At 42.9% G+C, this 72,089-nt stretch overlaps 3 protein-coding genes across 3 annotated transcripts; 1 reads left to right on the forward strand and 2 right to left on the reverse strand.

Moving 5' to 3' along the window:
- Positions 1-376: 376 nt before the first annotated feature.
- Positions 377-2,085, reverse strand: arl4ca (ADP-ribosylation factor-like 4Ca). The gene has a single exon (XM_055929445.1). The coding sequence runs from the start codon at positions 1,550-1,552 to the stop codon at positions 974-976; it is 579 nt and encodes a 192-aa protein (XP_055785420.1). The 5' UTR covers positions 1,553-2,085; the 3' UTR covers positions 377-973.
- Positions 2,086-9,816: 7,731 nt separating this feature from the next.
- LOC129859553 (SH3 domain-binding protein 4-A-like) lies at positions 9,817-37,204 on the reverse strand. Its single transcript, XM_055929446.1, has 5 exons — positions 37,066-37,204; positions 22,468-22,686; positions 19,928-22,335; positions 11,734-11,922; positions 9,817-11,442 (listed from the first exon to the last, which is right to left on the reverse strand). The coding sequence occupies exons 2-5, from the start codon at positions 22,589-22,591 to the stop codon at positions 11,218-11,220; spliced, it is 2,946 nt and encodes a 981-aa protein (XP_055785421.1). The 5' UTR covers positions 22,592-22,686; positions 37,066-37,204; the 3' UTR covers positions 9,817-11,217.
- Positions 37,205-57,903: 20,699 nt separating this feature from the next.
- On the forward strand, positions 57,904-59,729 carry LOC129859554 (protein S100-B-like). The gene is made up of 3 exons (XM_055929447.1): positions 57,904-58,011; positions 58,600-58,755; positions 59,005-59,729. Exons 2-3 carry the CDS (start codon positions 58,618-58,620, stop codon positions 59,152-59,154), a joined length of 288 nt encoding a protein of 95 aa, XP_055785422.1. The 5' UTR covers positions 57,904-58,011; positions 58,600-58,617; the 3' UTR covers positions 59,155-59,729.
- Positions 59,730-72,089: the final 12,360 nt, after the last annotated feature.

The following is a 72,089-nucleotide window of genomic DNA, read 5'->3' on the forward strand; positions in this document are numbered from 1 at the left end:
TGCCATCATTATGATGTCGTCAAGTTTACTTGAGACAGATGGACATGTTGTCGTGAGATAGCAAAGTTTGTCAGAAATAGGTAACAACGCTAACGTTAGCTAGCAACAAAATGTTTGCGCTCCCTTCAATCTTAGCTAGCTAGCTAAAGTTATACTGCATCTAAAGTCAATCTGGCGACATAACAATAATGACAAAAGCTTGTCCTATTAATTATTTGCCTCCTTTCGGAAATGTCATCGCGTTTCCAAGCCACAGTAATGCACTTTAGACTAAATCTTCCTTGGCACTTATTGACACTGCATTGAGTAGAATGCTCAGCTGGGCATCAGTCATAAAACAAACATTCAAAACAATATTGTGACGAAACGTGCAAAATAGGAATAGCCTTTTTTATTTGAAAGACACATTAAACTCAATATAGGCTATTGTATTCTACTATAAAACAGCACTGTTTGCCCAGTTATCAAAGGAGTAGGGGAAATATTAGAACGAAATGGATGGTCTCTCTCAAAATGTGTTAGTAACATAAACAGAGCATGCAAAATGGAAAAATTATAAGTACATTATAAGCACATCGATATTGATTAATGACGTTCATTCCAATCTGGAAATAATGTGGGCTACTCCAGTCTGTCAAAAAGTGCTGTGTAGGGCATTCACTCTCCAGGGGAAAAAACTATTGACAAGAAAATACTGGGAAGCAGCAACAAACAGGTACCAGCCTGTCATGGACATTTCTGATAGCCGAGGCAAGTTTTTATTTTCCTCCCTGTGTTATTGAATGTAACAGCACAGCTAAAAGTGACTAACTTCACCAATAACCCCAAAGCTATACAGTGTATCATTAAAAAAAACACTGCAAGTGTAACAGTCTGCATAACAAAAATCACCTGACATACCTACTACAGCAAAAGTCATGGTACAGTAGCAGACAGCTCAGAAGATAGGGGTCAACTTTACAGTAATGAGTTTTTATCTCTTTTTCTTTTGTCTCAATGATTTCCTTCGTTTCACAATCATTTCATACAGTTGATCCATGCCTTCATGGAGCCCTTCACCGATGATGGCACATGCAGGCTGGACATGGTAAGTGGTAGAAGGGCTGAGCTCATGCAGTGCCAGTTGCTTCTCAATCTCATGTACAGGCAGAGACTTGGGCAAGTCCTGCTTATTGGCTATCACCAGTAGTGGAGTCCCTTGGTTTTCTGCCAATTTGGTAACTTTATGCAGTTCTGTTTTGGCTTCCTCTAGTCTGTCCACGTCCACTGAGTCCACTACGTAAATAATGCCATCCGTGCACCGACTGTACGATTTCCATAACGGTCGCAGTTTCTCCTGTCCCCCGACGTCCCAAAAATGACAACTGATCCCTTTGGCGGTACCGTTACTTAGTTTGATCCTCTCGGTGTTAAATCCGATTGTGGGAACAGTGTTCACAAATTCGTTGAATTTCAGGCGGTACAGGACAGTCGTTTTACCGGCGGAATCTAAACCCAGCAAGACAATATGCAGGGACTGAAAAGCAGCTATGTTAGAAAAACTGTTACCCATTTTACGCACTGGTGAATGAGAAGTCAAATAAGAGGCACCTGCTTTATGCTAAGCATACATATGGGCTATATCTTTCTTAGATCTCTATGAAAAAAAATATTTGTTGTTCCATCTTCTGCTAGCACGCATTTCTCAAGGTAGATAACCTGTATGGATTGGAGAAGAGCGCACGGTCACAATGAAATGCTATCCGAGATTGTTGTTGTCATCAGTCCCCTTGGTCTATAAAAGCTGCGGTGGAGGCAGTCACCACTGGCACGTTGGCTCCCGACGCATACAGCTGCAGCAACAAATGCAATTCAATAATCGGATGCTGCCTAGCAATCCACCACGAGTTGTTGTGTTAACATCTCATCTTGAAGTTAATTAATATGCAAATGCTGACCTTCTCTGATGAGGGCCGGAAGTCAGAACATTTCTGTTATCGGCGAAAAAAAGAACACCCCGACGCGAAGCGCTGTGGAGAGACTGTTGGTTCACAAGGTTGCCACAGTGGTTACCATTCCGCGTTGCGCACACACATTAGTCGACTACACTAGGAGACTCCGCCTTCGCGTAGCAGACAAATCAGGAATGTTATAGACTTCAGCTTGGAGGGGCGAAACTTCACATTACCAGTGCCACATGTGCATAGCGGCAAGCAACCTGCACCAAGGGAAACGAAACCTCAAGGTTGCAAAGCCTTGTACAGTGTTATGTTTATTTATTCATTCATTTATTTATTAAAATACATTCCTGGCACCTTTGTAGGCTATGACATACAGATACAAATAAAGATATAAATTAAGAATATGCAGTCCTATGACATGACATGAGTACTGCACCATAACTGAGGAGGTGGAGTTTAGACACACATTTTTGCCAGGTGTTTTTCTTATTTTTTTGCCAGTTAGGCCTATTGCCTTTTTTTTTATGACCCCATGGCAAGTTCTATTGAATGACCCATGGCACGTAGGCCTACATTTACAGCACATTACAAATAAATGCATGTGTTGAAAATATTCACCACTAGATGTCAGGACAACTCCTCAGTAGGCTTCCAGTTCCATCGTTCAGCTTTATAGCAAACTAAGTGGCAGGGCAGCCTTTTTTATTGTTTTTCAAATTAAGGAGTGGGCCTTTAATGTACAGCCTGCCTCAGGGGTTATTAAGTAGGCACCTGATTCATATTTTCTCCATTTATCACAGTTCAGCCAGGGCTGCGTTTTATTTTCGGGTCAGCCTTTCCTAATCATATATGAGACAATTTAGGGTAGGGCTATTAGTGTATGCCTATGCTTTGTAACTAAATAGTGTATGCATAAATACACACACTGCAACATATAGACTTTTTGGCTAATAGGCTATATATTTTGTTTCTTCATACAAAAAACGTTTTATCCCAAAAAAGGCAAACTAATTATACAGCTCGACTCAAGGCATGAGAGAGAGTGAGAGAGAGTGTGAGTGAGAGAGATAGTAAAGAATGATGCTCCCATTAGGATGCAGTCAAGGGAGCCCTTTCTAACTATCTAACTGCGCAATCTGACTCAACAGGGCCGTGTTCCCAACTAATTGCTATATATACTTGAATGGCTCATTGATGCAGCATGTGGTGGGAGCTGGGATCAATAAAATTAAGAAAGCTGAGACTCTTAAACAAATCAACACATTGCAAATAATGAAGCCCTATCCAGCTCCCTATAGGAAGACAATAAAGTCTCTCTCTCTCTCTCTCTCTCTCTCTCTCTCTCTCTCTCTCTCTCTCTCTCTCTCTCTCTCTCTCTCTCTCTCTCTCTCTCTCTCTCTCTCTCTCTCTCTCTCTCTCTCTCTCTCTCTCTCTCTCTCTCTCTATGTGAAATGTCACTTCTTCTTTATTGGTGTTTAACCAATCCTACTGCCTGACACCTGAGACACCCTTCCAGCCAGGCCGGCTCATGCATTTTACAGTAGCTCTAATGTAAAGGGCTTCAGTGGCAAAAGGAGGCATCAGCAACATTGATTTCCTTCCAGTTCTCTCGGTTTGCGTCTCAACTGGCGGTCTTTTCCCTATGTAGTGCACAACTTTATACCAGAGCCCCATTGGATGTGGTCAAAAGTAGTGCACTATGTAGGGAATAGGGTGCCATTTGGGAAACAGTTGGTGCTGCAGTTTTGATGGGGCAAATAATGACACAGGCCAAGTTTGCTTGGCATTCTTGAAGGCTTGTAGCGTTTCTGCCAATACCGCAATCATCACTTTGTAGCCCAAATCTTATCTCACTATGTAATGTAGTTGTCATTTTTGGTTTAACTTTCAAGGTTCCAGAACTTTATTTTAATTCATGTTGTACATTGTTCGTTATAAAAGAACATTTGGTGGCAAACAAATTGATTTTAGAAACCTACGGTTTCTGTATATTACACCTGAAAGCCTGATTAACAGCTAAATGAGGATACACTTAATGTTCTAACTTCCACTCTATCTAGTTCTACGTTCAGCGAGGTTTGACATTTCTCCTTCTCTGATATCGACCCCACACACTCCGATGTCCCTTGAGTTTGTCTTCCACTCCATTTCCAGTGTACCTGGTACTGCCTCTGCTATGGTCCAGTGGACACAGCCTGCCTGCAGAGGAAAGGGTACACTACAGGTGGAGGGAGAAACAGTGCTGAAACACGGCTGCTTTTTTCAGTAGGGAAACCGGAGTAAATGGATACCACACACACACACACACACACATGCACAGACCCATTCGCAAACATACAGTCGTGGCCAAAAGTTTTGAGAATGTCACAAATATTAACTTTCGCAAAGTTTGCAGCTTCAATGTCTTTAGATATTTTTGTCAGATGTTACTATGGAATACTGAAGTATAATTACAATCATTTCATACGTGTCAAAGGCTTTTATTGACAATTACATGAAGTTGATGCAAAGAGTCGTTATTTGCAGTGTTGAACCTTCTTTTTCAAGACCTCTGCAATCCGTCCTGGCATGCTGTAGATTAACTTCTGCGACGCATCCTAATCAATGCTTGGAGTTTGTCAGAATTTGTGTTATTTTTTGTCCACCCGCGTCTTGAGGATTGACCACAAATTCTCAATGGGATTAAGGTCTGGGGAGTTTCCTGGCCATGGACCCAAAATATCGATGTTTTGTTCCCCGAGCCACTTAGTTATCACTTTTGCCTTATGGCAAGGTGCTCCATCATGCTGGAAAAGGCATTGTTCGTCACCGAACTGTTCCTGGATGGTTGGGAGAAGTTGCTCTCGGAGGATGTGTTGGTACCATTCTTTATTCATGGCTGTGTTCTTAGGCAAACTTGTGAGTGAGCCCACTCCCTTGGCTGAGGAGCAACCCCACACATGAATGGTCTCAGGATGCTTTACTGTTGGCATGACACAGGACTGATGGTAGCGCTCACCTTGTCTCCTCCAAGCTTTTTTTCCGGATGCCCCAAACAATCGGAAAGGGGATTCATCAGAGAAAATGACTTTACCCCAGTCCTCAGCAGTCCAATTCCTGTACCTTTTGCAGAACATCAGTCTGTCCCTGATGTTTTTCCTGGAGAGAAGTGGCTTCTTTGCTGCCCTTCTTGACACCAGGCGATCCTCCAAAAGTCTTCGCCTCACTGTGCGTGCAGATGCACTCACACCTGCCTGCTGCCATTCCTGAGCAAGCTCTGTACTGGTGGTGCCCCGATCCCGCAACTGAATCAACTTTAGGAGACGGCCCTGGCGCTTGCTGGACTTTCTTGGGCGCCCTGAAGCCTTCTTCACAACAATTGAACCGCTCTCCTTGAAGTTCTTGATGATCCGATAAATGGTTGATTTAGGTGCAATCTTACTGGCAGCAATATCCGTGCCTGTGAAGCCCTTTTTGTGCAAAGCAATGATGACGGCACGTGTTTCCTTGCAGGTAACCATGATTGACAGAGGAAGAACAGTGATTCCAAGCACCACCCTCCTTTTGAAGCTTCCAGTCTGTTATTCGAACTCAATCAGCATGACAGAGTGATCTCCAGCCTTGTCCTCGTCAACACTCACACCTGTGTTAACGAGAGAATCACTGACGTGATGTCAGCTGGTCCTTTGTGGCAGGGCTGAAATGCAGTGAAAATGTTTTTTTGGGATTCAGTTCATTTGCATGGCAAAGAGGGACTTTTCAATTAATTGCAATTCATCTGATCACTCTTCATAACATTCTGGAGTATATGCAAATTGCCATCATACAAACTGAGGCAGCAGACTTAGTGAAAACTAATATTTGTGTCATTCTCAAAACTTTTGGCCACGACTGTACATACACACACACACACACACGCACGCATCTACAGAAACACATACACACGCGCAAGCTGTTGTGAAGCAGTATTTGCATATCGTCTTTATCCAAAAATGTAGTTAACAGGAAAAAAATTACGTTTATTCCATTCTATTCTATTAAATTATGTTTGTTTATGGATCAAATCAAACGTGGCAGCCTGTCACGTACTCACACTTCCTTAGAGGAGCTTGAAATGGTGTGTGGATTAGAATAACACACATATTGACATGGAAAGCAACACCCTCAACACATCTGAACACATGGGACCCATTCTGTTGCTAGGCACTGGCCGTTTCAAGAGCCTTGAAGTGTTCCCGAGACGAAAGGAAACGTGTCAAGGTATAGACACCACGAGGATGCGTTCAATGGAGAATAGTAGCACCCAGTATACTTAGTTCAGAGTTTGGACTTAAGAAACGATAAAGGTTAAAACCATAGAGATGCAATGCAATACAATACAATTTAATTCTGTGGCTTAAACACAGGACAGCCTATTTCGAATGACTGTATGGCAGAAATCTACTGTAGGCTAAATGAAACTCCAGTCATGTGTTTAGAAACAATTACTGCAGCACTCCTGGTATAATAATCACTTTCTCATTTGGAGAGGTAAGAAGAGGGGATTGTCTAATAACCTCCTATTGATTATTTAAAAAATGCAAAAAATGTAACCATTATTTAACAAGGCAAGTCAGTTAAGAACAAACTCTTATTTACAATGACGGCCCACCCCGGCCATACCCGGACGACGCTGGGCCAATTGTGCGCCGCCCTGTGGGACTCCCAATCCCGGGCGGATGTGATGCAGCCTGGATTGGAGAGAGAGAGAGAGAGAGACAGAGAGAGAAAGAGAGAGTCTCCCTTCGCTGCTGAACCAGTGAGACCTTTACTTAAAGAGTGTCCCCTTTGTGCCATGGGTGTCCAGGCCATTCCCTCTTGTCCTGTCCTGTCCTCCTCCCGTCCTCCTGACTGTACTCTTACTCTCGTGTGCTGACACCTGACAGTGTGATATACAGAAATCTACAAGACTCCATGGGACATTAGTAAGAAAGTGAACAGGAAAAGTAAAAACAAGACCATTTGGTATACTACTTAGGACAGCATTTTTATATGACCAGACCTAGAGAGTAACTAGCCTACACTGGTTTCATCTGAAACTAGGTTAGCAGGCTTTTGTTGCCTAGTTAGGTTATTTATTTTGCACAGATAAAATATTGTAGAAACATTGAGTTGAAATCAACAGGATTTAAGATGATTACTGTGTGTATTGTTGTAGTGTGTAGACCCTCCCCCTCTCTCTCCCTCAGTGTCAGGCTGTTGGCAGTAGAAGCTCAAGTGCTTTCCCCCTCTTCTCAGACAGAGGCAAGCTCACTCCCTTGGCAAGTGTTTATATGGAGAGGTTACCATGGAGACAGCAAATCATCAATAGAGCACATTCAGCCAATATGTTCTCCCTCCCTATAAAGTCACATACACACGCATGTACGAACGCACACACACACACACACACACACACGGAGTCAGGGACAGAGGTGATTATTCATGATCCCAGGGAGACAGGATATGAAATCTAACAACATTTAGTAAATGGGACAAGCATTGCCCTCAGCTCACAACATCTTCCATCGTTAGACTAATGATCACATCATCATTACCTCAAAAGGGCTTCCTACATTAGAAAACCCACTAGCCTAGGCACCTCTTTTGACAATAACAGTTAATTTACAGTTTTAGAAATTAAAGAACACATGAGGTGAAACATGGGCCTGGGAAACTAAACCCCTGCCCTGTCCCAAGCTGAAGAATTGAAGCTTATCTGAGAAAGTGATGATTGTAGGCCTGCTTTGCATTTGTACTTTGCATTTGCGTGAGGATTTCTTTCACAGCCATCCTCAATGTCCCAATACACTGTGTATGGTCTGGGCTGGCCTTAGTGTCTCATGGGCATTCATTGGTTTATGCATGATTCACAAGCAGAGGGTCGAACCCCAGACAATGGCGTGACCCTCTCTCTGAGCACACACGATGAAGGCCATTGAGCTGTAACCAGGCGACGGGCAGGAAGGAATGTTCATCGCCATGGTGACTCATATGGAAGCAGGAGGAAGGGAACTGAAGGTGCCCCTCCGTCACCATGGGGAGTCTGTCTCCGTTAGGGAGGAATAATTATCAAAGCTTTAGTTTAATTAATTAACCCCATTATTACTATAAAAAGGTGCGACAGGACACAGTTACACAATAATAGACGTGATCTATACGTTTAGGAATGCAACGGTGTCTGGCCACTCTTCTCCTTCCCTTTTTTGCTCCCCCTCTTTCTCTTTCATCCCCCTCTCCTTTGATTGAGGGGGTGGCACATTTAGATCAGAGCTATGGAAATGACATTGATTCAACTGCTGCAGTGCCCTTTGCTAGGCTCTAATGAGAGCTCTACCCTCAATATTGGGTACAGAGAAAGTTTCATATATTTAAACATCCTTCTACTTAACTATGTGTAATACCTTGGCTTCGGTAGCCACGCTCGTATCGCTTGAACTCAGATAAACCAAGGCCTCCCATGAACTCAAACAACTAGTGACGCAGGGCCTAATCCAAGCACTAGTCATATCCCGTCTGGACTACTGCAACTATCTGTTGGCTGGGCTCCCCGCTTGTGCCATCAAACCCCTGCAACTTATCCAGAATGCCACAGCCCATCTGGTTTTCAACCTTCCCAATTTTTCTCATGTCACCACTCCACTGGCTTCCAGTCGAAGCTGCATCCACTACAAGACCATGGTGCTTGCCTACGGAGCAGCCAGGGGAACTGCCCTTCCTTCAGGCTCTGGTCAAACCTTATATCCCAACTTGGCTCTGCAACCCCTCAGCCCAGTCAAAGTTCTTCTATGTCCTGGCACCCCAATGGTGGAACCAGCTTCCCCCTGCTGCTAGGACACCAGAGTCCCTGTCCATCTTCCAAAAACGTCTGAAACCCTACACTTAAAAATAAAAAGGTGCTATCTAGAACCTAAAAGGGTTCTTTGGCTGTTTCCATTGGGGAACCCTTTGAAAAACACGTTTGGTTCCAAATAGAACCGTTTTTGGTTCCATGTATAACTCTTTCCACAGAGGGTTCTACATGAAACCCCAAATAGTTCTACCTGGAACCAAACAAGGGTCTCTAATGGGGACAGGCCAAGAACCCTTATTGAAACCTTTTTTCTAAGAGTATCTTAAATAAGACATCTGTTTCACCCACCCCACCCCCTCCCCCCAAAAAACTGTCTTTGCTCATAACTTCTTTATTGAGGAAGAATTTACTTACTACGACTGTGATACGGTATGTGGTCGTCTCACCTTGCTATCTTAAGGTGAATGCACCAACTGTAAGTTGCTCTGGATAAGAGCGTCTGCTAAATTACAAAAATGTCAAACGTAACTGGGTTGCAGCAACTGCCTCTTAATCTCACTTTTTGACGGCATAATTTGACATTTGACTGCAGACTCGCAATTAGACCTTGGCGCAAGTTGGATGAACGTCAAGACTGGAAATTAGTTTGTGAGATCCTGTTGCATACAGTATTTAATCCATCCATATATTACTGTGATTTGTTGTTCATTATAATATCTTTGTGTTTTCATTAATTCCAGAATTGTTTTAGCTTAATTCATTAATCAGTTACCTCAATAAAAGTACCTTTTTTATGGAAATGCAAAAGAAATTGGATTCCTTTTGCAAGTCTACAATTAATTGTGTTATTTATCTACAGTATGAGATTGATCTCATGAATCAGCCTGATGCAAATGCTTTGGAATGCCTTAAATGAGCAAACAAGTCAACTGGCCACTAGCCCAAGAGTCCAATAACTCCTCCCCAGAAAACACTGTAGCCTAGGTTACTCTGTCACTGTGCTGCTTTGTGTAGAGCCATACGGAGACAAATTATGTTGAATAATGTCTGTGAATGTAGAATCACGGAACACAAATTCCGACCATGAAAGCTGCACACTGCCTGACAGAGGCACTTTTGAATTGTCAGCCATTTTATTGAGTTACTACGAACCAACAGGTAAAGACAACAACTAATAGAGGCATCGATGTGCAGAACTTGTCAATCTGTACCGTCACAGACCAGTGTGACAATTTAACTACGCAAATAATACTATGAACAGTTCATCTGCATTCACAAAACATACAAAATACAGCTCTTGCACTGAAAACATACAGTAGCGTTACACGAAGAGGAAGAATGTATAAAGATTAAAAGCTCCAGAGTTTGAGCTTTTGATTGATAAGGGTGTCATTGAAAATGCAAAACACAGCATCCAAAATATATTCATGAGCAAATCAAGGACAAAAAATGCTTCATTAGTTCACAAGCTTCAAAATGGCGGACCAAACCATTTAAACCATCACATCTAATTGAATTCCTCAAAAGAATTGTTCATTCCGTTACTGCCGGTTAAAACAAATGAAATAAAGAGACCATATCGTGAGGTAATTCTGCATTTACATTTTCAGAAAACAAAGAGAAAAGATCCTTGTTGGATACATTATGTAATTAGTATTCAAATTTTTGTGGCACTGCATTTTGTCCTAAAGTGAACATAGAGGAAACTAACCAAAGGAGGTTTATTCTGAACTGATGATACTTTTGTGAAGAACAATAAGCTGTGATCTAGGCTAGCACCTAACTGTTTTGGCAAGCAAAAAGTACAAAGAGCAGTCAAAAATAGATTTTAAGCACAGGAACACTTAAGGGGGATAGAAATAGAAATCAGAAGTGATTGTGTATAATATAATGCACTTCATAAATCAAGTTTCTGTACATTTTTCATTTGAAATATATCTCTATATATTTAGTGAAAAAAAAGCCATAAAAATGAGTGCTATGCCACTTTCTGTAGAAAAAATGCGTAGCAAAAGACAATACAGATTAATAACCACCATTTAGAAATTGATTGAAACATCAACCGTTATGAAATCACATCGATATTGTGGCTTAATAATAATCTACTCTAAATTCCAATGAGAGTGTTGAGTGTTTAACCCGCCAGAGAAATGGACCTACAGTAACATGTGCCCTGTGTGAAGTGGTGGTTACTGGTTACAAACCATTGTAGTCCTGTGCAAGAGGATGGGAGCAGGGTCAAGAGTTGAACGTTCCTGGTATAACAGCGATGGTCAATGGGCGATTGGTGATTGGTCATCCTGAGGGCTGGAGGAGGCCAGTAGTAGTCCTGCTGGATCCATAGTGCCAAGCTCCAGAGACTCAGTGTTCATCCTAAATGGCACACTATTCGCTATATATCGCACTACTTTTGACCAGGTTCTTGCAAAAACTAGTGCACTACTACGTAGGGAATAGGATACCATTTCAGATGTAGATGGTCTCAGATCAAATGGCATAGTCCCCCTGTCCTACAGGGCTGAAGGCAGAGCTGCGTAACGTATCTAGGCTGTTGACCAGAATGAGCGTTCCGGTGAGGTGCTTCCAGCGCTTGGTTATGGGATTCTTCATCCGGTCCAGGCCCAGGTGCAGCTCCTGGATCACGTCCCGGTAGCTGTCCCCGATTTGAGCCGCCCAGGTCAGCAGGAAGTCATAGGCTGGCTTCCACATTGACTGTCAACATGGGATCAATCAATCAAATGGACTGTTATAGAACACCCGATCAATCGATCAATCCAATGTACTTATAAAACCCTTCAAGATCAACAAAAGGGACAGAGAATCATTCCAAATGCTTCTAAGGTCAAGTCTAACTGGCTGATATAAGAGGGCATTGCACCCAAGAAACTGATAGCAGGGTTAGCATTTTCTCACGTCCATTTTGTTACAGGTCTGAGGCAGTCGATACCGGTCAAACTCAGTAAACGTTACAGTATCTTCGAAGTAATGGGCTGATAATCTCACCTCGTTGTCCACCAGGCCGTTCTTGTCCCTGTGCGGAGCATCGTATTGCTCCATCTGCTGCTTGTTCACCCGAGCCAGCTTCTCCGCCAGCTCCCTCCAGCGCGGGGCCACCTCCACGGCCGTGGTCAGCAGGACAAAGTCCATGATCAGCCTGGCCACCAGACCCTGGCAGTCCATCTTCAACAGGGCCTAGAGGAAAAGGCCACACAGAGACAACTTGATTTACTAAGTCAAGCTTTTTAGTCCTCCTGGAGCATAGGTCGTCGACGGAAGACAACATTTAGCTACGACACAATAGTTCAACAACACACCCCAAGGACCAGCAATGACACACCATTATGTCACATAGTGTTCACCATTAAAGGGGTGTGTAGACATGACTCTCTAGACATAGTGAATGGAGTGGGGAGGAACAGCATTAGGGGACCAGGGTATTATCTTGATACAATACATGTGCGTCTCTAACGACGGCTACATTATCCCTCCCTATTCTCTAACAAAGCCTGCTGTGAAGTCTGAGGGTGAATTATAGCATGATTCAGAAGAGCCTCTCTAGGTCTTACCACACAAACGGACATATGTGTTGAACAAGAATAAAACCAGGAGGCCAGGGAAAATACACTAGTAATCCCCTCCTCTCTCTACCAGAAACACCACAGACGAACAGGGGATGAAAGAACGAGAGACTGTAAATCAAGTCTATCGGGATCCCACGAGGAGGTGGGCTGCCATACCGCATGTCTACACTGTGTAGGCTACAACCCAGGAGGGCTATAGAATATCAAAGGATAATGGAAAGTACGACACAGTAAAGAGAACATGTTTTATGTACAGGAACTCATGTTTAGAAGTCTGAGCCAGCCAGTTAAGAGACTGAGCCTGCCAATAAGAGACTGCATATTTTTTCACCACTATATCTTACAACACCGTTAATACATAACCGTTTTTTTCCACTTCAAAGTCTCTTTGGAGAGTTAGCCTGCAACTTGACAGGATCTGCCGAGGCAGGCATACGATCTATATTTTGCACAATACTGTATCTAAATAGAAGAGCCGGCATGTGTTTGCTTTGCAGAAAGAGAATGAGGCATGTGGAGCGTTGAACCACTCAAATCCATATGTTGGTCTGTCAAACTGGGAGCTGAGTGACTGGGAGCTGAGTGACTGGGAGCTGAGTGACTGGGAGCTGAGTGACTGGGAGCTGACTGACTGCTGCATCCCAAATGGCACCCTATTCCCCCTATCGGTGTTCCTCAACTCCAGTCCTCCAGTACCCCCAACAGTATATATTTATGTTGTAGCCCCGGCCTCATTTAGGGCTTGAATCGGGTGTGCTTGTCTAGGGTTATAATAAAAACAAGTTATGTTGGGGTACTCGAGGACTTGAGTTGGGAAACACTGCTCTGTATAGTCCCCTATGGGCTGTGGTCAAAAGTAGGGCACTAAATAGGGAATAGGGTGCTACCGGGACACATCCACTGTCTTCAAAGCATTTCAGTGCTATTCCAGTCACCTCGACCACCTGGCCTGACTCTGAACAGCACTGTTTTAATGAGCTGGCCTCTGTCCTGCGCTGACTGCTGTATCAGGACTCACATTTCTGTCAAAGTGACTAAAATAGGACTGCAGCATAACGTCCACCGTCACCACCATCTGTCCGGCTACTGGGCCGGCTTCTACCGCCATCTGCCAACAATGCCAACTGAGTCAACTGTGAGTGACACAATGGAGTGGCTCAGTTCAGTCACAGACCTAATGCTGTGTCATTCACAACATCTGGCACCGGTCTGGCAGGGCCAAGGAGTCAACATGGTAGCGTAGTTACTAGGGTGAGTCCCAAATGGCACCCTATACCATATATCAGGGGTATTCAACTCTTACCCTACGAGGTTCGGAGCCTACTGGTTTTCTGCTCTACCTGATAATGAATTGCACACACCTGGTGTCCCAGATCTAAATCAGTTCCTGATTAGAGGGGAGCAATTTTTTTTAAATGGTGTGGAACTGGCTTCGAGGTCCAGAGTTGAGTTTGAGGGCCCTATATAGTGCACTACTTTTGACCAGACCCCTATGGAGTGCCATTTGGAGTGCAACTCTAGTTACCATGTCACAGTTATGTCACAGACAGCCTTCAACCAGCAGGAAGATTAGTTGAATCACTGTCTCTTAAAACCTCTTAACTCAACACCAATCCTCTTAATCCTTCCATCACTTCCTGTCATGGAAACCTCAAACCAAATGACATGTCATTTTCCCATACAGTGCTGAGGAGTTGGCTCATGTATTCCATGGCAGCAGATAAACAATGCTTAAATGCCGCTTAAGTTGTATCCCATAGCAAGAGCAAACCAAAAACTTTATGACAATGTACTATGGTTCATGCAGAACTCTTTCATGAAACCAATAGCTCATAATGTCATGTTCCATTGTCTTTATCTTCAGACAGGTACTGTATAAAAAGGAATCCAGCTCTTTTGAATGACCTCCTGCACAGTTCAGTGAGTGATCTCATTTATTTTTCAAACATTCCAGAGTGCAATGGATCCTTATAAAACCTTCCAATTCCAAAAGGCCTCATGCTAGTCACGGTTACTTCTCGTTTCAACTCTTAATCTAAACCTATGATAAAACTACGTAACTCGCAGAAATCTTCTGAAGTGTATCCTGTGTGTGTGTGTACATGCCTGCGCACACACACACTCAGACAGTTCCCCATCCAATCAGAGAACGGCACCTGAATGCCAGCGGGAGGCAGGCTAAAGAAAATGAGGAGGCTTTAGGGACGTCCTTCGAAACTGTGTGTGTGGGTGTGGAGGCTTACTCCTTCTCTGACTTGATCCACATGTCCACTGGGGGAAAGCCCTGACAGACATGACTGACAGCTCAAATTTACCATGTGCCTCAGAGCTCTCAGAGGCAGTTATCTCTCTAAGCGTCATTCCAAATGAGCCTGTCTGGCTCTTCTCCCTGCATTTAAAAGGCAGGGAAAGGAGCGTATACACACACACACACACACACACAAGCGCCAAATGCATGCGCGCACACACACACACACACACACACACACACACACACACACAGTGTCCCTGAGACTAACAGCAGGGGAGGGGAGAGAGGAGAGGGGAGAACACAGTAACAAGGACTCAACCTACTCATTAAAGTCAACCTGGGACTTTATATGTGAGGAAAAAGTTTCTACATCAGCAGTCTATAAACTCTCTCTGTAGTTTGAAATAGGGAAAGTAGGCCCAACGGTGACTTTCAGTCATTATATTTAATGGTGCGTACAGTACATAGGATGATGGCAGTAGTGACTAAAATCATTGCCGTATCTATTTGTCAAAAGTGTCTGTGCAAAGTCAGTGTCTTACTACACACACAATTTATTAAATGTATTTATTGTTGAATTTTGTATTTATTTATTACATTTTTCATGTTTAAAGATTTATTACATTTCATATTTAAAGTTTATTTTAAATTCAAATGGTCAAAAATAAATAAAAAATAGCTTCTTAGCAAAGAGCAATTTATCAAGCAAGAATTTTGCTTGGACTGAAATACCCGGGTCTTAATATGACACCCGGTGTAAATAAAGGTTAAAGAAAGAAATAAATACCAGGGAGGTGTCTTAGTACTCTGTGGAATCTGCAGGTGTCTCTCTCTGTCTATCTGGTTGGCCGTTGGGATCAATTTCAGTGATGAGCAGTGGGGTGGCATTTCAATTGTCTGCTACCTGAGCAACACCATCCATCACTTTGAGAATTCTTAGTGGTGTCAGGTTGCATAAATCTATGTTTTGTTCATAAAAAGTGCATATTTTAGCTATAAATCTGTTTTACATTGATGCTACCCAAAAATGCTAACACATAGCTAGAGTCTGAATCCAGCCGGGAGTAGCCAGAGAAAATACATACACCAACGTCGGCTACTAATTACACCTCATAAAACATTTCAGAAAAACATATGGTGGATAACTAATGAAAGACAGATATCTTGTGAATACAGACAACATTTCCGATTTTTGAAGTGTTTTACAGCGAAAACACAATATATCGTTATATTAGCTAACATCATAAGCTAGCATAAGGCAGCATTGATTCTAGTCAAGCGCTAGCCTAGCATAGTTAGCAGCGTTAGCATTCAACAGTTCGACATATATATGAAAAAGCATCCCAAATTGGGTCTTATCTTTCTTGGTACTCCATCAGAATGTTGTAACGGGGTCCAATGTCCAGTAGAGTCTTTAGTTGGGTTCCAGAACGAAGGATTCCCCTCTTTGGTTAGCTAGCACGGTAGCATTGCTGCGCCAGAAAGCGTTTCTTCAAAAAATTCTTCCGTCGTTTCACATCTAAAGTCCAGAATAAATTGCAATAATATAATTAAAGTATATTGAAAAAACAACCTTTAGGATGATTTTGTGACATGTAGCAAATAATATCGTAGTCAGGCATCATATTCAAAGTTACCTACCTTGTTCCAGAAGCCGAGATCAAATTATCCTTCGCGCCCGGATTTTTATTTTAACTGCGCATGTCTCACAAGAAGTTCTGTTATTCAGTCCAGGGACGAGATATTCGACCCCTTTCAATTCTCACTTCCGCATTACAGTCTAAGGTACGCCTCTGACGTGTCCCTATGGTCCTAAGTCAAATGGCCTTTTATAGAGAAGGTCTTAAAGAGACACATCGCATTTTGGGAAACTCAATTCGGCTGGGAAAATGGCTGTAAAAATATTTCTGTTCGACTTAGAGAAACAATTCAAACCTTTTTAGAAACTACAGACTGTTATCTATCCAACAGTAGTAAATATATGCATATTGGAAAATAAAAAGTTTCTTAGGAGGCCGTTTGAAAATGTGCACACATTTTCCAGTTTTTTCAATATTCAGCGTGCAGCCATAACAGGTTTAAGCGACTTTTATATAATAATCAGCTACACTATATATACCAAACTATGTGGACACCCCTTCATATTTGTGGATTCGGCTATTTCAGCCACACCCGTTGCTGAGAGGTGTATAAAATCGAGCACACAGCCATGCAATCTCCATAGACAAACATTGTCAGTAGAATGGCCCGTACTGAAGAGCTCAGTGACTTTCAATGTGGCCTCGTCATAGGATGTCACCTTTCCAATAAGTCCGTTTGTCAAATTTCTGCCCTGCTGGAGCTGTCCACGTCAACTGTAGGTGCTGTTATTGTGAAGGGGATACGTCTACGAGCAACAACGGCTCAGCCGCGAAGTGGTAGGCCACACAAGCTCACAGAATGGGACCTCCGAGTCCTGAAGCGGGTAGTGCGTAAAAATCTGTCCTCGGTTAAAACACTCACTACCAAGTTCCAAACTGCCTCTGGAAGCAACGTCAGCACAAGAGCTGTTCGTCGGGAGCTTCATGAAATAGGTTTCCTGGGCCGAGCAGCCGCACACAAGCCTAAGATCACCAGTGGTGTAAAGTGTGGTGCCTAAGATCACGAGTGGTGTAAAGCTCGCCGCCATGCTTCACCATCTGGCAGTCCAACGGGCAAATCTGGGTTTGGCGGATGCCAGGAGAACACTACCTGCCCGAGTGCATAGTGCCAACTATAAAGTTTGGTGGAGGAGGAATAATGTTCTGCGGCTGTTTTTCATGGTTCAGGCTAGGCCATTTAGTTCAATTGAAAGGAAATCTTAACGCTACAGCATACAATGACATTGTAGATGATTCTGTGCTTCCAACTTTGTGGCAACAGTTTTGGGGAAGCCCCTTTCCTGTTTCAGCATGACAATGCCCCCGTGCTCAAAGCGAAGTCCACATAAATGCTTTGTTGAGATCAGTGTGGAAGAACTTGACTGGCCGGCACAGAGCCCTGACCTCCTTCCCATCGAACACCTTTGGGATGAATTGGAACGTTAACTGCGAGCCAGGCCTAATCGCCCAACATCAGTGCCCGACCTCAATAATGTTCTTGTGGCTAAATGGAAGCAAGTCCCCGCAGCAATGTACCAACATCAGGTGGAAAGCCTTCGCAGATGAGTGGAGGCTGTTATAGCAGCAAAGGGGGGGGGGGGGGGGGGGGGGCGAGGGGGGGCGGGGACCAACTCCATATTAATGCCCCTGATTTTGGAATGAGATGTTTGACGAGCAGGAGTCCTCATATTTTTGGTCAAGTAGTGTATTTTTTGTTGTTGTGTTAATTCAGACAACCATGGTTAGGTCATATGCTTATGTTCTATCTAACAATGCCTACTAACTGAGCTTTAAAGCTTCTTAGTTTCGTTTTTGCACAAACCTTTTGATTAACAGTTTTAGTCCACATAATGAATGAATTACTACTGTGTGAGATTAAGGTCACCAAAATGGCAAATTACTCAATTTGAGGAAAGGCTACAGAACCACAGAATGACCACGGAACAACAGAAATACCACAGAACTCTCACTAGACTCTCACCATAGACTCTCACTATAATGACATAAAGGGCTGCAATATTGTCAAACCTTTATACAACCATCTCCCGCACACAAACCTATATACAGATCCCATATCTTAATTTGAGCCAGTTTCACACCGCAGATAAATAATCTTGTAGCAACAGGAAATGTGAATTGTTCTGTGGAATATAATTAATGGAAAAAATGTATAGCGGTTGATACATTTTTTGGTTAGGGCAAATCAAGGAAATGACTAACTTTTTAAACCTTGAATACATTACACGTTTGCATTTCTTCTTGCTGTGCGGGAAAAGTCCTGCAACAACAGGATGATCAAAGTAAGACGCAGCATATGTAGACTACAGCACAGCAATATCAATGGTCCTCAAGATCCTGCTCTAATGTACAGTATTTCATTGATCAATATGGACCAACAGTTGTGTCACTGATGTTATATCTGGTGTGTCTTGGCCTGTTTCTACTGTGGCTAGAAGGCTACCGGGACTGGCTGGAATGAAAAGATTGGACATGGATCTATTTCAGGGACCGTCTCCAGGACACCATTAGCAGAGTTGCCAACAACCAGATGCCTCCAGGTTTCAGGGATACAGCTCATTCAACCATTCAACTTCCTCTTCCATTGAAAACCAGATGTGGGAACTCCACTCAGGTGTTTTCTTTTATGCCCGCTATGTTAGGTTACTCCCAGGCTAGGGGGCACAGTAAACAGATCTGTGTGTCCACCATAAATAATGTGTATGTGTGTGTGTGTGTGAGGAGGGGTAGTATGAGGGCTTTCAGCATGGATCATTGTTATCTGAGACCAATCCATCCTCATCCCTTTGTCTACTGTATGTACAATAGCTAGCAGTGGCAATATTTGCGCAAACCTAAACGCCTAACATCAGCTTATCATGCCTGCTGGCAGAAAAAATGGTTGCTTGTTTGAATTCTAGCCTGCCTTTGATCAAAATACCATTGAAAGGCATAAACAACTGTTATATTTCATACCAAAATAAACGTATACATGCTTGCTCCGACTGATAAGAGGTTTACATAAGCAAGCATTGTGAAAAAGACATCAACCTCACTTTCCCAGGCAGATCCAATTTCGCCACAGATCCAAATTCAAACAACTGTTGCCTGTTTGTGACTGTTGCAATGCGGGGTATAGTTACATTACCAAGCACTTCTGTCTGAAACTTGAAAAGGGTGACTGGAGAGGAAGTGAGAGGCATGTTGAGTCAACACTTTTTGTCACAACAGCAACCCTGCCTGCTTTGAGGAGAATCTCTCAGGATATTGTCGTCGCTGTTTGTCTCAGTCTCGGAGTTGCACTGAAGGAGGTGACGTAGCTGTGTTTTTGTGCATTGTAAGTCACAACACACGTATTCTCCCAACAAGTGGGCCTACTCCTAAGGCACTCTAAGGCGACGAGGAAAACTTCTTACCACACGTGACTGAATAACCTGAGTACAGTAACATATCAGCCCCCCCCCCCATCTTACAGTACATCACAGCCCACTGCCTCTGACAGAATGGAAACACCATGTCAACATCTGCTGCTGATGGAAAATAGGGAATAAACACAGAGACGCTACCTATTTCCAGAGAAAGTGGAATTTCCTATTTCTTTCGCTTTTGATACGGTTTCTGTATTGAACCGCACCTTTGAATAGCTTCTACAGCCTAAGAGGTACAACGTGCACGACGAGCGGTTTCCAAACACACATACGCACGCGTCAGAGAGAGAGACAGAGAGACAAACACACACACGGACGTACTGTCATGAGTTCCTTCTGGAAGGTCTTCCGCTCCTTGATGTCCATGTTAGTGCAGTCCTCCTTGAGCTTCTCCAGAACCGACGCAACCTTCTCAGGCTCGTTGTCCAGTTCAGTCCGACAGAAACAAGACAAAGGTAAGTTCCCATATCCCAGTGCGTCTGCAAAGGCCTTCCAGTTCCCTATATTTTCCATGAGTACCGTCCTCACAGAGGCGTAGATGTATGTGAGAAATTTGCAAGGCTTCAGAATCTGCTCCACTAGCATGGTCGTCGTGAGGTCCGGACCACAGAAATAAATAGGCTTGACTTTCCCCAAAACCAGAACGTTTTTTGTGTGAACAAGACCGGTCTTTCCCTGATAATATCCAATATACCACTCTTTGGTCCACAGTTGTCCTCGTAGTTTGATTTTCTCCTCGCTCAGCAAGGCGATCACATCTCCCTTCTTGTATTCCAACAGGTATGTGCTCTTGTTTTGCCTGATCACAGATTTGAGCAACTTGCCAAACTTCAGGTTGGTGATGCAGCGCTCCTGAAACTGTGGATATTTGGCAGTGATGGCCAGAGGTGACAGAAGAATCTTACCCACCACCTCTTTCTTCTTCAGGAACCTCCTGTGGCCGGTGTTCCGCGCTCCACTCTTCGGAGGCGGTTGCGGTGTTTGGACGCAGAACTGAGCCAGGATACAGTCCAGGCCGTCTTTGACCTGGACCTGCAAGGTGAAGTCTGATATGTCCTCAGGGTTGTTGGATGTGATCATGTAAATGAGTCGGCTAACCTTCCCCAGTTTGACCTGGAAGGCCCGAATAATCCTGGCTTGCTCATTAGCCTTGATCATATAGTTAGACATGTTGGAGTATAGGCCAACCTGAAGGTCCTGGGGCCGTCCCAGGACAAACTGATGCTTCCCCCACAGCGTGAGCGCCACTGGAGGGGCGGAGTGGGCCTGCTTCCTCACCTCACTCACCAGTAGGGTATTAGGGGCACAGTCATGCCCAAATAGGGCCACGACCGTCTTGAACGAAGGATGGATGTGCTTGGGCCCATAGACACCCAGGGTGACTTTCTTCAACACATTGTCCCATACAGTTGTATTAAGGTTGATGTGCTGGGCCTGCACCACTACCACCACGTACATACACGGCTCCAAGTTATCCAACTGGACTTGTACTGTGTCCTTGTATAGGTAAGCATGTGGGATGATTATATAGGGTCCCTCCTTGCAGTCACTCCGGACGCAGAGCACCTCAGCTACCTGACCACTGTCTTTCTTCACCGTCACGGACACAGTCATCTCCAGAGTGATGAATGACTTGGTCTCCATGTTGGACAGTTTGATTTCCACCACTGGGCTGACTGTGGAGCAGTGGTCATTGTTCAGCTCCAGTGGAGGGTCCAGTAGGGCCTTCATGGAGATCTGCTGGGTGTCTCCAGGAACAACGTGTCCCTCAGGGACATGGATGCTGATCTGGGTGTCTGGGAGCTGAACAGCCCCTCCACGACTGTCTAGTTTACAGACAATGTTGGTCTCCACCGGCTGAGTCTGTCCCCAACCAGGGCTCTGCCCCAGAGAGTCCAGGTCATGGCAAGATCTGGCCAGCTTCCGATGGTTTAGCCACGCAGTCCTGAAGTCCTCCCTGCTCTGAAACTGCTCTGGCGAGGGAGCCTTGAGGCCGGTGAAGAACCCGGAAGAAGGCAAGGGGGGGTTGGATTGCGTCTGTAGGATGGACAACTCCGATAAACTGTACGATCGCTTGCTCCTGAAGAATGGGTTATCCCTTCGCAGTGTCTGTAAAACCTGTAAGTCCTGGTTGGGGCTGGTGGCTGTCATCATGTCAAATATGTTGCAGCTACTAAAGCCATTGATCATGGTGGTGCTGGAGGTAGAGTTAGGTTCCGAAGGGGAGACTGGGGAGGCCAGGGAGTCAAAGACGAACAGGTCCGTGGACCTTCCCCTCTCATTACAGTTCTGGTCCAGAGAACCATGTAGATGAGCACTGTTGATGAAGGGGTTGGTGGAGGAGGTATGGAGGGAGAATGGGTTGCTGTTAAAATAAGGCGAATAAGGAGTGGTCTTAACGGACACCTCTGTCCACTCCCCTAGGAGATCCAGCTCCTTAGCCCCTTCCTCTGTACACTCCCCTAGATTGTCTATCATGCCACTATCGCTGAGCGATGAGTTCCTACAGTTGATGGGCTGGACGTATGCTGAGGGGATGTAGCCCATCTCTGTGTTGTTGTGGGCATACCACCACTCTCCACCCGACGTGTCCATCACATAAAGCCGGTCACCTTTGGAAAACTTTAACGTGGTAAAGCTAGATGGGCAGTAATCCTTGATGGCGACTACTTCACGAGCAGTTACAAAGGAAGCTGAATTGTCCAGCCGTAAGGCACTGGAAGAAGGCACTGCATGAAAAGAAAAGGAAGATCAGAAATTCACATAAGCATCCTCAATTCATCCTCAATTTGCATTCAAATCAATATATCTTTAAATGGCTGAATAACTCTCTGGTACATTAGTCAGTATTGAATCCTCACCTTTGACATCTGTGAGGCTAGCCTCAGAGAGCCCTTCATTGAGATCAATGAGCGTGCCCTCCGATTTGCAGCGAGGGAGAACATGGTTACTGTTGGTCACTCTGATGATCCGGTGGGCCGCCATTTTGGTGCGAATTGCCCGAGTTGCAGTCGCACTACTACTCTTCCATTTCTCCAATTATGATATTCAGTCCTTGGCAGCTCTCCATTGTATCTAGACTAAAGGAAACAAAAATGAGAGCACCTTCATTAGCTGTGATTGAGCCCTTCCTGTAAGAGCCATAAATGATTCAATCATCAACATTTACAACATGGTTTGATTTAGTAGGAAGTGGGGACAGTCTTGGCTAGGGACAAAAAAGGAATAGATTCCAGCAGATGCCAAATAATATCCTGTGAAGAGAATAAACATTTTGAGCAGTGAACCCTGCCATGGGACAGTTTAACATCTCATGACACTCATATCCCACTGGGCACACACTGGTTGAGTCAACATTATTTCAAAGTCATTTCAATGAAATTACATTGAACTAATGTGGAATAGACGTTGAATTGACGTCTGTGCCCAATCGGTCTTCTGCTATCTTAACACCTTTCCAATTACTTCACAGTCATAGGTGTCCTCAATATGCCTGCATTTGCTCATTCTGTGTTCTGTATCGCAGTGCGCAGTTGAAGATGATAATTGCATATTTTCCATCTCATTCTGTTGCTTTGCAAAGCATAACGCCTCAGGGAGGGACACTGAATCACATGGGGGATAGATATACAGGAAATCATGGGACATTCCCTTCTTAAACCCTCTCAGATATACAATGTTCAGTAATAATGTAAGCGCAGACTAGATAGGTTCCTTCCTTGACATAGCTATTGTCTTGACAATAATTTGGACATGTCTTAATGTAATGTGACTTTATATCACATGTAACATTTGAAATGTATGCAATGTGTATAGAGCAAGCAAATATCACACAGCTTCCCCTATTTACAACAAACTAGCTCAAAGACCTCTCTCGTGATTTCACATTTAGCTCATCCATCATTCAAAACACTGTGAGTTGAGCTCAGGACGAGAGTCCTTTTTATATGATCGAGACCATATTCTTGATTCCAGCATTTTCTCTCGCACAGGAAGCAGGAGGGTTAGCGAGCTACACTACACCTCAGTGCAGTGAACCATACAGCCCTGGCCTAAAAGCTCAAAGGTTTTGTTCTGAGACACTAAAGTCCCCAGAGATGTCAGGGAGAGATTTCACGCCCACTCTCAAGCCTTGATGAAAATATGTGGCTCGACGTCACCTGTTTGTTTCTCCTTCCCCTTGCTAGGGAGCTAGCTAGGCTCGGGGGACAGTGACAGTTCATTGATGTGAGGATCAATAATGCTCGACTGACAAAAAGACTGTCATCCACTTTGATGCAACACCCAGGTCAGATTGCTAGTCGATGTTCCACACAAAGATAAATAGCAGACGCTGGCTGCGAGATCCTTTCTGAGACGAATCCACAGACACCAAAGCCAGACATGATGAATTGGAACCAGAAGCCACTTGTCACTGAGTCTCCGAAGATGCTTTCCATAGTTCACGGGAAAGTTTGACATCTATATTTCAATCTTACTTCAATGTGCGTAAGATCGAGATCTCTCTAGATGCTTTCAATCTTCAATTCAGTTCCTGGCTGTGCAGCATTAGCCAAACTTTCCCCACCAAGCTAATTACGTTGTCAAAAGTAAGGCTGTTAATCACGATACAAAATGTAATCAAATATCATAATTATTTATGAGACACACCGAGTGTTCCCGTCGATACATTCTGAAAGGCCTCATTTCCATCAATACATTTTGGAAAGTCCTAATCTAATCTAGCCGACAAAGTGGAAGGGGGTATATTGTTTCAGCAAACCGTTCCGTAAACACACGCGAGGGAGACTTTAACAGGCTTAATTAAATCCACAGCAATTTTCTCTAATCCCTGATCGACTTGCTACTTTTTAATTACCTTTTCCCGAGTATGTTCTCAAAGATTCTCTGTCCCCGATTTTTTTTTATAGCAATATCATTAAGCATATGCCTACAACTTTGGCTCCTAGAAATATTTGTGGTCATTATAGGAGTGAGAAGCCTGCCGAAAAGACACAGTCTATGTAAAAACAACCAGGCCTTCTCAATAACAGTAACAGCACACACAATTTCAAACGATGTGTAACAACTGTTTATAACTCATCTATAAACAAACACGAACGGTTTCTAAACTCTATATAACCTAATTTAGCATTTTGTAAGTATACCTTCACCTTAAATGTAAAGTGTTACCTGATTGTCTTACACGATGTTGACTGATTCATGCCAATGTCATTATTCTGTCCTGCTTCACTGACAAGCGAATTACTTTGTCAAAAGTAAGGCTGTTAATCCCTATACAAAAAGTTATCAAACATCCGAATGATTTATGAGACTCTTAGACGATGTGAATGATGAGTCTGTAGGTTCCTTTCATTTGAGACCAAGGAACGCTAATTGTTGAAGGAAATCAGAATTGGGTTTAGTTCCTAACCGAGGGATGAGCGTATACTGCAGTAAAACAGCAAGGACTTATACTTCATTCACCATTAGACCTTAGTCAGCATAGACCACAGTTCTAACGTGAAAACCAACAGTACCATGTTATTGATATCCATCCCAAGACTTTGGTGTAGAGAAGTTCTCTGCACAAGAAGACAGAGTGATGGTAGTCAACCGCTAAATCATTTGCATTCATTCGCATTAGTTCATTAATTAATTGGTGTTAAAGCATCCATTATCTCCCTGGAAACAACTAATAAGAGAACTATAGGAGTTTGATATTGAAGTCATGCCTAAGGCGAGGGAAGGATAAATGAGCTCTTAAAGAAAGGAGCCTTCCAGGAAGCTCAAACACAGATTATTACATTTATTTCCAACACAGTGACACAACATCATAATTAACTAAAGTTGTTTCTCAGCTAATGGAACTAAGTGGAGCTATCTGACACTAATGGGCTTCAGACTGTTTCACTTGGTGTTTGTGTGTGTGTGTGTGTGTGTGTGTGTGTGTGTGTGTGTGTGTGTGTGTGTGTGTGTGTGTGTGTGTGTGTGTGTGTGTGTGTGTGTGTGTGTGTGTGTGTGTGTGTGTGTGTGTGTGTGTGTGAGAGAGAGAGAGAGCATGAGCAAGAATGAGAGAGAGAGAATGAGCAAGAGAGAGAGCAATAGAGAGAGAGAATGAGCAAGAGCGCGAGCAAGAGAGAGAGAATGAGCAAGAGAGCGAGAGAGAGAATGAGCAAGCGAGCAAGAGAGAGAGAGCAAGAGAGCGCGAGAATGAGCAGGAAAGAGAAATAATGAGCCAGAGAGCGAGAACAAGAGAGCGAGCAAGAGAGTGAGATAATGAGTGAGAGAGAGAGAGAATGCGCAAGAGAGCGAGCGAGAGAAAGAATGAGCAAGAGAGCGAGCAAGAGAGAGAATGAGCAAGAGAGCGAGAGAATGAGCAAGAGAGTGAGAGCGAGCAAGAGAGAGAAAGAAAGAATGAGTGAGAGAGAATGAGTAAGAGAGCGAGTGAATGAGCAAGAGCAAGAGGGAGAGAATGAGCAAGAAAGAGAGGGAGAGAATGAGCAAGAGAGAGAGAGAATGAGCAAGAGAGCAACCAAGAGAGAGAGAGAATGAGCAAGAGAGCAAGAGAGCGAGAAAGAGCAAGAAAGCGAGAGAGAAAGAGAGAACGAGCAGTTAGAGCCTGTGAGTAAGCATTTCACTGTAAGGTCTACACCTGTTGTATTCAGCGCACGTGACAAATAAACTTTGATTTGATTTGAGAGAGCAAGAGAGAGCAAGAGAATGAGCAAGAGAGAGCGAGAGAACGAGCAAAAGAGCGAGAGCAAGAGCAAGAGAGTGAGAGATGAGCAAGAGAGCGAGAGAACGAGCAAGAGAGGGCAAGAGAACGAGCAAGAGAGCGAGAGAACAAGCAAGAGAGAGTGAGAGAATGAGCAAGAGAGAGAGTGAGCAAGAGAGAGAATGAGCAAGAGAGCGAGAAAACAAGCAAGAGAGCGCAAGAGAGAGCGAGCGAGAGAACGAGCAACAGAGCGAGAGAACGAGCAAGAGCAAGAGAGTGAGAGAATGAGCGAGAGTAAGAGCAAGAGAGCAAGAGAATGAGATAGAGAGAGAATGAGCAAGAGAGCGAGAGAATGAGCAAGAGAAAGAATGAGCAAGAGAGAGAGTGAGCAAGAGAGAGAGAGAATGAGCAAGAGAGCAAGAGCAAGAAATCGAGAGAATGAGGAAGAGAGCGAGAGAATGAGCAAGAGAGAGAGAATGAGGAAGCGAGAGGATGAAGAAGAAAGAGAGAGAGTGAGAAAGAGGGAAAGAGAATGAGCAAGAGAGCGAGAGCGAGAATGAGCAAGAGAGAGAGAGCATGAGAGCGAGCAAGAGAGAGAATGAGCAAGAGAGCGAGCAAGAGAGAGAGAGAGAGAATGAGCAAGAGAGAGAGAGAATGAGCAAGAGAACGAGAGCGAGAGTGAGCAAGAGAGAGAGAGAACTAGCAAGAGAGAGCGAGAGAACGAGCAAGAGAGAGCGAGAGAACGAGCAAGAGAGAGCAAGAGGGAGTGAGAGAACGAGATAGAGAGCGAGAGATCAAGCAAGCGTGAGAGCAAGAGAGAGCGAGAGAAAGAGCATGAGCAAAAGAGAGAGCAAGAGTGAGTGAGAACTAGCAAGAGAGCGAGAGAATGAGCGAGAGAACGAGCGAGAGAATGAGCAAGAGAGCGAGCGAGAGAGAATGAGCAAGAGAGCGAGCAAGAAAGAGAAAATGAGCAAGAGAGCAAGAGAGCGAGAAAGAGCAAGAGAGCGAGAGAACGAGCAAGAGAGCGAGAGAACGAGCAAGAGAGTGAGAGAACGAGCAAGAGAGCGAGAGAACGAGCAAGAGAGTGAGAGAACGAGCAAGAGAGCGAGATAACGAGCAAGAGAGAGAGAAAGAACGAGCAAGAGAGAGCGAGAGAGCGCGCAAGAGAGATAGAATGAGCAAGAGAGCGAGAGCAAGAGAGAGAATGAGCAAGAGAGAGAATGAGCAAGAGAGTGAGAGCAAGAGAGCAAGAAAGCGAGAGCAAGAGAGCGAGAGAGAGAATGAGAAAGAGAGAGTGAGCAAGAGAGAGAGTGAGCAAGAGAGAGAATGAGCAAGAGAGTGAGAGAGAGAGAGAGCAAGAGAGCATGAGCAAGAGAGCGAGCAAGAGAGAGAATGAGCAAGAGAGCGAGCAAGAGAGAGAGAGAGAGAATGAGCAAGAGAGAGAGAGAATGAGCAAGAGAACGAGAGCGAGAGTGAGCAAGAGAGAGAGAGAACTAGCAAGAGAGAGCGAGAGAACGAGCAAGAGAGAGCGAGAGAACGAGCAAGAGAGAGCAAGAGGGAGTGAGAGAACGAGATAGAGAGCGAGAGATCAAGCAAGCGTGAGAGCAAGAGAGAGCGAGAGAAAGAGCATGAGCAAAAGAGAGAGCAAGAGTGAGTGAGAACTAGCAAGAGAGCGAGAGAATGAGCGAGAGAACGAGCGAGAGAATGAGCAAGAGAGCGAGCGAGAGAGAATGAGCAAGAGAGCGAGCAAGAAAGAGAAAATGAGCAAGAGAGCAAGAGAGCGAGAAAGAGCAAGAGAGCGAGAGAACGAGCAAGAGAGCGAGAGAACGAGCAAGAGAGTGAGAGAACGAGCAAGAGAGCGAGAGAACGAGCAAGAGAGTGAGAGAACGAGCAAGAGAGCGAGATAACGAGCAAGAGAGAGAGAAAGAACGAGCAAGAGAGAGCGAGAGAGCGCGCAAGAGAGATAGAATGAGCAAGAGAGCGAGAGCAAGAGAGAGAATGAGCAAGAGAGAGAATGAGCAAGAGAGTGAGAGCAAGAGAGCAAGAAAGCGAGAGCAAGAGAGCGAGAGAGAGAATGAGAAAGAGAGAGTGAGCAAGAGAGAGAGTGAGCAAGAGAGAGAATGAGCAAGAGAGTGAGAGAGAGAGAGAATGAGCAAGAGAGCACGAGAGAGAGAGAGAATGAGCAAGAAAGCGAGAGAATGAGGAAGAGAGCGAGAGCAAGAGAGCGAGAGAATGAACAAGAGAGAGGGCGAGAGAATGAGTAAGAGAGAGAGTGAGCAAGAGAGAGTGAGAGAAAGAGCAAGAGAGCAAGAGCAAGAAAGCGAGAGAATGAGGAAGAGAGCAAGAGAATGTGCAAGAGAGAGAGAATGAGCAAGAGAGCAAGAGCAAGAAAGCAGGAGGATGAGGAAGAAAGAGAGAGCGAGAGCATGAGAGCGAGCAAGCGAGAGCGAGAGAATGAGCAAGAGAGCGAGAGCAAGAGAGCGAGCAAGAGATAGAGAATGAGCAAGAGAGAGAGAGCTAGAGAGCGAGCAAGAGAGAGAGAGAATGAGCAAGAGAGAGAGAGCAAGAGAGCGAGAAAGAGGGAAAGAAAATGAGCAAGAGAGCGAGAGCAAAAGAGCGAGAACGAGCAAGAGAGAATGAGTAAGACAGCAAGAGAGAGCGAGAGAACGAGCAAGAGAGCAAGAGCAAGAAAGCAAGAGGATGAGGAAGAAAGAGAGAGCGAGAGCATGAGAGCGAGCAAGCGAGAGCGAGAGAATGAGCAAGAGAGCGATAGAGCGAGAGAGACTGAGAGCGAGCGAGAGAACGAGCAAGAGAGCGAGCAAGAGAAAAAGAGAACGAGCAAGAGAGCGAGAGAACAAGAGAGAGGGAGAGAGCAAGCAAGAGAGCGAGAGAACAAGCAAAAGAGAGAGCAAGAGAGCGAGAGAACGAGCAAGAGGGCGAAAGAACGAGCAAGAGAACGAGCATCAGAGAGTGAGAGAACGAGCAAGAGAGAGAGAATGTGCAAGAGAGAGCGAGTGAAAGCGAGAAAACGAGCAAAAGAGCAAGAGAACGAGCAAGAGAGAACGAGCAAGAGAGCGAGAGCAAGAGAGCGAGCAAGAGAGAGAGAGAGAATGAGCAAGAGAGCGAGAAAGAAGGGAAAGAAAATGAGCAAGGGAGGGAGAGCAAGAGAGCGAGAAAGAGAGAGAGAATGAGCAAGAGAGCGTGAGCATGAGAGCGAGCAAGAGAGAGAGAGAATGAGCAAGAGCACGAGCAAGAGAGAGAGAATGAGCAAGAGAACGAGAGCAAGAGAGTGAGCAAGAGAGAGAGAGAACGAGAGAGAGAGTGAGAGAATGAGCAAGAGAGCAAGAGAGAACGAGCAAGAGAGAGCAAAAGAAAGCGAGAGAGCGAGAGAACAAGCAAGAGAGAGAGCGAGAGAACGAGCAAGAGAGAGCGAGAGAACGAGCAAGAGAGAGCAAGAGAGTGTGAGAGAACGAGCAAGAGAGCGAGAGATTGAGCAAGCGTGAGAGCAAGAGAGAGCGAGAGAAAGAGCAAAAGAGCAAGAGAATGAGCAAAAGAGAGAGCAAGAGTGAGTGAGAACTAGCAAGAGAGCGAGAGAACAAGCGAGAGAATGAGCAAGAGAGCGAGAGAACGAGCAAGAGAGAGAGAGAGAACGAGCAAGAGAATGAGCAAGAGAATGAGCAAGAGAGCGAGAAAGAATGAGCAAGACGCGAGAATGAGCAAGAGAGCGAGAAAGAGCAAGAGAGCGAGAAAGAGCAAGAGTGAGAAAGAGGAAGAGAACGAGAGAATGAGCAAGAGAGCGAGATAACGAGCAAGAGAGAGCAAAAGAACGAGCGAGAGCGAGCAAGAAAACGAGCAAGAGAGCGAGAGCAAGAGAGTGAGAGCAAGAGAGCGAGAGCAAGAGAGATAGAGCAAGAGAGAGAATGAGCAAGAGGGAGAATGAGCAAGAGGGAGAATGAGCAAGAGGGAGAATGAGCAAGAGAGTGAGCAAGAGAGAGAGTGAGCAAGAGAGTGAGAGAGAGAGAGAGAATGAGCAAGAGAGCGAGAGAGAATGAGCAAGAGCAAGAAAGCGAGAGGATGAGGAAGAAAGAGAGCGAGAGCATGAGAGCGAGCAAGCAAGAGCGAGAGAATGAGCAAGAGAGAGAGAGCAAGAGAGCGAGCAGGAGAGAGAGAATGACCAAGAGAGAGAGCAAGCGAGCAAGAAAGAGGGAAAGAGAATGAGCAAGAGCAAGAGAGCGAGAAAGAGAGAGAGAGAATGAGCAAGAGAGCGAGCAAGAGAGAGAGAATGAGCAAGAGCGAGAAAATGAGCAAGAGAACGAGAGCAAGAGAGAGAGAGAGAACGAGCAAGAGAAAGCGAGAGTGCGAGAGAACGAGCAAGGGAGCAAGAGAGAGCAAGAGAGAGTGAGAGAACGAGCAAGAGAGAGCAAGAGTGAGCAAAAGAGCAAGAGAATGAGCAAAAGAGAGCAAGAATGAGTGAGAACTAGCATGAGAGTGAGAGAATGAGCGAGAGAACGAGCTAGAGAATGAGCAAGAGAGCGAGAGAATGAGCAAGAGAGAGAGAATGAGCAAGAGCGCGAGAGCGAAAAAGAGAACGAGAGAGAATGAGTAAGAGAGCGAGCAAGAGAGAGAGAGCGAGCAAGAGAGAGAGAGCGAGCAAGAGAGCGAGAGAATGAGCAAGAGAGCGAGATAACGAGCAACAGAGAGCAAAAGAACGAGCAAGGGAGAGCATGAGAACGAGCAAGAGAGCCAGAGAACGAGCAAGAGAGAGTGAGAGCGAGCGAGAGAACGAGCAAGAGAGCAAGCAAGAAAAAAGAGAACGAGCAAGAGAGCGAGAGAAAGAGCAAGAGAGCAAGAGTGAGCGAGAGAACAAGCAAGAGAGAGAGCAAGAGAGCGAGAGAACGAGCAAGAGCGAGAGAGTGAGAGAACGAGCAAGAGAGTGAGAGAACGAGCAAGAGAGAAAGGGAGAGCGAGAGAACGAGCAAGAGCGAGAGAGAGCAAGAGTGAGTGAGAGAACGAGCAAGAGAGCGAGAGAACGAGCAAGAGTGAGAGCGAGCGAGAGAACGAGCAAGAGAGCAAGCAAGAGAAAAAGAGAACGAGCAAGAGAGCGAGAGAAAGAGCAAGAGAGCAAGAGAGAGCGAGAGAACAAGCAAGAGAGAGAGCAAGAGAGCGAGAGAACGAGCAAGAGAGAGAGAGTGAGGGAACGAGCAAGAGAGAGTGAGAGAACGAGCAAGAGAGAAAGAGAGAGAGAGAGAATGAGCAAGAGCGAGAGAGAGCAAGAGTGAGCGAGATAACGAGAGAACGAGCAAGAGAGAGCAAGAGATAGCGAGAGAATGAGAAAGAGAGCGAGAGAACGAGCAAGAGAGCGAGAGAGAGAACGAGCAAGAGAGTGAGAGAGAGTGAGAAAGAGCAAGAGAGCGAGCAAGAGTTAGCGACAGAATGAGCAAGAGAGAGCGAGAGAATGAGCAAGAGAGAGTGAGAAAATGAGCAAGAGAGAGTGAGAAAATGAGCAAGAGAGAGTGAGAGAATGAGCAAGAGAGAGTGAGAAAATGAGCAAGAGAGAGTGAGAAAAGGAGCAAGAGAGCAAGAGTGAGAGAGAGAGAAAGAGTGTAGCATATGTGTGTGTATGCAGGCTGTATTATCTAAGGCTTATATCTCACGAGAATACACTAGATAAATATAAATAAATTCTTCCCTAACTCTGCATTTGATGTCTCTCCTCATAACATAGGTGCTAGGTGTTTTATCAAAACGATTAGTAAGCGAGGTATGTTGTGTTGAGCGCAACCATTAATTATGAAATGGAAAGTTGGAAAATGATGACATTGTTATTTTTCAGCCTTAGCTTAGCTAGCTCTACACCCCTTGAGGGAAAAAGGCTTCCAGCATTACCAAAACCACCAGATGAACAAAACCGATTTCAGAGGCACTTTTGTTCCGATATTTTGAGATGTGTATGGTTGCCAGCCCAATATTCTCCTATCGGGTATGTGACTTCTAAAATTGATTTGAACCGCAATGTGTGTGTGTGTGTGTGTGCTTGCGTGTATGCGTATGCTTTGTGTGTGTGCAAATGTTCCACATTGTGATTGATCACACACTCTCATTGCTCTTGTTCCTCCATATTTGAAGTCAGTCCTCTGGCGCAGCCAGGCCTCGTCAATATGATGCCTGCCACTGAAGAGGAGCAGGGTTAAAGAGAGGTTGACTGGTGAGTGACCCAGCCAGCATGACAGAGACGGAAACCTCATCATTATACTGTACTGCACCGGACAAACTAGCAGAGAAGGGAGACAAGACTCCAAGGAAACTACAATGAGACAGTAATAGGTAATAGTAATGAATGAATAGCTGTTTGTGCCCCTCCCAAACCTCTCCCTCCATTATCTTTTACTCTGTGGACCAAACATTGAAAATCATGTAGATGTGTATTAAGAGGTTATTGTGCTATAGCTTGGTAAATAATAATTAGGGATGGGGGAAAAAAATCTATGCAGTTACATATCGGGATATTATTTATATCGTATGGTATTGTTTGGACAATATCGCAATACAATTTTTGCGCTCGTTGGCTGTACCTGTCCTGCACCCAAAAAAAGATTTTATTCATAGCTCGTTCTCCATCTTCTTTTTAAACAGGAAGAACATTTTGTTTTCAGCACTTTTATTGTCATGACAGATCAAAAGTTGTTTTCTCATGGCTCTCTCTCCCTCTGCAACAGACATATGTTTGGAACATCGAGTCGCAATAAAATCATAGTATCAAATCACAATTCATATAGAATCGCAATACATATAAGAATCACAATACATATAGAATCGCAATACATATAGAATCGCAATACATATAGAATCGCAATACATATAGAATCGCAATACATATAGAATCACAATACATATAGAATCACAATTCATATAGAATCACAATTCATATAGAATCACAATACATATAGAATCACAATTCATATAGAATCACAATACATATAGAATCACAATTCATATAGAATCACGATTCATATAGAATCACAATACATGTAACGGCAGTCTATTTCGTCCTACTCATCGGACGAGGAGAGGCGAGAAGGATCGGAGGACCAATGTACAGCGTGGTAAGTTTCCATGATTTAATAACATGTAAACAAATATACAAAATAACAAAACAAACTAACCGTCACAGTCCTGTGTGGCACAAACACTGACACAGAAAACAACCACCCACAAATCCCCAACACAAAACAAGCCACCTATATATGATTCTCAATCAGGGACAACGATTGACAGCTGCCTCTGATTGAGAACCATATTAGGCTGAACACAGAAACAGACAAACTAGACACACAACATAGAATGCCCACCCAGCTCACGTCCTGACCAACACTAAAACAAGCACAACACATAAGAACTCTGGTCAGGACGTTACAATACATATCTTGTCGGCACCAAAGTATTCTGTTAATATCATATTGTGAGGTCCCAAGCCTCTCCCAGCCCTAATAATACAAATATATCTTGGTCCTGTTTCACACATGTACAAGTATGTATTATACACATGCAACATTTTATTTTTTGCATCTCTCAACTCCCCCTGAGAGTGGGGTCACAGCCAGGGTCAGCCATTATCAACAGCCCCTGAAACAATTAGGATTAAGTGCATTGCTCAAGGGAACATCAACAGATGTTTCACCTTGGGCATTCAAACTAGCTACCTTTCGGTTACCAGCCAAACGCTCTAACCGCTAGGCTACTTGCAGCCTTTAATGGGGAGGCTGGATTGAGGGTATTGAAGACTACGACACTGTTTGCTCTTTAAAGCTCTGAGAAGGCAGGTGAAAAAGTGAAGAAGAGGAGAGGAGGAAGATCATTTGAATGTTAAAATCACCTATATTGGGAGGTCAAACTCCCTACTGACTGTTCCAATGTATTTATTGTTACGGGCTAGGATATATTGTCATACCATGTCCCTGAGAGTAGCAAAACGAGACCTGACCAAGGCACCTTTCACCCTCTCATACAGGAATAACCCCAGTGTATGTATTTTGTTCTGAAAAGTTCTGTCCAGACCCGGGTCATTCTGAGTGAGCAGTTTTAGCTCAATAGAGTTTATATCCTGCTCAAGTGCTCTGACAGTTTCTGTTTACATACATACTATACGTAAATCAACGAGGGGCTACGAGTTCTATGGAAAATAATAACCAACGTGGAAGGTGTTTTCCACGACGCGCTTGGAAGTTGCATTATATTCCAGACAACGCTAAAAATGTGTTCATCTGTGGGTACAAATGTACTCAACATCCACTGAAATAGCTAGCAAGTTTACTAGATAGCTATAGTCGTTGTTTTGGTAACCAAACAAATAGACTTGCGAGAAAAACGATATTAAGCTTTTTCTGTCTTATTACTTCTGAAACCAAAACCCTCTTATTCCTCTTTCTCCCCCCATTAATTAAGAAGAAGAAGAGAAGAAAACAGGAAGTAAGAGATGCAGTGAAGAAGAGAAGAAGAGATGAGGACAAGACGAGAGGAAATGCTTCAACTCTTAATGATCGGCTATGAAAAGCCAACTGACATTTATTCCTGATTATTATTTGACCATGCTTGTCACTTATGAACATTTTGAACATCTTGGTCATGTTCTGTTATAATCTCCACCCGGCACAGCCAGAAGAGGACTGGCCACCCCTCATAGCCTGGTTCCTCTCTAGGTTTCTTCCTAGGTTTTGGCCTTTCTAGGGAGTTTTTTCTAGCCACCGTGCTTCTACACCTGCATTGCTTGCTGTTTGGGGTTTTAGGCTGGGTTTCTGTACAGCACTTCGAGATATTAGCTGATGTACGAAGGGCTATATAAAATAAACTTGATTTGATTTGATTCTCTGATGGGAAACAGACCAACAGGCAGGTCTCCGGTCTCCTACAGTAGAGTACCTCTCAGCTCACATTCCTGCTGAATCCCCCAACCCTCTGGCTTAAATCATCTCAACCAGGAAATGAAATGGTGTCTGATGTCACAGAGCAAGACGGCAGAGCTAAGCTGCACACTGTAGCATTCAACTGCCTTTAATAAAGTCATGAGAGTCAAGAAAGGTGCAGTTACTACGTTTATTGTGATAATTTATTTTTGCACCCGTCACAGGTTTCTCAACAAAGATTTTGAATCGCTTTGACATAATGGGGTGCAAGATATTTCATTTTCATGTAATAATAACTATGCTTGGGAAGGACCGGCAGATGACAGTCTGATACATTCATTTGAGTCAAAGGCCCACAATGTTGAGTGACAGCAGTAAAGGGTAAGCGTGACGGGCATGTCAAATGGGAGCGAGCGCTGCATGTTCTCCAACACCTCCTGAGCCTTTGGTTGGATCCCTAATGGCACCCTATTCCCAATGAAGTGCACAGTCAAAAGTAGTGCACTATATAGGGAATAGGGTGCTATTTGGGATGCGTCCCTTGTGAATAAGGTCATCTGATAAGCCTAAAATCCTCTCACTACCCAGGCAGGCAGCTACCCACGTCCCCGTCTCAGTCCCAAGCCCTGATCCACTTCTAATGCAGTCTGGGAGAAAGGCAATAAGGGTCTCCCAAGACCAACAACAATGCTGTTCTGCTGCCACACACACAAAACACACACACACACACACACAATAACATACAATAACACACACACAAACGCACACACTATGAATATGTAATTACCAAAATAATACTGAAGACAAATGGCCTGGCTTCAAAACCATTTTCTGTCAAACAAATAAAAAACGGTATTAAATGACTCCAATTAGCGTAGCCCTTTCCTGCAGTCAAATGACCAGTGGCACAAGGGGGGAAACGTTATAAATAATTTTCATAATTAATTAAAAAAATAATAATAATAACAGCCTGAAATCTGGCATTTCTATGTCAAACGGTTTTGTTATATTCCAGTCTTCTGTGATGTATATAAAGTGTAATATTGGGATGCAAAATCAAAATTCAACACCTTTCAACTATATATCTGACATGGTACAGGTGTCTTCTTTTTTTAAAGCCCATAACCATGTGTGTGAGGTGTACACTTCTGTTTCAAAGTAGATGTGTTCAAGACTACCGAGAATCACTCTGTGACCCTGATTTAGCCCACTGCAGTAAAGGGTTAATGAATGTTATAAGATGGAATATCTCATCATTCATTACTTTCTATTTCTCCTTGAATTGAATGAGTGTTATTTCGGAGCATATCCCTTCATTATTACAACAAACATGATACATGTTCTGCTAATAAAGAATGGAGGAAGAGGAGAACATGTAACAAGAGAAAGATGAGTATGATGATGGTGATGGTATATATTTGTATACTATGTTATAGTAGTGATATTATGAAGGTGATGTTGCGATGATGCTGCTGATGAAAATGTATTATTTGGTAACACTCCAAACATTACAGGGAGCCCCATATTGTTTCACAGCATGAGCTCTTGCGGTAGAAGCTACACATGGTCAACGGTGAAGTATGAGGTGTCAGTTAAGACTATTTGCGATATTCAAACAACAGTTTCATAAAATGCTATTCAGCAGTATGGTAAATACTTCTAAATTAATTGCACATGAATACAACCATTTACACATCATGTAATGGATACGACAAGTAAGGCATGACTTCAGAAAGTATTGGAAACCCAATACGATGAATTGTGTGCTTCATCAATTAATGGATTATCATACATAGACCCTACTGTATCTTGGCATCTCTCTCGTTTAACGAAACGCAAAATAGTTTAGAAGCTTGACATACCTTACAAGGGCTTGTGAACACCTAATCAAAATGTTGAAAACCTAATCAAAATGTTGACTACGTCCCAAAACGTAACCGAAACTTCGGAACGGGCTTCGGACGTTGCTCTTTTACAGCTCACTTACATGAGTGCTCGTTCTGTAAAGTGCTCTGCTCAAACTGGGGCTTGGAGATTGCCGACGTCATCAAGGGGGAGGAGACTGGAAACGGAGGCTAAACGAATGAATCATCATTTAATCGTATAGTCTCTGAATCTGTAATGATGCTGATTAGAGCTATAAATATGTTACAATAGTATGCGCAATGTCATCATTGATCCTAATATCGTTATTGCTGTGTAAATATTTTTGTGTAACAACTTCATAATAACTCATTGTTCCTACGAGGCTACAAGAGAGAAGAGAGAGTGAGCGAGAGACAGGGCGAAAGACTAATATCATTTTCTCTCTGGAATATTGTGTGGTTTTGGTGGTTGATAATCCCTATCGATTTCAGTTTTGTATGCCATTTAGCCAGTAGTTCTGAAAGTCGTGCTCACAAGCAAAAAGCTGTCCCCTGAAAATTGCCTATTACTTCACTCACATACAGTGCCTTCAGAAAGTAATCATACACCTTGGCTTATTCCACATGTTGTTGTGTTGCAGCCTGAATTTAAAATGGATTAAATCACAATACCAAAAAATGTCAAATAGAAAACATGTTTTTATTTACATAAGTATTCACACCCCTGAGTCAATACATGTAAGAGCCACCTTTGGCAGCGATTAAGTCTGTAAGAGCTTTGAACACCTGGATTGTACAATATTTTCACATGGTCATTCACGTTGGTCTCTGTAGTTATTCTAGTTGCTTTGGTGAGAGTTGTGATGGTGGCTGCAATGTAAAACTATGATTTATACCTGAAATATGCAAATTTTTCTAACAAAACATATGCTATACAATAAATATGTTATCAGACTGTCATCTGATGAAGTTGTTTCTTGGTTAGTGACTATTTATATGAATAAAAAATGGTGGGGAAAAAAGTTGTTCTTTTGCTATCGTGGTTAGCTAATATAAATACATATTGTGTCTTCCCTGTAAAACATTTTAAAATCAGAAATGATGGCTGGATTCACAAGATGTGTATCTTTCATCTGGTGTCTTGGACTTGTGATTTAATGGTATTTAGATGCTAGTATTTACTTGTGACGCTATGCTAGGCTATGCTAGTCAGCTTTTTTACTGATGGGGGTGCTCCCGGATCCGGGATTGTGTGCAAGTAGAAGATAACATTGCTTTCAAACTAGGGATTTCGTGGCTAATTGAGGTTAAACAGTAACTCTGCCAACAGATTGTGAATGTATGAACCACACATTGAAACATCCAGCCCAAAGAGGGAGGTTTAAAAAATACTTAGTACTCGCCAAAGTCCTGGAGTATGTCTGTAAGCACAGCCTACCATAACTGGCTGTGAGGTTTAGGCCTTCCTCCAGCTAACAGAAGTTACGTCCAAGTCACCTAACTTCAGCTTCCTGGAATGTGAGCAGCACTGACTCAGACTCTACTTGGTTGTACATTCATTACCTTATCTGGCACTTTGTTCGAGGGTGTCAAGTTTTTGGTTGTTGTCTTCTGGAAAGAGTTGTAAACAACGTTGGGGTAGGCTACTCACTGGGAAACAAATACACAGATAGCAGACAAGAGAGCTTAGATATCAGGATAAATTATGCCAAACAACTTTATAAAAAGCAGAGGAGAACAGGACCAAGTGATGTGTTTATTATTTGGATCCCCTTCGCTGTTACAGTCACAATACTACTCCTATCCACCTGTGTGTGTCCTGGAACCACAGTGAGTCTATACTGTTTCTATTCATCAAGTCTCATCAGGTTCCTGTGCTATTGGGGGTTTTCTTGGCTCCAGTGCCACAATCTCCTTATCAACTGGACTGCTGGTACTATTGTGGGCTGTAGCCTATTCTGCCAGACCCATTGCCTGAAGTCGGCGCAGCCTGCCCCGGGATGTCTTCCTGCGGGCTCGGGAAGAAGCCTTGAACCTCTCCACCATTCCCGCGGAGTACCAGGATCTCCGGGAGGTTTTCAGCAAGGCCCAGGCCACTTGGCTTCCTCCGCATCGACCCTATGACTATGGGATTGACCTGCTCCCAGGCACTACATCACCCCGGGGATGCCTCTATTCACTTTCGGGTCCGGAGACCAAGGCTTTGAGGACATACATCGAGGACTCTCTGGCTGCAGGGGGTATCCGTCCTTCTGCCTCCCCCGCCGGCGCAGGGTTCTTCTTTGTGGAGGAGAAGGACAAAACTCTGCACCCATGCATCATCTACCGGGGCCTCAATGACATCACGGTTAAGAACCGCTACCCGCTACCACTCATCGCCTCGGCTTTCGAGCCGCTCCAGGGGGCCACTATCTTCTCTAAGTTAGACCTGCGGAACGCCTACCACCTGGTATGGATACAGGAAGGTGATGAGTGGAAGACAGCCTTCAACACTGCTAGCGGACACTATGCATACCTGGTGATGCCATTCGGTTTGACCAATGCTCCTGCTGTGTTCCAGGCCCAGGTTAACGACGCTCTCCGGGATATGTTGAACCAGACATCCTCGTCTTTTTGAGCTCGGGTCAAGAACACGTTCTCCATGTCCGACAAGTCCTCCATTGTCTCCTGGAGAACCAGCTGTTTGTCAAAGCCAAAAAATGTGAGTTCCATCGCTCCACCATCTCCTTACTTGGATACATCATCGCTGCTGGGAATGTGCAGATGGATCCGGGAAAGGTGAGAGCGGTGGTGGATTGGCCAAAACCCACATCCAGAGTGCAGCTGCAATGTTTCTTAGAATTTGCCAGGGAGGGGGCCCAGCTAACCGGATATTTGTCCCAGATACTGCCCGCTCTCGTCAATGGGCTCATTCCTCCAAGCTTGCCTGCCACCCTGGCTCCGTCGGACTCTGGCCTTTGTGCAACAATGCTTTTGGTGGCCCACCATGGTTCCCGGACGTCTCCCCGTTTGTCGCCGCCTGCACTGTCTGTGCTCAGAACAAGACTCTTCAGCAAGCTCCGGCTGGCCTCCTTCAACATCTTCCTGTCCCTCACTGTCCCTTGTCACATATATCCCTGGACTTCGTAACTGGTCTCCATCTGTCTGATGGCAACACCACTATCCTCACGGTGGTGGACAGATTTTCTAAAGCCGGCAATTTCATTCCCCTTCCAAAGCTACCTTCAGCCAAGGAGACCAGCTTATGGTGCAGCATGTCTTCCGGATCCATGGACTTCCGGTGGACATGGTTTCATACCTTGGTCCTCAGTTCTCGTCACGGTTCTGGAAGGCGTTCTGCACACATTGGGTCGTCGGCCAGCCTGTCCTCCGGGTTTCATCCCCAATCCAATGGCCAGTCGGAGCGTGCCAATCAGGACCTGGAGACAACTCTTCGGTGCCTCGTCTTGGCCAACCCCACCACCTGGAGCCAGCAACTCACGTGGGTGGAGTACGCCGGATACACCCTTCCCTGCTCAGCCACTGGGCTCTCGCCCTTCAAGCGTTCCATGTGTCATCAGCCCCCGCTCTTCCCGGAGCAAGATCTGATCATGTCAACATCTTACTTTCAAAGTCTTAGCTAGCAGTCATCATCATGAATCAAGTCAACATACTACTGGAAAATCCTTTCTAATCCTTGTCATATGAAGATAAATAACGAAGAGAAATTATAGATAAAACGTGTCGGTGCTCATCGGCCATTGGACATAAAGATTACACAACAAGTTGGAAATCGCAAATGCAACAATGAGTGGTTTGGAAGGAATCAGTGGCTAACTGCAAGCACTGCAAAGCAACCACTAACGTTAGCCTGCTATTCAATGGTGGCTGTTTTTTTTTTCCAAGTTCCCACCATAAATCCAGAGAATGTCAGACTTTGACAAAGTTTGATGACAAAATGTGCCCATAAAGGACCGCCGCGCCACCTTCATCAGGTGAGTCCAAAAATGTCTTGTATGTTGCTGCATAAATTATGTAATACACAAGGGAGATATGTATACTGTAGCTAAGAACGTAATACTAAGTGTATGTTGTGTAGTAAGCTGTTAGTAGCCCATGTGCCTCACCCTAGTAATTTAGTCCATTTTCACCAACGCGGTATTGTAAACACATCGTTCATGGCCGGTGTGTGCTTGTTTGCCAACTTTCTTTGTACAGCTTTGACAGTGCTACCGGTAGTAGTGGTGGCACTTGGCTTGCACGTGAAAATTCAGCACACACAACATTCTATAATAGAATTGTGTAATTTACGTGTCAAATTAAAAGCTTATTTAACTCGTCAAATAGTGTCATATGACGTATCTTTTTGACACGCAAATACCCGAACGGCGTTCAATGTGCCTCACCCTAATCATTTGGTCTATTTTCACCTCTTAATTTCGCCTACTGTTCTAACTTGGTGGTGCACATGTAGCCTACAACCTGTTTTAGAGAAATACAATCATTGAATATTGTAAGAGCTTTCATTGTCTGTTTATATGCCCCCTTTATTTATCCTAGGGTTCTGACTTGTTGTACAGGGAGTACACTGTAAAAACGGACCATGTTCTGAATTCTGTCCATTCTGTCCATTTCAAAAGTGCTGAACAAATAGTTATATTGACTACGTCCGTCGTTGCTCGCTCATTAATGTCTTCATCGAAATTACGGATTGCCTCTTATCCGCTTGTCGTCCCCTTATGCCATAGTTTGTACATCTCAATTGTCAGAAGAAACCACATTTGTTTAAACAAGTCAGCCAAATCAGCTGTTTTTTCAAAAGGCAGTAAATTTTGCTGAATGAACTGTTTTGCTGCCAGGCAAGGCTCCGCTGAAAGCCAGGTGTAGCACTGGTGAGGTGTTTGGACTGCTATTGGGGCCCTAACAGTTTGTGGGCACCGTTTGTCACAGTTATAGTGCCATTCATGTATTGTTTAGTGTTGTGTTGAGTAGTGGCTTTGCTGGCATGCATCCCACATGTATGATTTTTTTTTGACCCACCAAGATTTACATGCTAAAATCGCCACTGGCATGACGCTAGTCATCTTTTGATGGTCATATCCACATGCTGAAGGTTTGAAAGCAAAACAGCAAAACAGCAATATCACTTGTACAATCTAATAGAAATGCCTACTCATAGGATTCTACTGTTACTGGACTAGATGAACACCAATCTATCATATGAGTCTATTGTAACACACACTGAGTGGGATGGCAGCTCTCTGGGCTGGCTGTGGAGTGAGCCAAGAGAAAATCTCCTTTGAAGTCCAATCCATGCTCTTCTGGTTCCCATGGTACTAGATAGATACCCAAACACTAATTGACCAACACCATGGAACAGCAGTGTTGGTCTGCTCAACTAATCTGCCCTGACACTGTATCCTCTTTGTACAAGAGCTATTGCTGTTTTGCTATCAAACATACAGCTTGTGGATACGATAATCAAAAGATGACTAGCATCATGAGAACATTTGATATAACAACTGCCATGAGTTGAGTACATGTATTTACAGCTTATACTGCCCAGATAGACTACACTGCTTCCCACATCTGTCTGTCTCCTACATTTTCATAAGAACATGTTGTTGAGGGGAATCATAAATGCATAATAACTCCCCATCAAAATCTGTCAGTTTAAGCTAGCAATATCTGGTGTTTTGCATGGGCTGCATCTCAATACACTTGGTCTGCGTGTGTGAGGCAGGTTGGAAGTACTGCCAAATTCTCTAAAACGACGTTAGAGGCGGTTTCTGGTCGAGAAATTAACTTTCAGTTCTCTGGCAACAGCTCCGGTGGACATTCCTGCAGTCAGCATACCAATTGCATGCTCACTCAAAACTTGAGACATCTGTGGCATTGTGTAGTGTAAAAAAAAACAGCACATTTTAGAGTGGCATTTTATTGTCCCCAGCACAATCCCTAGCACAAGGTGCACCTGTGTAATGATCATGTTTAATCGTCTTCTTGTTATGCAACACCTGTCAGGTTGATGGATTATCTTGGCAAATGAGAAATGCTCACTAATAGGGATGTAAACAAATTTGTGTACAACATTGGAGAGAAATAAGCTTTTTGTACATATGGAACATTTCTGAGATCTTTTATTTCAGCTCATTTTGCGTTTATATTTTTGTTCAGTATAATATGACCACTCTGTGAAAAGATGAGATTCTCATGAAAACGATGGTCCATTTTGCTCTACGTCCCCTACAAGCCCCATTGGACTCGTCTGAAGGTAACCCATACAAAGGAATGGACGTTTTGAGGTAGTTTTGTGCCAACAAAAATAAGGAGTTAAAAAGTTTTTTTTTAAACAAAAATATTTCCGGAGATGTAGGACGGACACTTCAAAACCTTACTCGTTATGATAAATGTTTTGACTGTCTTTTTTTGCCATTTATGAATGTGTTACTCAATATGTTTCTATGGGCTATAGTAGTAAAGACAAAATTCAATATTTTATCAAATAATTGTTTCATATTTTTTGATGATACCTAAAGGAGTAGCAAAATTCTAAAACAATTAGCTAAATGATCCATGGTACGATCTCACACACACACACACACACACACACACACACACACACACACACACACACACACACACACACACACACACACACACACACACACACACACACACACACACACACACACAGTCAAAATAACTGTGTGTAAAATAGCTCGATCCGTTCAGACATAAGTTCAGCTCAGCAGGTGACAACACATTCACATTAATGTAACCTAACGCACATTTACTGTAAAAATACACCCCCCCCCTCTTACTGGACATGTTGACATACTGCAGAGACTCTATGCATTCAATGGTGGAGGTCATTTGACATTCATTACAACACAGTAATACCTGGGAGAACTAATAATGAGCAGCAAACAGACGCAACCTGTGCATTCACTTTTAATTGGCAACAACGCTGTTAGCCGCTCTGTTGCAGGTGAGATCAGTCAAAGACATGGAATAGCTGTCTGAGCCTCACACTAGGGAAAGGGGGATACCTAGGCAGTTGCACAAGTGAATGCATTCAATCGGAATGTGTCTTTCGCGTTTAACCCAACCCCTCTGAACCAGAGAGGTGCAGGGGGGTTGCCTTAATCGACGTCAACGTCTCGGGTACGCTAACAGCATAACAAACAAGATAACATCTTGGAACGTATGCATTTATTGGAGGCATCAAACATCACACAATAGAGTAGAGTCATCAAATTAACATGGAGCAGTGAGAAAATCGTTACTAAATGAGCCGTTTGACAGTGTGCTGAGTCCTATTCCTTAAGTAGTGCACTACTTTTGACCAAGGCTCATAGAGCTCTGGTCAATATAAGTTTACTATATAGGTTATTAGGTGCCATTTGGGACTCAAGCATCATATCAATCAATCGGTATGCCTTTGCTTCATTAGATAAGGAAGGCAGGCAGCTAGGCCTTCAAACGGATTAGTCATACAGTCAATCGTATGACATTTATGAGCATTTGTCACCATATCAATTAGGGTTCACTCCATGGAATTCATCATACGTAGGACACACAAAAAACAGCTTATTTGCTCAAGTGGACAAGATGGGGCATGTGCATTGACTAATTTAATCAGTGGACTTGCCCTCTGGCATGGACACATCACACACACACACACACACACACACACACACACACACACACACACACACACACACATTCGCACACACACACATACACAAACACACGCATGCACAGATTAAAATATTCAATATAATGAGATAGGGCTTCCACTTTTGGATTTAACCCACATCAATTCATTTAGACTGAGTGCAAACCTTCAATGAGTGAGCTGCAGTAAGTGTCTGCCTAGAGCCGGGGGGTGGCAGGTAGCCTAGTGGTTAGAGCGTTGTGCCAGTAACTGAAAGGTTGCTAGATTGAATCCCCGAGCTGACAAGGTAAAAATCTGTCGTTCTGCCCCTGAACAAGGCAGTTAACCCACTGCTCCTAGGCCGTCATTGAAAATAAGAATTTGTTCTTAACTGACTTGCCTAGTTAAATAAAAAAAGAGCCACAATTATGTCTCTCGTTCCAAATGCTACCGCTTTTACAGCAGAGAGGACTGCTATGACTTGATGAGCTGTGCTGACTCATTAGACAACACATCAAATCCATATTTTATAGCTGGGACAAAAGTCATCTCTTCTTTTTTAATCTACCGACAGAAAAAAAAGCTCTTGTTAATATCATCACGCATAATAATATTGCAGTGTTCATATCAGAGAAAATGTTCAGTGGCAGGACTGATCGGAAGATAATCTGATCTGTTGAAGGGAAGTCAGTTCAGTAGGTACATTTCCTAGTCTGTATCTGAGCAATGACCCACTAATCGAATCCCTAATCCACAGATAACCATCTGCCTTCATTGCGTTATTCTTTTCGAAAGCAATAGCTAAAGTACTAGGAAGTGCTACACGCCAACCCTACTAACAACACACAACATTGTCACAACATTGCAAATAGGTGGTGAGAAGGTCATGACCACAACAGTGTGGCAACGTTGGAGCAACCTAACGTTGTTATAAGGTACTTTAGCTGGAAATCATAAAGCCCAGATTCAGTTATACTCTGGTTACCCAGAGGTCACAGGGTTTGGCACCCTCTATCTCCATGGCAACCCACCTGGCCAATTGAATGATTCTTGGATTACGCCCTCTTCACCCTTCCCCCGGGTATCCTGCAGGTACCTTGGAGACGATAAACGTATAAATCATGATATTTATAGTGTCACTGGAGATGTACATTCTGTTTTACATGGTAAATAACTGAATAAAGATTAAGAGGAAGGTATATCTAGCTAAATAGATTCACGTTCAGCACTTCATCATGTGAAAATTAAACTGGGTGTTGAATAATACATTCATGTGTCCAGAACTTTATGATCTAAATCGGTTACCGAATGATAGTAAAGTTTGTCCCCATACATCTACACTTAACACATCATTTAGCCTTAAATCTAAAGGGCAGGTTGATTGATGTCCTCTAATTCCCACTGATGGAATAAACACCCAGCCTAGTCACTGTCCATGTGCTGGAGCTGCATGCTCTCCCATGGCACCGACTCTCTAGTGGCAGCGGTGAGTAATGTGTTATCTTAGTGAGAGGTCAATTGGACAGATACTCCTTTGTGTGTGTGTGTGTGTGTGTGTGTGTGTGTGTGTGTGTGTGTGTGTGTGTGTGTGTGTGTGTGTGTGTGTGTGTGTGTGTGTGTGTATATGTCAACAGTACACCTACCCATCCCAAGAGGATATTTAAATCTTATGTGTCTGGAGATTTGGCTCTGGCCGATGCCCTTCAAGAATTATCATCCCTAATTAATGAAGTTGGCAGGATACAGAGGTGTAGGTTTTATAATCAAGGCAAATGTTTTCAATTTGCTCTCCGGTCTGAATTCATCTAGATGGACAGAATTTATCCCATATTTAGACTCTGCAGTGAATCAATAAATCAATCAAATGTATTTCTAAAGCCCTTTTAACATCAGGAGTTGTTACAAAGTGCTTATACAGAAACTCAACCTAAAACCCCAAAGAGCAAGTAATCCAGATGTAGAAGCATGGTTGCTAGGAAAAACTCCCTAGAAAGCAGGAACTTAGGAAGAAACCTAGAGAGGAACCAGGCTCTGAGGGGTGGCCAGTCTCTTTTGGCTGTGCCAGGTGGAGATTATAAGAGTACATGGCCATTTATGACAGATCGTTCTTCAAGATGTTGAAACATTCATAGATGAAGAACAGACTCATAGAAATAATCACAGTGGTTACAGAGGGTGCAACAGGTCAACCCCTTTAGGAGTAAATGTCAGTTGGCTTTTCATAGCCGAGCATTTTGAGGTTGAGACAGCATGTGCGGTACAGACAGCGACGGAGAGACAGAGAGAGAGAGAAGCAGCAGGTTTTCGGACACATACACTACCGTTCAAAAGTTTGGGGGTCACTTAGAAATGTCCTTGTTTTCCATGAAAACATACATGAAATGAGTTGCAAAATGAATAGGAAATACATAAAGGTTATAAATAATTTAATTGAAATAATAATTGTGACCTTCAAACTTTGCTTTCGTCAAAGAATCCTCCATTTGCAGAAATTACAGCCTTGCAGAGCTTTGGCATTCTAGTTGTCAATTTGTTGCGCTAATCTGAAGAGATTTCACCCCATGCTTCCTGAAGCACCTCCCACAAACTGTATTGGTTTGATGGGCACTTATTACGTACCATACGGTCAAGCTGCTCTCACAACAGCTCAATAGGGTTGAGATCCGGTGACAGTGCTGGCCACTCCATTATAGACAGAATACTAGCTGACTGCTTCTTCCCTAAATAGTTCTTACATAGTTTGGAGCTGTGCTTTGGGTCATTGTCCTGTTGTAGGAGGAAATTGGCTCCACTTAAGCACCATCCACAGGGTATGGCATGGCGTTGGAGTGATAGCCTTCCTTCTTCAAGATCCCTTTTACCCTGTACAAATCTCCCATTTGCCCACTACCAAAGCACCCCCAGACCTTCACATTGCCTCCACCATGCTTGACAGATGGCGTCAAGCACTCCTCCAGCATCTTTTCATTTTTTATGCGTCTCATGAATGTTCTTCTTTGTGATCCGAACACTATAAACTTAGATTAGTATTTTTCCAAACTTCCTCTGTTCAGTGTCTGTATTCTTTTGCCCATCCTAATCTTGGAATAGCCTTCATTTCTCAGAACAAGAATAGACTGACAAGTTTCAGAAGAAAGTTATTTGTTTCTGGCCAACCCACAAATGCTGATGCTCCAGATACTCAACTAGTCTAAAGAAGGCCAGTTTTATTGCTTCTTTAACTAGAACAACAGTTTTCAGCTGTGCTAACATAAATCGCAAAAGGGTTTTCTAATGATCAATTAACCCTTTGAAACAATAAAAGTTGGATTACCTAACACAACGTGCCATTGGAACACAGGAGTGATGGTTGCTGATAATGGGCCTCTGTACGCCTATGAAAATATTCCATAAAAAATCTGCCGTTTCCAGCTACAATAGTCATTTAGGATATTAACAATGTCTACACTGTATTTCGGATCAATTTGATGTTATTTTAATGGACAAAAACAAGCACATCTTTCAAAAACAAGAACATTTCTAAGTTACCCCAAACTTTTGAACGGTAGTGTGTATGAACAGACATTTGAACAAATAACACGTGAAAAATATATATATAAAAAAATAATTTGCATGAGTCAGACATGTGGTTTTCAGGCACTTGTGAAGTCTCACATGGATTTGTCACATGACTCAGACATGTGGTTCAATAACATTTCACTGCTTTTGTAACCAGTGGGATTAGAACCCAGGTCTCAGACTATTGACTGTTCAATGTAAAAAAGGGCTGACAAACGTTGACATTTTTTTTTTTGTTAATTGAAGGATTTGCTGTGATTGATCACGATTAACTGCAAATTCAGAGATTTCTCAAAGTGAGCTGTAATTTAAGATGTTTTTATATAAAAAGGATTGTAAGAAAATGTATGTCTTGATTTTGTCCAAAGTAATGGTTAGCAAGATAAGGTAAATTGATAAAGCACACTTTTTTGTGTCAATTTGTATTTTGGATGTTTTCAGTGTATTTCAAACGCTTTCAGACTATGCAATTAATAATGAATAAATAAATGTGCACAAAAATTAAAAGAAGTTAACTCAAGTTAACTCTGACAGCACTATTTCAAAATCATGTTTTTGTTGAAAGTTATATGTTTACATTCATTCCAGTGGCAAACACATTCACACATTTTCAAATACAAAATAATCCCTTTTAGGTCTGTTTATTAAATGTTTTTAAAAAACTATGGACAGCTAACAATAACAGATGCTAAAAATAGCTGGGGAAAAATGGAAGGCTAGCTATTGTCTATCACTAAGCAATCTAGCAGTAAGCAATTATGCGACCATTAGATACAAAGTTCATAAAAAGTAACCTTCTAAAATACATATCATTATCATGGTTCAAATTTACACATATGCAGTTGAAGTCGGACGTTTACATACACCTTAGCCAAATACATTTAAACTCAGTTTTTCACAAAACAAGTGAGATTTTCACTCACTTTTATTTGAGTGCATGTACGGTTGAAGTCGGAGTCAGTCGGAGTCAATTTTCAAGCTGTTTAAAGGCACAGTCAATTTAGTGTGTGTAAACTTCTAACCCACTGGAATTGTGATACAGTGAAATAATCTGTCTGTAAACAATTGTTGCAAATATTACGTATGTCATGCACAAAGTAGATGTCCTAACCGACTTGCAGAAACTATAGTTTGTAAACAAGAAATGTGTGGAGTGGTTGAAAAACAAGTTTTAATGACTTCCGACTTCAACCGTACATGCACTCAAATAAAAGTGAGTGAAAATCTCACTTGTTTTTGAATCGGTCAAAACAATTAAATTATACATCAAAAGGACCAGAAAAGTGAACACAGTCTAATTAAACATGTTATTTCTCGATATGAAAATGTAAAAATTATCACAAAATGGGAAACAGGATAAATATAGAAATAGATAGCAAGCTTCTCTGTTCTTTTCACTGCGCTTCTCCAATGGTCACGGAACATTGTCGAAGAAGAGGCGTGCGCCTACAGCAGAAGCACTCCGAATGCCTTTCCTAGTGGTAGCGCTATGTACTGAAAACACGTATATACAGTGCATTCAGAAAGTATTCAGACCCCTTTACTTTTTTCACATTTTGTTATGTTACAGCCTTATTCTCAAATGTATTTAAAAAAATAAATAAATAATCTCATCAATCTACACACAATACCCCATAATGACAACACCAAAACAGGTTTTTAGTTGGCAAAAGTATATAAAAAAAAACGGAAATAACTTATTTACATAAAAATTCAGATCCTTTGCTATAAGACTGGAAATTGAGCTCAGGTGCATCCTGTTTCTATTAATCACCTTTAAGCTGTTTCTACAACTTGATTGGATTCCACCTGTGGTAAATTCAATTGATTGGACATGATTTGGAAAGGCACACACCTGTCTATATAAGGTCCCACAGTTGACAATATGTCAGAGAAAAAAACAAGCCATGAGGTTGAAGGAATTGTCTGTAGAGCTCCGAGATAGGATTGTGTTGATAAACAGATCTGGGGAAGGGTAACAAAACATTTCTGCAGCATTGAAGGTCCTCAAGAACACAGTGGCCATCATTCTTAAATGGAAGAAGTTTGGAACCACCAAGACTCTTCCTAGAGCTGGCCAATCAGGGGAGAAGGACCTTGGTCAGGGAGGTGACCAAGAACTTGATGGTCACTCTGACAGAGCTCCAGAGTTCCTCTGTGGAGATGGGAGAAACTTCAAGAAAGGCAACCATCTCTGCAGCACTCCACCAATCAGGCCTTTATGGTAGAGTGACCAGAAGCCACTCCTCAGTAAAAGGCACATGACAGCCTGCTTGGAGTTTACCAAAAGGCACCTAAAGGACTCTCAGTCCATGAGAAACAAGATTCTCTGGTCGGATGAAACCAATATTGAACTCTTTGTCCTGAATGCCAAGCATCCCGTCTGGAGGAAACCTGGCATGGTGGTGGCAGCATCATGCCGTGGGGATATTTTTCAGTGGCAGGGACTCAGAGAATAGTCAGGATTGAGGGAAAGATGAATGGAGCAAAGTGCAGAGAGATCCTTGATGGAAACCTGCTCCAGAGAGCTCTGGACCTCAGACTGGGGTGAAGGTTCACCTTCCAACAGGTCAACGACCCTAAGCACACAGCCAAGACAACGCAGGAGTGGCTTCAGGACAAGTCTCTGAATGTCTTTGATTGGCCCAGCCAGACCCCGGACTTGAACCCGATCTAACATCTCTGGAGAGACATGAAAATAGCTGTGCAGTGACGCTCCCCATCCAACCTGACAGATCTTGAGAGGATTTGCAGAGAAGAATGGGAGAAACTCTCCAAATACAGGTGTGGCACGCTTGTAACGTCATACCCAAGAAGACGCGAGGCTGTAATCGCTGCCAAAGGTGCTGGAACAAAGTACTGAGAAAAGGGTCTGAATACTTATGTAAATGTGAAATGAAAAACTATCTAAATAGTTTTTGCTTTGTCATTACGGGGTATTGTGTGTAAATTGATGAGGGAAAAAACTATTTAATCCATTTTAGAATAAGGCTGTAACGTAACAAAATGTGGAAAAAGTCAAGGGGTCTGAATAATTTCTGAATGCACTGTATCACCATGGAGCACTACAATAATTAATAAATCAGTATTTTTAACGCACTTTAATTATTATACTCATGTAGGCTAAGTAGCCTTTTGACAGAATGGCATTACAGAATTTGCAATTCCACATGTGGAAACATTGCTACTGCAAGATGTTAACAGCAGCTTGTCACATGTGAGGAGAATAACACTATTTCACCCCCACATCTGAACTTGTAATGTCAAATGTGAAAGTGAGATTTGCACATGTGAAACTGCAAATGTGATTTTCACATGTTCATTTTCATATGTGAAACTGCAATTCACAAGTGAGGTGAAAACATGTTATCCTCCCACATGAGAAAAGGTGGTGTTAACACGTGAACTCTAAATTTAATACATGTGAAAATGTGATTTCACATGTGAAATTTAAGCCATTTCACTTTTGAAAAAGGGCTTTTCACATGTGAAACTACACATTTCACTTGTCTTTTTTGAAAGGGTGGTGCTCTCTCACTCTCTGCATGCTACGATACCGGACCAGGCCATTAAAATAACATTAAAGCAAGGAGTTGCTTCATAAATCCAGATAAATCTGTCTTCTAGCAGAGCTCGTGGACTTATTATAGAGACTAAAGTGATGCCAACTGCCACACCCTTTCAAAAGGCTACATGGCCATTTCCTCCCGTCCAATTGCTCAGCTCTAAAATATGTGTGTGTGTGTGTGTGTGTGTGTCCAACATGATTGGAGTGTAGTAGAGAGAGGCCAGCAATGAATTGGACTGTATAATAGGCCACAGAGTTACTGTAGGGGTACCACCACCATACGTTACTGTGAAATATGTTCCCTCATATGGTTCAGGAGGGAAAGCAGTACTAGCAGCAATTGAGCTCTGTAGATCTGCACAGAATGGCATAACATTCCTCCCAGATAAGCTTTGACTAAGCATAATTTTGACGCTAAATTGATTCTGAATTGATAGTAATTTATCAGGCGTCATTGTAAATAAGATAAAAACCTTAACTAACTTGCCTAGTTAAAAAAATAGATAATATGGCAATTCTTGGCATATCTATTGTGTAACAAAGCCAAGCAATTCTACCTTTAGATTTTGGCTTTCAGCACTGTAGCTGTATTTTAATTAATTCAAAACAATTTCAAAGAGGCTTCTGGCTGTTGGTAATAGTGGAACTAATCAAGGTGTTCTTTGCTTTATCAGTAGCACCCTAAAACACCCTACCTCTTTAAGCCAATTCCTATTACCATAATGAGATGCCCAGCTCTATTACAAATCCTTTCTGAACAGCGTACCTAGATCTGAGGAAGAAAGTAGGCCTACAAGGCTACACTCATGAAGGCTGTTCACATTGCTACCTGAGGCTGCTATCGTTTTAATCACAGTATAATAATGAGGCCTTATCTTCTCCTAATCAGCCTCCGCCTCTGAGTGTAGGACCATGAATTAAATAATTTATCACAGTAGATATTCTTCTGGTGTTATGCAAAGAATTTAGAACAAGTCAGGACTTGTTCCAAAGTCTCAGCTGCCCCGTGTAGTTCTGGTAATTCTCTTCGCTAAGCCTAGAGCTACGTGGCCTGATGTCTGGTGACCTCCGTTTCTTCCACAGTAGGAATTGGCCTAAAGATCTAACTGTAAATTGTTTTGTTTGTTTGTCTCTTCTGCTGGAGTCTCTTTCGGCAGAGACCGGAGACCCACATATAGTGTTAGGTCTGGCCGACTTTAACTGTCTGTCTCACTGAGGCAGTTGGCAGAGTTAGTGGAGAGTCTGAATGACAGGAATAGCCAACACACACACACACACACACAAGCAGGCACCCACGCAAGCACACACACACACACTACTCATCCCCAGCCCTGCCCAGCCCTGCTAGTACACTGACCCATAATCTAACTAGGTGTGTAGATGTTGCTATTCCTGTCCCTGGTCACTTCTGGAAGTCTCCTGACTGAGCTACTCCACTTGCAAGTGTATACAAACAGAAGAGCACTACTGTTGCCAAGTCTGAAGTACAACTGAGCTGAGCTTCAATCTGCAGGTTCTCCAATCAACAATTAAACCCCCTCTAAATTGGCCCATTGTTGCTTTCTTTGCTATATGGAAGTATTCATAGTTAAGGACTAGTTAATATTACAGTATGTGTTTCTGGCATCAAAAAATTGGCCCATGCAGGTAGTGTACTATCAGTCTAAAGTACACAGGAAATAGAGCTGTAGTACACAGGAAATACACTTACAATGGTGGCCAACAGGGATGTCTGTCCATCTGGGTGTTTTCTTTGTGTGGGGATGAAGATTAAGCAGATTGTGGGTGGGGATTGTATCCCCTGACCCCTGTCCTACTTTCAGTGAGAGTTGCATTGGAACACACACATAGGATTAGGATTGGTGGATATCGGCTCTCTCATGATTACTCTGTGATGTATTGAGAGGCCCTCAGGAAGAAGGCCATTTACCAGTTAGTAGCGAATCTAGAGTGTGGGTGTCATCGGCCAATCTTCAGACAACTGCCAAGGTGGATAGAGTGTCAGTATGGCACGGTACTTGTCTAATATAGTCACAGTGATGACGACTACCAGTCAATGGGTCAGTGGCAGTGCAAGTGGTCCTGTGTGGCTTAGTCGGTGGAGCATGGTGCTTGCAACGTCAAGGGTTAAGGGGTTCGATTCCCGCTGTGGCTACCATATGTTAAAATGTACGTGATTATAACAGTGATAACAGAGTCTGCCAAATGGAATATTATATATCAAATGTGAAGACTCCAAGTTGGCCCACAGTTATCTCATCACAAGGGCATCTTGTGACATTGAGGAGATGGTGGGTGTGTTTCTCTGCTGACGCATGCCAGATCTTACAATGCTTGGATAAGATATTTTACGCATCAGCTAATCACATCCTATTTTATCACAATCTGGTGACCGATTGCACAGTCGATGATGTGGCACGTGACCATTGACTGATGCATGCAACATCTGAGTTGGCGGAAAGTGACTGGTCGCGTTGATAGGTAAAATGCCTATCCAGGCATTGTAAGATCTGGCATGTGACAGTGACACATGTGCAGAAGAACGCGCTCTATGGCATGCATCTTGATCTGATTGGCTGTCGCAAGCCTACTGAGATGAGTTGTAAAAAGCCTACTACCAGTCAATGGGTGTTCTGTACGTGGGTGTGCCAAGCATTCAAGAGCTGAAGTCACAACTTCTTTAACAAATAAAGTGTTCAGTTACTTCCCTCTAGTGGTGAATAACATAACATTATTATTATCATTATGAAATCTAACTCTCATCTAGCTCCTATCATATAATGAATGGACCAATTCCAGATATCTATTTACTTCAGAGGGAAATGTTCTGGGAGTTGCTGCTAGCAAATTCCCTCACCATATAGAGTTAATTACTTTGCAGAATAGATCGTCCATAACCTTCCTCAACCTTTTCGCATCTCAATTCCAGTGAAACGCAGTACTTATCTGTGCAAACGCTGGCGATGGGACTTGATGATAACCTGTCGAACACATCAAATATGTTAATAGATGCAATGTAATTAGAAGAGGTTGATGAGGAGGGGTGTCCCTGAACACAGTTTGGATCCGGAGGAAAATGAAGTGTCTGTGTGTTGAAAAAAACATTACATTTCCTTCTCATAAAAGCAGTGTTCCCTGCAGGATGTGACTTTCTCTCCTCAATCATATTATAACCAGTGCGTTTAAAAAAAATCTGATAGTCTTTTTAATCAGATGGGTTGTACATGATGACTGAAACTGATCACTTGTTTGTGTGTGTCTTGAAACTTGAAACTTGTCCTCAATGTACAGCATGGGTGCCACCTTGTGGCAACGAGTCCAACATTACATTGCTGTAGCGCTTTTAAATGGTAAGCTAAGGGGATCAGTGGAATAACTTGTTAACCTAACTCTAATGCGTGACTTATAAGCAATATATAGATATCCCAGTTGAAGTAGAAATCTACCAATTGGAGAAGGGAAGAGAATGGAAGAGAAGGAGAGAAGAGAGAAAAGTGGAGATAAGGGGAGAGAATAAGAAAGAAGAAGAGAGAAGGGGAGATAAGGGGAGAGAATAAGAAAGAAGGAGAGAGAAGGGGAGAGAATAAGAAAGAAGGAGAGAGAAGGGGATAAGGGGAGAGAATAAGAAAGAAGGAGTGAGAAGGGGAGAGAATAAGAAAGAAGGAGAGAAAAGGGGAGAGAAGGGGAGAGAATAAGAAAGAAGGAGAGAGAAGGGGAGAGAATAAGAAAGAAGAAGAGAGAAGGGGAGATAAGGGGAGAGAATAAGAAAGAAGAAGAGAGAAGGGGAGAGAAGGGGAGAGAATAAGAAAGGAGAGAGAAGGTGAGATAGGGGGAGAGAATAAGAAAGAAGGAGAGAGAAGGGGAGATAAGGGGAGAGAATAAGAAAGAAGGAGAGAGAAGGGGAGATAAGGGGAGAGAATAAGAAAGAAGGAGAGAGAAGGGGAGATAAGGAGAGAAAATAAGAAAGAAGCAGAGAGAAGGGGACTGAAGGGGAGAGAATAAGAAAGAAGAAGAGAGAAGGGGAGAGAAGGGGAGAGAATAAGAAAGAAGGAGAGAGAAGGGGCGATAAGGGGAGAGAATAAGAAAGAAGGAGTGAGAAGGGGAGAGAAGGGAAGAGAAGGAGAGAGACGAGAACACACTGTATGTCCTCAGTTTACCAAACCTCAGTGTTGTTTTCTTAGTTCTACCCCTGGTTACTCCCCCAGTCATTGTCCAGACCACTAGAGCTCCCTGCACTCTGCCAGGGATGAGTCAGCCACTTGGCAAACCTTTTCAACTCAGCGAGAGGCTTTGACCTAATAAGCCATGGTTACAGCAAAACACAGGGAGACCGCATTATCTCACACTACAAAAGGTGACATCTCTCTTTTGGAGAGTTACAATGAGTCCACCAGACCCATCAGACCCAATATGAACACAATACTCTATTCTCTTCATCTTGAACTGTATGAATCCTTTTACTTGACACGTGATACACTGAAATAATGATGCATTCATCATTACACCGAGAGAGAGAGAGAGAGAGAGAGAGAGAGAGAGAGAGAGAGAGAGAGAGAGAGAGAGAGAGAGAGAGAGAGAGAGAGAGAGAGAGAGAGAGAGAGAGAGAGAGAGAGAGAGAGAGAGAGAGAGATTTTTAATTCTCAGCTCGGCGTCACTTCGTCAACTCTATCACCTACCTGCCCAACAGTCCTGTCAGGTCATTGGATAGAGGTCATATGATATGATCAGATGATTGTTCGGTATTGGGTGGATTTTTCTCTGAGCTCAGCTGAAATCATCTCGAAAAACTCTACCTCCTACCAATAAAATTTTCCAGAGCGTAGTTTCTTCTATGCTTAATTAATGAGTTAGAGAGAGAAGAAGTATGAAAATGATAGATCATGGATTTGACTGGATCAGTTTATATAATCATCTGACTACAATGACCACAGACAGTCTTTCAAAGCAAGCAACGCTGATTTCTTCACACAAGAACAACTGTTTTCAGTGGACAATGGTCAACTGTTGTCAGAAGTATGTGAAATATATTTCGGAGGAGACAAAGAAACATTTATCATGAAGTAAAAAGCACTTTCTCCCAAATGCTTCCTGAGAAGAATGCAAAACAGATGCTGGCCAGAGAGTTGAGAGAGTTCGTGGGAGGTAGTGAGTAGAACAGGAATTTAATGTATTCTGGAACTTGATCACATTTGTTTTCAACCTCTTTTTAATGAAATGGTAAGGGATTATGTTGCTACTGTAGGTTAAGCTTTTTGTAGCTTATGCACACCTACCCTTTAGACACCTCAAATTTAGAAGTCTTAGCTCAGTAGTAAATCAACTAAATCAGAGCCCCTCTCTATTTCTGCTCTAGTTAACTGTAACACTTATCAATCCTATAGTTCAGGCACCTATTCATAATGGTGAAACATGACAGCATATTTCACTTTTTGAACATGATTTTTACATGGATGGCTGTGCCTACTTAGCAGTCCGGGAGTGTATCGGGCACACGTCTGGCCAACTCCACAAGTGAAAAGAAATGTGTTCATTAACATGCACAAGCATCCATTTCCTCTGAAACAGGCCATTGTCTCAGACAAAACGCTGGTGGGGATTGTGGCAACCAGAAGGTCCAAAGTCTAAGAGATCAATACAAATGGCCATGCATAGAAAATCCTCTTTACAATTACAGGTAAAGTGGTTTAACGGTGGAGGTTAGGAAGACGTATAGGGGGAGAGGGTGAAAGGCCTCGTTGTTTGTTTTGCCTAATTCGTTTGACAATACGTTCAAGGCCTGTGCGATCATATGAACATTAGATAGCCTATTATAATATCGTGCAATCTAGTGATATCCCTTTCTTACACATCAGTTGTAAACCTGGAAGCTCAAATCCACAAATTCAGCTCAAAGTCATAATGCCATACAAAAGAATGGTATTCAAACAATAGTGTATATTGACCATTTTAACATGGTAAAAGACTGGCATAGCCATCAATGGTGAATTCTGTGTGAGAATACAGTGGAGTGAGAGGGTGAAAAAGAGCCTATTGGTCAGTGTGCTGGACTGGCAGGGTGGTTGACCAGAGGCACTAGGCCCTCCCCACACCAACTATAAAAGCCTATACTCTTTGTCCGTCCACAGCCACTACTCACTCTCATCTGCAAATAACCTTTGTTCCAGTCCGAGACACACTGGTAAGTCAAGATGTTCTACTGTATCTGCTGTTTCTAAATTGAGTTGATCTTAAACTGGAGCCATTCGTTCATGGACTTTGATTTAGGGATTTGTATAGTGTAATGACAGGCTTAAAAAGGTTATTTTTAAATTGTACGAGTATCTTGATTACTCCCCGCTAATCACTGGGCTGTCCTTTTTTTGTTGTTGTTGAGAGAGAGGTCTGAGAGATAGAATGTCATCATCTGATGTATTGAAGTTACGTGACTGCTTACAGGTGTAGGATCTTCATGTTTTATTCGCCCTGTTGCAGGTTCCTCCAATGAAGGAACAGTCAAACTTGTAGTATTTTTGAGGTTTAAAAATACTTTGGAAGTTTGTTATTTCCACTTTGAAATTTCAGACTTGATTTTCCCTGATGAGAAATGTATCAACCCCTACAAAAAAGTCCGTTAGTTATTATCCACATAATAATTCATATTTCCTGTTGCTGCAGGACTATTTTCCTGCTGTAGCAAACTCAAATGAATTAAGATCCTACATCTGTACCTGTTGTTTATGTCACACACTAGGCCTAGAGATGAATAGCTTTTTGCTCTACTTTGTAGATCACATTACAAACCACAATGACTGACCTGGAGAGTTCACTGGCCACCATCATGGAGGTGTTCCATAAGTACGCAGAGAAAGAAGGGGACAAGCACAAACTGAAGAAAAGTGAACTGAAAGACTTGATCAATGAGGAGCTACCAGCCCTTACAGGGGTGAGTAAATCCCGACCATATTTTCACTACAATATTTCATACGTCATTGTTTAAATTGAACATGCAGTTTGGATCTAGGCTATGATTAAATCATTTCACAGACTTTGTTGCACTAAGCTCACGAGGCATTTATACATTATTATTCTAGAATCAATGGGTGAAATGACCATAAAACCAGCCGTAAATATTGCGGAATGCACCTTTAGTCAATCAAATATGACCTTATCTATCTACTGTTTTTGCTCTCAGCAAGTGAAGGACCAGGCCACTATGGACAGTTTGATGGAGAGCCTGGACACGGACGGAGACTCGGAATTGGACTTCCAAGAGTTCATGACATTTATCACCATGGTAACTGTCTGTTGCCATGATTTCTGCGAGCACCATGAGGACGAGTAGCTAGGCACCAGTTAAACAAGAGAGATGGGGAGAGAGAAAGCGAGTAAATTATGAAGTAGGAACTTTAGTTTGATAAAAAACTTAAATGTCAATGAAAACTTTGTATTTTGCCTGTTGGTCCCATTTAGTTTCAATAGGTTTCTCATACCCTGTTTGCCTACAAAGGGCTAACGCACTTTGTTTCATTGCCTGTGTCTCGTCAGAGTTGACAAAACCAAATTGGTTTAGTACTGAAACTTCATAGAATAGCTTTTGCCAACAAAGCATAGAGCACTTTCCTTGTTATACTGTAAAGCTAAGAACCAAGGTAATAGATTCATGCATTTCTGCGGCTCTAAATTGGTTCAATTGCTATCACTAACAATGCATGTATAATCAGCTACATTGGACATGGTTTGGCAAGTAAAACAAGAATCCTCCAGTTTGATTCTGACCCCCCAAAAGATGCTGTTGAATTCCAGCCATTATCTTGAACTGAATTCTGTTTTGATGAAAGTGGTTTTCAAATTGAACTGTGCTTTGTGAGACGCCATTAAAAGTTTAACACAGATAATCAATAAAGATGATCAACTGAATACACGCACATACTTTTCACCAGTTACACCATGCCCTTTTCACTTGAGATTCATACAATTCATAGTTCTGTCTCCTGTAGAAAAGTTGTGATGTGTACCCCTAAGAGGCAGTGTTGCTCCATGACAAAAGCATTGGCACCTACTGGATGTAAGGACTATGTCAAATATACTGAATCAGTGACACAGAGAATGTATGCATCTTCCTGATGCATCTTCAGTAAACATCTCTACGCGATCATGACTGCGTGCCATACGTGCTACCTCTTGATGTCTGTTGCCAATTCTGTGTTTTAACTGTATTGGGAATGAAGAGACAGTGCAAGCAAAGTCTACCGAGCCAATGGCAACCCTCTCCTGGGAGACCATGTTCTCAGAACGTATATACACGACGGCTGGCAACAATATGAGGTTTTTCTCTCTGGAAAAAGTAGTCAATCAAAACACCTTTTGGAATGGACACGTAAAGGGTCAATCGTTTGGTGACGCGACGGGTGAAACATGGGCAACATTGATCAGTTAACTGTGGTAGAAGCACAATTACTGTAGATAGATGATGTACAAATACACAAACATGTAGCCACTGAGAATGGATTCTTCTATCATTCGGAATCGATGGTGCTGTCAGCTGCGTCATGCACCCCGATTATCGGGGGGGGGGGGGGGGGGGGGGCATTTTCCTCTGCATCTCTGCTAAAAGCTGCGTAAAAGATTGAAAGGAACGTGAGTCGTATTCAGTACATTTAGTTTTTGCTTGCTTTTCTGAAGTCTACCAACATGGCCAGCTAAGAGAGTTAAACGAGCTAGATACTCTAACTTGATAGTCTGAAATGGCTTCTTCCTGTGGACACGACACCGCTGGGTACAGTATACTTATTGTGGAAATAAAATGTAAAAAGTATTTATGCAAGCGGGACATAAAAGCCTCATTTAAACACCATTCAACACAGGCTGCTGCATCTGGTGCTGAACATAATAATACGGTAGAGAGAGCTGCCTCAGCCCCAGTGTGAGACCAGGATATAAAGGGGATGGGCAGTGCGCCAAAACTCTGAGGGAACATTGTGAGTTGGCAAGTAGCTTGTTTTTGCTCCTCAATAGAGACAGACATTAATGGCATTTGGGAAAAGTTTAATTGGACTATCAATCTCTGACGCACTTACTCGATGGATTCCTGGTCCTTTGGACACGACTAGGCAAGATGCATGTGTTGAGTATGAGAATAGACAGCAGAATGTTACTATGCACACCGGTGCATCTGTTAAAACATGCATGCACTTGTTGAGCGAGTGCATGATCACAAAATGCATCCTTCTTACTGGTTGTGGCCATCTTAATTGGCAGGGCTTCATTGGATGAGGGCCTGTGGTATATCCCTGCTACCCTTTGAGCGGGCGCAGGCGGAGAGATCTACGGATGTGGTGCTGTCGTCTCCTCTGTCAAAGGCGTAGTAAACTGCCTATTAAAGATTCTCTCCGAGGTACACTGTCGCGCACCTTATTCAAAGAGCAAAATGACCTTTGAACCAGGAATGCAACAGTATGTGTGCGCCTACGCTGTTCAGATCTGCCTGTGGTGGTCACACCAACAACAAAAAACGTCTGCTTGGCTATGGTGTCTAATGAGTCAGTCCAATTTGGAGCATATTGTTCAATATAAACGGCAATAATAAGAATCGTGAAGCTGCTCATCAGTCCCATCAGGCCCTTTAACATATCCCAAGGAGCCGCAGGTAACAGGTGGGCTTGAATATTGTAGAGTAGACGTGTTGTGGAAATGGATTGTTGAGACACCAACAGATGGTCCAAAAATAACTCCAGCTGTTTCATTACTTGAGTGGACTGTAATAGACCTTATTCACGTGGGATATTCCCACTGGAATCAGATCATATACATATGTATTGGCGTCGTCTCCATACACAGCTCCTTACATGATAGATCTCGTATCCATCCACATCCATCCAGACATTAGCTGGAACATAGAGATGGGACCTCCTTCTAATCTCTCCATAATTCTTTGCAATCTAGATTACATTATGCTACTCTTGGTAAACAGAGGGATTAGTAACTGTACAGGTGTTTTTGTCCTGGACAGTTTTTGTCCTGGAGCTGATCATTATACGCCTTCAATTCCTGTTCTATTCAAAGATGACAAAGCATAAATTCGCAGATAATGTTTTGGGTTTATTTATGATACATGAACTGCTGGTGCAGTGTGTGTGTGTGTGTGTGTGTGTGTGTGTGTGTGTGTGTGTGTGTGTGTGTGTGTGTGTGTGTGTGTGTGTGTGTGTGTGCGTGTGCGTGTGCGTGTGCGTGTGTGTGTGTTGAGTAATACTGTTCCTGATCCAACAATGCGCCTAGCCGGACAATATATTGAGTTCCACTGCAATTCATTCTGGGAGTTGATCTAGGAGAGCTGTAATGGGGGCTCTGTGGGGTAAATTGTATGCCACTTAAATTCCCATCAACCCATCTGTTCTGTTTATTACCCCCTGTTGAAGTTTGGACATTGGACGTGACGTTTCAACGCTGAAATACTGTGGAAAAACCATCTCTGTAGAAGCTACCTATAAATATGACAATGACATACTGTGGGATCAAATGATGCAATGACAATATTCCCTGTGTTAATAGGTTGTTAATGGGCTATCAGCATGTCGCAGTGTCAGGCTTCTCTCTTTACATGTGTCCCAAATAGCACCCTATTCCCTATTTAGTGCACTGATTTTGACCAGGGCCCATAGGGTAGCGCACGAAAGAAGTGCAATATGTAGGGAATATGGTACCATTTGGGACGTATCCATTGTGTCTCTGCAAAACATTGTCGTGGCATGACAGTGCATCTCCCCTGTTGGGACCAGCAAGGTCTAAAGTGGAAATGGGGAGCATTGTCACTTTGGTGGGTCGATTGCTTGTTCCTTTTCCCATAGTCACCAACTGAGGAACCATCTGTTTCATGGAACTAGATTGGTTACCACAATGGGACACAATGACAATTACTGACATAGACTGACGCAGACTGACTGACTGTGGGACTTTAATTAATGACAGTCAGGCACCAATGGTGACTTTCCTTTCATGACGTACAGTATATGTAAAAAAAAAATATTAATATTAACCTCTCCAATGCGAGAAATGGTAACAGCGATTCTAAGGAACCAAGAGCATTAAAAAAAATCTCCATTGGGCGATGGTATTGTCAGCCACGGGTGGTTTTTGGCTGACTGTCACAGATTGGCATTTATTGTCATGAATCTTGACCTGGAGGCAGCTCTGCAGAGTTGTCACTAGCTAGCACAGCCACAAAGTAATACAATTAAGAACAAAAAGCATCTTTACAATATAGCCAATTTTGACTGGGCCATCTGGTTTAAATCGCTCAGGTCTGCCTCCAGGGAAGATTAGTGACAATAAACGTCAAGCTGCCCCTGGGTCCGGCCGTGGAAAAATGTCAGTGACAACTTGTTACTTTTTAACTCTGGACAAGTCCCCCACTTTATCATCACCACAAAGGTAAAAATTTGTGTTGCAGGTAAGCCGACTGATTCATTGAAATAATGAGTGACTGACAGATTAAGAAAACATCGCCCCGGGGCAAGCATAACAGTATGTTCCAGTCCGTCCACCCCTGAGACAACATCAATATTATCAAGTGTCAAATATCTTAAGATCTGTTCTACAGGGAGAAGAATACAAATCTAAATCTATTGAATAAAGTGAACATGAACTCGGTTCCCCGTGGACAAAACTGGTTGGAAGGACATCAGTTTGACCAGGCTGCTGTTAGCTTTTAATCCACAAAAAGTGAAGCTTTAGCGAAAAGTTAAGAGTCATGGTTAATGACACCTAATCAGTTGCATTCAATGTACAGAGCAATTGCGTCAACGTCGAAGCGTATTTGAAATGAATCAACAGGCTTCTGGTTTGAACAATGAATAGTTTTGTACACTGGTTTGGAGGAAATATTTCCTTTCAGCCACAATTGGTATCTGTTTTTTAGTAAGGGAGAAAATAAAAGTTTCATTTCAAATCGCTATATATCCATTTTCAGAAATGTTGGTAAATTAACTTTTATTGTTTAAAAGGATCCAACCCTTTGTTACTTACAACCTCATGCTAATCACATTAGCCTATGGTAGCTAAAATATATAGCATTTTACAAAACTAATTCTGAAATGTACGAATGAAAAATCTGAGAACAGTAATATTTGACACACACACAAAGCAATAATTTCTGATGAAAAAACACATGTGAAACATTTTGGGATATTGTGTTCAGGAAATAAACTACACTATAAATCCTGCTGGTCCAGTGATAAATGACCTGTATCATCTATCAGCCATGCAGATAGATCTCCAGTGATCTGTAGTGGCCTTGTAAACAGTGCAGCAGATGCAGATGTGGGCCAGAGGACAGTGACAGCCCCAGGTATGAAAGCCACATGGACATTTAAATCCATAATCCTCTAAATCCCTCTATAGGGAGTGACTTCCACAGCAGGGTGGGACTCAAGGATGATCTCTCTTCCTCTGTTTCCAAGGATAATAAAAAAGTACTAAGTCTGGCCGAGGTACAAGGATAAGCATACGATAAACATACATCAGGCCGATCTGCACCAGATAAGACTACTACTGGGGTGAAAATTTGTTTTTTTTTTGTCCAGGGATATGCTTAATCTGGGTCTGGTAAACTCCCAAACAACATTGTTTTTCTGATACCATTGGAGCTGTTTTGAGAATGATTATAGCCCCTGACAGGAGAGCTATATTTATGTCATTATATTAATTCCATAAAATCGTGCATGTGGGTCAGGGTTGTCATCTGGGGACTATGAAGACTAATCATCAAGTTATCGCTGCGTTTACTGTAAAGCACTTTTTTTGTGTGACAATTAACCTTTGCTTAGTGGAGTCATCATGGTGTCATTATGTTGGCATGGCCAGATGACTCTTGGCTTCTGGAATAATCAACCGTTAACATTTTTGTAATGGCATTTTGACGAAAGCTGCAGCAACATCGGTCATTGTTCTAGTTGTGGATCATTAGGATAATATCGCTATCGTGACGCCATTACAGGCATACAGATCTACAGATCATAGACTGGTTTTGTACAGGCGAGAGGACTATATTCTACTTGTTAAACTCAGATTGTCTGTCATCCTTGAACAAGTACCGATCTATAATCTGAGATCTTGAATTTGAAGTGCACACTGCAAAGCTTCCAAAGTCTGTGTTTAGCCCCACAAACACTTGCTTTAACGTTAAAACTCTGTGGACACATAAACTAATGACTTACATATCTGAGAGCACAGTTGTACCCCTGGTATTCAAACATCAACAACATAGACAAACTAGGTAGACTTTACCCTTACACAATGCAATCTGCTCAAATGTTCCTGTGAGGTTGCAGAGCAGGTGGAATGTAGAGAGTTATGAGGATAGCTTGGCTTCTCTGTGACATTCGTTAATGTAACTGGCGTCCCCCGGGTTTTACATCCAATCTGCAGGTACCAGCCTGAGGCAATAAAGTCCATTTAGACTAAAAGTAGGCTAAAGTTATCTGGACTGAAATTTCAAATTAATAAAACATTAATGACAATATGATTTATCCAAGGTTGGATGTTCAGACTTTAATCAGATAGCAGGTCTTACGAAGGGTCATATTACATATTATTAATAGATTGTCTATTGAATGGCATGTGTAATGATGATATCGGGGATATGACCTGCCATTATATGATATTCATACATGGAATCAGGCTATTGGACCTCTATTATAAAGGTTTCTCTATATTTAAAATGAATTGAACACTTAGGCAGTGAATGTCTTTGCCACAAGTCCATCAACAGGTTCCTTGCACATCTCCAATATTTGGAGAAACTGTTAGAGGGCCTGGTTGTTGGTTGTACCGTCTCATGTATAACCGACCCATTGGCACATCATGCCTGGCTGTGTTTAAACGAAGGCAACCAAACTGATTGATCAACCGTCCAAATGAAATAATACTGTCTCCTGCTGCTGCTGGGCAGGGTAGTGGGCAGTTGCGCACTGGAGCTGTCTCATGCCCAGAGCAGATGATCACTCATGGCCAGATCATTTCCCCCCTCGCCTCAACTGACAGCTTCTTAGGAACCCAGCCATATTTCACATTACAGCAATGAAATAGTGAAATATAAATGATAATCTGACATAGACATGTGGACATGCACGGGAAGCACACGGACACACACACCTAAAGCTAATACCCACACACAGATTTGTTTGAGGACACAATCGTGGATGTCTCTGGAACGCTGTATCCTGCCCTCCCCTGGGCATCCCCTTCCATCATGCTCTCTCAGTCCTTGGATAAACAGACATCCCGCCAGGTCCGCCTGAAATTGATTGTGCGTTTGCTGAGATTAAAGTGCTCTCTGGGAACACGACGTGGGGAGGCTATTGAAAAATGGTAATGAAATTAATGGAAGCATGAACATGCACTGTTACAGAAAACTGTCATAATAACGGTATAATCAACAGTAAAAAAAAAAGCTTAAATGTTTTACTACGGCATACTGTAAATTGTGTTGCATTGTGGGGAAATTGCTGTGTTTCGAATGGTACTGTAATTCTACCCCACAGAATACAGTACCGTATCTGTAGAAGGCCAAAAACCTTCTGACCACTAGTGGGTGCATGGTATTGTTGTTTCTGTTTGATTAACATATTTTGAGGTATGCCTTGTAAGAGGCTATGTTTGTTGCACCCGTGAGTGAGAATGCTGTAACCAATTTAACTCATGTGGTTATGGTGCCCCATCAATTTAATATGTATACCGGACAGAGTGGAGTGGCAGCAAGTCATTAAATGGTTGAGCATTGTAATGTGTATGCTGGGAGTGGGGAAGCAAGTGCAAGGAGTGCAAATGTAATAATAAATAGACCATAGTACAAAATGATCATCACGAAAAGCGCACAGTCATGAAAGAGAAACAGAGTCGATAGCGCCTCAGGAAAGAACCAAGGGGAGTGAGAGATATAGTGGAGGTAGTCAGGAAGGTGAAGGAGTCCAGGTGAGTGTCATGAGGCGCAGGTGCGTGTAACGATGGTGGCAAGTGTTGCGTAATGATGAGACAACTGGCGACGTTGAGCGCCGGAGAGGGGGAGCGGGACTAAACGTGACAAGCATTTTGCCATGTCCTTTTGGTCTGTTTTGCCCTGTAGCTGCTGCCAGTTTGGAAACCGTTTTTAAGGCCTCTAGAAGTGCAAGTTATATAAAACACCAAATATGCATTAATATGCTGCAATGCGTTAACACTATACCTAGCAGCACACCTGCATGCACCAATCACTTGTAATTACAGTAAAATACTGTGAAATATAAACTCCTCCCCTAAATCAATTTCATTCGTTCATCCATTCATTTATTCATTCATTCGTTCCGATTACGCTAGCATTGACTTTTTTTTTTTTTACAGTATAATACAGTCAATTTTACATTATTGCAGTGTGTGTCATTGCACAGTACTTGCTTTTGTACCGTATTTATATTACAGAAGGTGCACTGTAATATGAAATACAGAATTTTACTTGCCACCGAGCTGCCTGTAAATGCAAATCAAATCAAATTGTATTAGTCACGTGCACCGAATACAGCAGGTGTAGACCTTACAGTGAAATGCTTACTTACGAGCCCCTAACAACAATGCAGTTAAAAAAAATACAAATAAAATACGAATAATAAGAAGAAATGAAAGTAACAAGTACTTAATTAAAGAGCAGCAGTAAAATAACAATAGCAAGGCTATATACAGGAGGGTATCGGTAAAGAGTTAGCATACCGGTTAGTCGAGGTAATTGAGGTAATATGTACATGTAGGTAGAGTTATTAAAGTGACTATACATAGTGTCGTGTCTTTGGCATCATTAAAGTGAAGACTTATTTTATCAAATCAATTCTCTGTAGTTATTATTGCGTGATTAAAGTAATCGTGTAAATGTAATTAACTAGGAAGTCGGGGAATCAAGGAAAATCTTCAGATTGCAAAGTTATAATTTTCCCAATATAACTCCAGATATATTAATATCTGATCAATTAGTCTTCTAATTAATGAATTATTCTTTATCTCACGTTAGTCTCATTCCAAACGTCATAAATTGTTGCTTATCTGCACAAAATCAGCCTTTACTATGAATCATCCATACATCAATTGTCTTAATTATTTATTTACTAACTAACTAAATAATCACAAAAATGCATAAACAAACAACACAGTAGATATGGTTACAAGGAAATGATAGAGGAGGTTCCCTAGTGGGCTAAGCCGATATGATGGCTTGGTTGACAAGGGGAAGTGGGTGTGGACTGAGAAGGGCGGGAAAGACAAAAATGAGTCACTACACAGTTGATAATTATATTAATTGAAATGCTAATCCTTTGCACATGAACGCTCACTCATTCGGGAATAATTGCAATCAATATATATTTACGCTCAGTGTGGCATCGTGATCTCTGTTGAAATCGTCGGTCTTTCTGTTGGAAAGCTTCTCTCTGCTTCCCTAGAGTCTTTCGTGGTTAGAATGGATACTTCAGAGTACCATTCAGAAATGTTTTTATAGTATACTTGTTTCGGCGGTTGTCGGTCTTCGCATGTCAGGTTGACATCATTTCTAGCTGCAGACTAGTAATTAGTATCGAAGATTTGCTCTTAGTCTGTCGGGATCGATAGTCTCAGAGTTTAACCATTTCCACCCATGTAGCCAATGCTCCACGTGGTACGGTTAGGAATTCAACAACCATTACAACCTTAGCTTAAACAGAAGTTTTTGTGGTCTCTACTCAATTCTTTGCCCCTCAGCTGACCGAGGTATGCATGGTCTCAAGAGGATTTCTTCAGGAGGGTTTTTTATTTGTAACAGTAGAAAAGGGCTGTTCCATGACGCCAGATCACATCGGTGCTCATGGAGGCGGGCCAATGACTTATTTAAACTTTAAAGGGAATACAATTCTTTCACATTAACAGTTTAAAATCACATTACATAATTTCACAAATAGTTTAATCTATACTCATTAATTTTATACAATAATTAGATGCAAACCTCATAACGGAGGCTCCTGTATTAACAGAGTTATGGTAATGTGGCTGTATTGTCTTTCATGAGGTCACAAACATGAAACAAAACGGACCGGGTTGTAGCTGGCTTCTCCACCGACCGTTTACACATTCTCCAAACATGGATATTGTTCAGTTCTCAAGTTCTGTGATGTAGAAGAAGTTCCTTTGTTCTCTCTATGTGTCTCTTTCTGCATGGCCAGGAGGAGAGAGTCTCCTCCAGGAATTTACGACCTTGTAACGGCAGATTTCCTCCTCTTCGTCCGAAGAGGATGTGTAGCAGGGATCGGACCAAAACGCAGCGTGGTAAGTGTCCATGTTTAAATAGAATCAACTGAACATGACACAATACAAAATAACAAAGTGAATCTAACCGAAAACAGTCCCGTGTGGCACAAACACTGACACAGGAAACAAACACCCACAAACCAACAGTGAAAACAGGCTACCTAAATATGGTTCCCAATCAGAGACAATGAAAAACACCTGCCTCTGATTGAGAACCATATCAGGCCAAATGACAAACTTAAACATAGAAACACAGAACATAGACTGCCCACCCCAACTCACACCCTGACCATACTAACTAAAGACAACACAAAGGAAAATAAAGGTCAGAACGTGATATACCTGAGATAACAGAACCTGGGTGTTGGAGGAAGAGAGGGGGAAGCCACTCGCTATAGCCAAAGAAGGCCACGTCATGACAATAGATAATAACAGAGAGTAGCAGCAGCGTTCCAGGTGGGGGGTACAATGCAAATAGTCTAGGTAGCCATTTGATTAGCTGTTCAGGAGACTTATGGCTTGGGGGTAGAAGCTGTTTAGAAGCTTCTTGGACCTAGACTTGGCACTCCGGTACCGCTTGCCGTGTGGTAGCAGAGAGCAGTCTGACTAGGGTGGCTGGAGTCTTTGACAATTTTTAGGGCCTTCCTCTGACACAGCCTGGTATAGAGGTCCTGGATGGCAGGAAGGTTTGCCCCAGTGAGGTACTTGGCCATATGCATTACCTTCTGTAGTGCCTTGTGGTCAGATGGCGGGCAATTGCCATACCAGACAGTAATGTAACCAGTCAGGATGCCCTCGATGGTGTAGCTGTAGAACCTTTTGACGATCTGAGGACCCATGCCAAATCTTTTCAGTCTCCTTAGGGTGAATAGGTTTTGTCGTGCCCTCTTCACGACTGTCTTGGTGTGCTTGGACCATGTTAGTTTGTTGGTGATGTGGACACCAAGGGACTTGAAGCTCTCAACCTGCTGCACTACAGCCCCATTGATGAGAATGGGGTTGTACTCGGTCCTCTTTTTCCTGTAGTCCACAATCATCTCTTTTGTCTTGGTCACGTTGAGGGAGAGGTTGTTGTCCTGGCACCACATGGCCAGGTCTCTGACTTCTTCCTCGCTATCTTGTCATTGTTGGTGATCAGGCCTACCACTGTTGTGTCATCGGCAAACTTAATTTGTTGAAGTCGTGCCTGGCCATGTAGTCTTGAGTGAACAGGGAGTACAGGAGGAGACTGAGCATGCACCCCTGAGGGGCCCCTGTGTTGAGGATCAGCGTGGCGGATGTGTTGTTACCTACCCTTACCACCTGGGGGCGGCCCATCAGGAAGTCCAGGATCCAGTTGTAGAGGGAGGTGTTTAGTCCCAGGGTCCTTAGCTTATTGATGATCTTTGAGGGCACTATTGTGCTGAATGCTGAGTTGTAGTCAATTAATAGCATTCTCAAATAGGTGTTCCTTTTGTCCAGGTGGGAAAAGACAGTGTGGAGTGCAATAGAGATTGCATCATCTCTGGATCTGTTAGGGAGGTATGCAAATTGGAGTGGGCCTAGGGTTTCTGGAATAAGTGTGTTGATGTGAGCCATGACCTGCCTTTCAAAGCTACAGATGTGAGTGCTACTGGTCAGTAGTCATTTAGGCAGGTTACCTTAGTGTTCTTGGGCACAGGGACTATGGTGGTCTGCTTAAATCATGTTGGTATTACAGACTCGGACAGGGAGAGGTTGAAAATGTCAGTGAAGACACTTGCCAGTTCGTCAGCGTATGCTCGCAGAACATGCCCTGGTAATCCGTCTGGCCCTGCGGCCTTGTGAATGTTGACCTGTTTATAGGTCTTACTCACATCGGCAGCAGAGAGCGTGATCACACAGTCATTCCGGAACAGCTGGTGCTCTCATGCATGTTTCAGTGTTATTTGCCTCGAAGCGAGCATAGAAGTAGTTTAGCTCATCTGGTAGGCTCATGCCACTGGGCAGCTCTCGGCTGTGCTTGCCTTTGTAGTCTGTAAGGGTTTGCAAGCCCTGCCACATCCGACGAGTGTCAGAGTTGATGTAGTACGATTCGATCTTAGTCCTGTATTGACGCTTTGCCTGTTTTTTAAATTGATTTATTTAACCTTTATTAAACCAGGGAAAGCCCATTGAGACCCAGCGTCTCTTTTTCAAGGGAGACCTGGCCAAGAAGGCAGCAACAATCAATACATTACATAATTAAAACATACAAAAATACAATACAACAACATGATCCAGCCTAAATAAAGCATTTACATTCCTCTGTAACAGAGTTTCCCATCAATATTTTAAATTAATGCAGTGGCACTAACATATCTAGATGCAGCATGGATTGTAGATTATTTCATGCGTCTGGTGCACAAGAAGAGAAGGCAGTCTTGCCTAATACTGTGAATGTTCTGGGGACTTTAAGTAGCAACCACCTAGCAGACTGGGTATGGTAACTGCTGGTGGAGAAGGAGACCAGACTACAGAGGTAAAGAGGGAGTTGACCCATAAGGGGTTTGTAGATGAACACATACAAATGTATCTTTCTGCACATATAAAGTGAGGTCCAAACTACCATTTGTTACAATGTGCAATGGTGGGTGAGTGACTTGGCATTTGTAATAAAGTGCAAGGATGCATGATAAACAGAGTCCAGTCTCTGTAAGACAGAGGAGGTTGCATGCATATACAACAAGTCACCATAATCAAGTACAGAGAGAAAAGTGGCCTGAACAAGATTCTTTCTAGCCATAAGCGGGAAGCAAGCCTTGTTACAAAAATCAAAACCCAATTTCAATTTAAGCTTTGTCACAAGATTATCCACATGAACTTTAAAGGACATCTTGTCATCCAACCAAATACCTAGGTATTTGTGGGATGACACTTTTTCAACGGATAAGCCACCAGATGTGACAATGCTAACGTTCTCTGGAAGAGTTCTAGCTCTGGTAAAGGTCATGAATTTAGTTTTTTGTACATTCAAGACCAGTT

This window comes from Salvelinus fontinalis, chromosome 7 (genome assembly GCF_029448725.1).
Source record: "Salvelinus fontinalis isolate EN_2023a chromosome 7, ASM2944872v1, whole genome shotgun sequence".
Lineage (NCBI taxonomy): Eukaryota > Metazoa > Chordata > Actinopteri > Salmoniformes > Salmonidae > Salvelinus > Salvelinus fontinalis.

What these genes read in the sequence shown, in the direction of transcription:
- arl4ca (XM_055929445.1), bottom strand. Translation starts at nt 1,552, where the DNA reads ATGGGTAACAGTTTTTCTAACATAGCTGCTTTTCAGTCCCTGCATATT.
- LOC129859553 (XM_055929446.1), bottom strand. Translation starts at nt 22,591, where the DNA reads ATGGCGGCCCACCGGATCATCAGAGTGACCAACAGTAACCATGTTCTC. An exon ending in TCCAGAAGGAACTCATGACA is followed by an intron (nt 11,923 to 19,927) that starts GTACGTCCGTGT and finishes CTTTTCCTCTAG; the next exon opens with GCCCTGTTGAAGATGGACTG. An exon ending in ACGGCCTGGTGGACAACGAG is followed by an intron (nt 11,443 to 11,733) that starts GTGAGATTATCA and finishes CCATGTTGACAG; the next exon opens with TCAATGTGGAAGCCAGCCTA.
- LOC129859554 (XM_055929447.1), top strand. Translation starts at nt 58,618, where the DNA reads ATGACTGACCTGGAGAGTTCACTGGCCACCATCATGGAGGTGTTCCAT. An exon ending in AGCTACCAGCCCTTACAGGG is followed by an intron (nt 58,756 to 59,004) that starts GTGAGTAAATCC and finishes TTTTGCTCTCAG; the next exon opens with CAAGTGAAGGACCAGGCCAC.